Source organism: Erinaceus europaeus, chromosome X (genome assembly GCF_950295315.1).
Source record: "Erinaceus europaeus chromosome X, mEriEur2.1, whole genome shotgun sequence".
Classification (NCBI taxonomy): Eukaryota; Metazoa; Chordata; class Mammalia; order Eulipotyphla; family Erinaceidae; genus Erinaceus; species Erinaceus europaeus.
The window spans coordinates 41,194,567-41,266,655 of record NC_080185.1 but is presented as its reverse complement, the minus strand read 5'-3'; the positions used below and the strand labels follow the sequence as shown (position 1 = coordinate 41,266,655).

At 42.8% G+C, this 72,089-nt stretch overlaps 1 protein-coding gene across 3 annotated transcripts; it reads left to right on the top strand.

The window, feature by feature from the left end:
* Positions 1 to 24,005: 24,005 nt before the first annotated feature.
* Positions 24,006 to 53,138, top strand: ATP1B4 (ATPase Na+/K+ transporting family member beta 4). Of its 3 annotated transcripts, XM_060183142.1 has the most exons (9): positions 24,006 to 24,039; positions 24,251 to 24,373; positions 29,237 to 29,630; positions 33,588 to 33,716; positions 33,997 to 34,101; positions 38,326 to 38,522; positions 39,200 to 39,256; positions 41,198 to 41,293; positions 50,110 to 53,138. In XM_060183142.1, exons 2-9 carry the CDS (start codon positions 24,311 to 24,313, stop codon positions 50,269 to 50,271), a joined length of 1,203 nt encoding a protein of 400 aa, XP_060039125.1. In that variant the 5' UTR covers positions 24,006 to 24,039; positions 24,251 to 24,310; the 3' UTR covers positions 50,272 to 53,138. The 3 variants fall into 3 exon arrangements, with proteins under 3 accessions (XP_060039125.1, XP_060039126.1, XP_060039127.1); XM_060183143.1 differs by lacking the exon at positions 24,006 to 24,039 and having other exon boundaries at positions 24,046 to 24,373; positions 29,237 to 29,618; XM_060183144.1 differs by lacking the exons at positions 24,006 to 24,039; positions 33,997 to 34,101 and having other exon boundaries at positions 24,046 to 24,373.
* The last annotated feature ends 18,951 nt before the right edge of the window (positions 53,139 to 72,089 follow it).

Here is a 72,089-nt window from a genome sequence, read left to right as displayed (position 1 = left end):
TAAGTACACTGGACAATCAGAATCCAAACTCAGTGCTCTTCCCATTACCCTGTCTTTCCTCTCTGGAATCAAGTTAGGAATTACTAGCTTTCGATGGTCTCTTGGTCCAGTCCTGATAAAAGAACAGCCAGATTCAATGCCTGTGATCATTTTTGCAGTTGTCACAAGTAGGGGGAAGGGTCTCCATAAATCTCATTGTTGGGGGAGTCGGGCTGTAGTGCAGAGGTTTACGCGAACGTGGCACAAAGCACAAGGATCCCTGTTCAAGCCCCGACTCCCCACCTGCAGGGGAGTCGCTTCACAGGCTGTGAAGCAGGTCTGTAGGTGTCTATCTTTCTCTCCCCCTCTCTGTCTTCCCCTCCTCTCTCCATTTCTCTCTGTCCTACCTAACAATGACATCAATAACAACAACAATAACAACTACTACAACAATGAAAAACAACAAGGGCTACAAAAGGGAAAATAAATAAATAAAATATTTTTAAAAGTTTAAAAAATCTCATTGTTGGAGAAAAAAAGATCTTGTAGATAATCAGATTCAAAGACCAATGTAGGCAAAAAAAAAAAAAAAACACCTTGGGACTCCCTACATTAGATATTGCCACTGAAGCTATTTTGAACAATTAATTTGGGAGTTAGAGATTTATGGAAAATATGATTTTAGGGCCTCAGCTTTGCATATGTCCTGAACTCCACATTTGAAAGTACCTTTCAATCCTTTTTTCTACTGAGTTGGTTCCCCCCACGCCTTGACATATAAGTTATAACAGCTGAGCAGCAATCGCCTCTCCCCTGAAGTTAATCAACCCTTGCCCCTTGCTTCAGGGATAGACAGTGACAGAAGCCTTGGCATACTGCTTGGAAAGGTCTGGGACTCATGATCAAAGGGATTAGGCTAAGAAAGAGGCCCAGCTAATGATTAAAGAGAGAGTTAGGGATAATGTTTCCTTGCTGCTATTCCTAGCGGTACTGTACTAGCCCAGGACAGGTTAACATCTGACTGTCTGTGAAACTAGGACTCACAAAAATACTTGGGGAAAATGTGCTGGTTGAGACTGTAACAGTAACTGACCAGAGAAGTCTGAGAATTTTTATAAATAAAGGGACTACAAATTTGCTTGTAAACACCATGCCATTCCACAGTATCATTCCTTTTTTTAGAGATATTTTAAAAACAGATTGTTTGTATCATTGAACAGATATAGGCTTGGCTGGGAAGGGAAAGTGGGTTGCAAGAGAAGTGTAAAATGCAGGCCTTGTCTTCAAGGTTCTTATGATCTTTTTGAAGAGAAGTGATATTGGCGCGGGTGGCAGGGGGGAGGTGTTAGGGGAGGATGGGGATGGTGGTGGCTAGACCAAAAATATTTCACCATTTTGGAGTGCATGATCCTCTCTTTATATACCAGAGACAAGGCTACCCTTTGAATAAGGGTTTATTTATTTTCTTTTTTTTATTTCTTTATCGGGGAATTAATGTTTTACATTCAACAGTAAATACAATAGTTTGTACATGCATAACATTCCCCAGTTTCCCATATAGCAATACAACCCCACTAGGTCCTCTGTCATCCTTTGAAGAAGGGTTTAGAGTATCTAATTAGCTACGGAAGGAAGGAAGGAAGGAAGGAAGGAAGGAAGGAAGGAAGGAAGGAAGGAGAAGGGAAGGAAGAAGGGAGGGAGGGAAGAAGGGAGGAAGGAAGAGAAGGAGAAGGAGGGAAGGAAGAAGGGAAGGGAGGGAGGGAAGGAAGAAGGAAGGAAGGGAGGAAGGAAGGAAGGATGGATGGATGGAAGAAAGGAAGGGAGGGAGGGAGGAAAGAAAAGAAGAAAATGAGGGCACTGTGTTGGTTCCTTAAGAGTGAAGGTCTATAGGTTTTCTGTCACCCCTTGGGTGGCTGTGCTTTTTCTTAAAGAGGGCAAAATGTCCTGACACCTATCTTGGGGAAATGTACCCTCATGACAACAACAGTCCAGTAAATCAACATCTTCTCAATATTAAGTGATACTGAAGTTGAATGAAAATGAAAGACTCTGTTACTGTCAATTGGGATTTATTCTTTCAAGTCCTCAGCAGATCCTACCAACCTTATTTCCCTAACCATCCTTTCTATTACCGCTGTTGCTGTGTGTCTTGGAAAGTAATAAGACTCCATTCCTTGGATGGTGTTCTACATCCTAGCAGGTCCACAAGTTTAGATTGACCTTTCACCTAGTTTAAGGCCCAAGCTTGAAGTTGACTCCATCAAGGAAAAGTGTTAAGAGTCTCTCAGTGAGGCAGGGCAGATTAAGTGAGGAAAATGAGACAAATCCTCTTTTCCAAAGATTATGCTTTCCTAGTGATGAATATTCTATGTAGTGTCTATCTCCCTAGCCATTAATAAGTGATAAGTTCTGTGAGGTGGTGACCATGTCTTTTTCATTATCTCCTTTATCCAGAATATAAGCAATCTTCCTGTTTGTTCGTTTTCCTTTTTTTTTTCCAAATCATTTCATTGGGGAAAATCATGTTTTATAGGATAGTTGTTAACACATGGGTACAATTTCTTTCTTTTATCTTTTTATTGGGTGGGAGAGTAACGGACACAGTAGTACAATTTCTTAGATCCAAATGATAGGTGTCTGCAAAACACTCCAGCTCCCACTTAGGTACACTTCCCTATCATCCACACCCATCCAAAGAGATCTGTGTATGCCTATGTTCACAGCAGCATAGTTTGTAATAGCCCAACCTTGAGAGCAACCCAGGTATCTGATGACAGGTGAGTGGCTAAGAAAGTTGTGGTATATCAACAAAATAGGGTATTATGTAGCTGTTAAAACTAATAATCATCTCCTTGACCTCATCTTGAATGGAGCTTGAAGGAATCATATTAAATGAGATAAGTCAAAAAGAGAAGGATGAATACCAATGGTCTCATTCATAGACAGAAGTTAAGAAAGGACAGAAAGAGAAAACAAAGTAAACTTTGTTTGGACTGGGTTTGGTGTATTGTTTTTACTTAACCAAAAATCATTCATTTTCTACTTTTTTTAAAAAAATTAAACTGTATTGGTTTAGCATTGGCTTATAAGATTATCAGATTTTAGGAGTATAGTTTCATACTTGTGGGTGTAAACAACTTACCACACCCTCCACCAAAGTTCTTGTCCAGAACGGTATCTGACACACACTGAACTCTATAAATATTTCCTCCTCCTCCTCCTCCTCCTCCTCCTCCTCCTCTTCTTCTTCTCCTTCTCCTTCTCCTTCTTCTTCCTCCTCTTCCTCTTCCTCTTCTTCTTCTCCTCCTCCTCCTCCTCCTCATCTTCCTCCTCCTCCTCCTCCTCCTCCTCCTTCTCCTTTTTTTTTTTTTTTTTTACCAGAGCACTTCTCAGCTCTGGCTTATGCTGGTGCAGGGGATTGAACCTGGGACTTCGTAGCCTCAGGCATGAGAGTCTTTTTGCATAACCATTATGCTATCTACCCCTAACTAGTTTTTTTTAATTTCTTTATTGGGGAATTAATGTTTTACATTCAACAATAAATATAATAGTTTGTACATGCATAACATTCCCCAGTTTCCCATAAAACAATACAACCCCCACTAGGTCCTCTGTCATCCTTCTTGGACCTGTATTCTCCCCACCCACCCACCCCAGAGTCTTTTACTTTGTTGTGATACACCAGTTCCATTTCAGGTTCTACTTGTGTTTTTTTTTTTTTCTTTCTGATTTTGTTTTTCAACTTCTGCCTGAGAGTGAGATCATCCCATATTCATCCTTCTGTTTCTGACTTATTTCACTCAGCATGATTTTTTCAAGGTCCATCCAAGATCATCTGAAAACAGTGAAGTCACCATTTATTACAGCTGAGTAGTATTCCACTGTATATATATACCACAACTTGCTCAGCCACTCAACTGTTGTTGGACACCTGGGTTGCTTCCAGGTTTTGGCTATTACAAATTGTGCTGCCAAGAACATATGTGTACACAGATCTTTTTGGATGTGTGTGTTGGGTTCCTTAGGATATATCCCCAGGAGAGGAATTGCAGGATCATAGGGTAGATCCATTTCTAGCCTTCTGAGAGTTCTCCAGACTGTTCTTCACAGAGGTTGGACCAATTGACATTCCCACCAGCAGTGTAGGAGGGTTCCTTTGACCCCACACCCTCTCCAGCATTTGCTGCTGTTACCTTTTCTGATGTATGACATTCTCACAGGAGTGAAGTGGTATCTCATTGTTGTCTTTATTTGCATTTCTCTGATAATCAGAGACTTGGAGCATTTTTTCATGTGTTTCTCGGCCTTCTGGATCTCTTCTGTGGTGAATATTCTGTCCATGTCCTCCCCCCATTTTTGGATGGGGTATTTGTTGTCTTGTTGTTGAGTTAGGCAAGCTCTTTATATATGTTGGTTATTAAACTCTTGTCTGATGTATGGCATGTAAAGATCTTCTCCCATTCTGTGAGGGGTCTCTTGGTTTGGGTAGTGGTTTCTTTTGCTATGCAGAAGATTTTTAATTTGATGTAGTCCCATAGGTTTATACTTGCCTTAGTCTTCTTTGTAATTGGATTCGTTTCATTGAAGATGTCTTTAAAATTTATGCAGAAACGAGTTCTGCCAATATTTTCCTCTAAGTATCTGATAGTTTATGGTCTAACATCCAAGTCCTTGATCCACTTGGAATTTGTATTTGTATTTGGTGAAATACAGTGGTTCAGTTTCATTCTTCTGCATGTTTCAACCCATTGTTTCCAAGACCATTTGTTGAAGAGACTCTGCTTTCCCCATTTAATAGTCTTGGCACCTTTGTCAAAGATTAGATGGTCATAGGTGTGGGGGCTCACTTCTGGGCTCTCAATTCTATTCCACTGGTCAGTGTATCTATTCATGTTCCAGTACCAAGCAGTTTTGATGACAATGGCCCTATAATCCAATTTGAGATCTGGGAGTGTGATGCCTCTGGTTATGTTTTTTTTTCTCGAGATTGTTTTGGCAATTCTAGGTCTTTTCTGGTTACCCCTAACTTATCAACTTACCCTTAAGATTAAAAAAAAAAAAACCAACCTTCACAGGTTGCAACAGTCACATGGTTGGAAATATCAAAACTAGGACATGTACCCACGTCTGTTTGACTCCAGAGTTCTCTCTTTTCCTAGGCTGTGTTGCAATCAAATGCCATTCTCCCCTGCCTTTCCCCCAAACTGGATTTGTCCTGGACCTGACTTTAATTTCAAATGGGGTGGTCTGGGTGTCCCACTGAACTGAAGAGAGATTGGGGGGGCTGGGTAGTGGCACACCCAGACAAGCACACAAATTACCATGTGCAAGGATCTAGGTTCAAGCCCCCAGTTCCTACCCTTAGGGGAGATGCTTCATGAGAGGTTTAGCAGGTCTACAGGTATCTATCATTCTCTCCCCCTCTATATTTCTCTCCTCCCCTCTCAATTACTCAGTCCTGTCAAATAGAAGGAAAAAAAAGAAAAAGAAAGAAAGAGATAAAGAAAGAAAGAAAGAAAGAAAGAAAGAAAGAAAGAAAGAAAGAAAGAAAAGATTAAAAAATGGCCACCAGGAGTAGTGGGTTTGTAGTGCTGGCACTGAGCCCCAATAATAACCCAAGTGACAATTTAAATTTTTTCAGGGAAATTAAACAACTCATCCAAAAATTTGTGTGGAACCACAGAAAACCATGAATAGCCAAAGCACTTTTGAGAAAAAAAGAATAAAAATGAGGGCATCACACTCCCCAACTTTAGTTTATAGTACAAAGTAATAGTAATTGAAACATCATGGTACTGGAATAAAAATAGACAGCGGGATCAATGAGGCAGACTTGAAAGTCCAAAAACAATCCCACACATATATATTAATCTAATATACAACAAAAGGGCCACAAGCATTCAATGGGGGAAAAGAAAATCTCTTCAACAAATGGTGCTGGAACAATTGGACAGCCACATGTAGAAAAATAAAACTAGTGGTTCGGGAGGTGGCGCAGTGGCTAAGGCACTGGACTCTCAAGCATGAGGTCCTGAGTTCAATCCCTGGCAGCAAATGTACCAGAGTGATGTCTGGTTCTTTATATCTCTCTCTCTCCTATCTTTCTCATTAATAAATAAATAAAATCATTTAAAAAATAAAATACACGTAGCACAAAGCGCAAGGACCGGCATAAGGATCGCGGTTCGAGCCCTGGCTCCCCACCTGCAGGGGAGTCCTTTCACAGGTGGTGAAGCAGATCTGCAGGAGTCTATCTTTCTCTCCCCCTCTCTGTCTTCCCCTCCCTTCTCCATTTCTCTCTGCCCTATCCAACAGTGACATCAATAAAATCAATAACAACAATAATAACTACAATAAAACAGCAAGAGTGACAAAAGTGAATATTCTTTAAAAAATGAATAAATGATAAAATAAAATTTAAAAGCACAAGCTTAAAAAAAAGAAAATTAAATCATCATTTAACACCATGCACCAAAATCAGATCAAAATAGATCCAACGTCTAGACATTAGACCAGAAACAAAAACTTATAGAAAGAAATATAGGTGAATCATTTCAGGATCTTAACACCAAAGACATATTTGGAGACTCAAGTTCATAGGCATGTGAAATGAAAACAAGAGTACATAAATGGAACTATATCAAACTAAAAAGCTTTTATGCTGGACCGAGCAATAGCGCACTGGGTCGCACATAGTGCGAAATACGAGGATCCCGGTTCAAGCTTCAGACTCCCCACCTGCAGGGCGGTTGATTCACAAGCGGTCAAGCAAGTCTGCAGGTGTCTATATTTCTTTCCACCTCTCTATCTTCCCCTCCTCTCTCCATTTCTCTTTATCCTATCCAACAATATCAATAGCAGCAACAACAACAACAATGGAAAAAACATTGCCGCCAGGAGCAGTGGATTCATAGTGCAGGCACCGAGCACCAGTGATAACCCTGGAGGCAAAAGAAAAAAAGTTTTTATACATCGAAAGTAAACTATCCAAGGATTGCACAGCAACACAGTGACTGGGAAAAGATCATACATCATACATCACGCAAATAATTGATATCAAACATCTATAAAGAACTGGTAGAGACCAACAAAAAGAAAACAAAACAATAACCTAATAGAAAAGTTGTCCAGGGTGGAGGGTAGATAGCATAATGGTTATGCAAAGAGACACTCTTGCCTGAGGCTCCAAAATCCTAGGTTCAATACCCCGCACCACCATAAGCCAGAGCTGAGCAGTGCTCTGGTTAAAAAAAAAAAAAAAAAAAAAGTTGTTCAAAGAACTGAATAGGCAGTTCTCTAAAGACCATAACAGATACACATGGCCCACCGATATATGAAGAAATGCTCCCCATCACTCATAAAAGAAATGCAAATAAAAACTGCACTGAGATTCCATTTCACACTAGTGAGGAAGGCCTACATCAACAAAACTGGAAACGACAGTTGTTGGTGAGGTTGTGGAGAAAAAGTAACTTTGCTCCTCTACTGGTGGGAATGCAGACTGGTGCAGCCCCATTTGGAAGACAATATGGAGAATATTAAATCAAAATGAAATTGCCATATAACCTGGCAATACCACTCTTGGGCATCTACCCATAGGACACACACACACTTAACCGAAGGAACGTATGTACCACCATATTCATAGCAGCATCACACAGTGACCAAAGAGTGGAAGCAGCCTAAGTGCCCATTGACAGATGACTTGCCAAAGCAGTTATGGGACATATATTCCACTGAATATTACTCATCGGTCCCAAAGGACACAATAGATGGAACTGGGAGTGATTACACTTATCGAAATAAGCAAAGAGATTAAGGGAAACTACCAGATGGTTTCACTCACGTGTGGAGTCTAGAGATCTGATACAGATGGACTTGCAAATAAAAACAAAAACCAAAAGTAAGTCTATTGTCTCTGAGATTTGTGAAAACTATGGCGATTATCTTTGGGAGGACTAGACGGTGGGAACACAAAACTTTGGTGGTAGGTGTGGTGTGGAACTATACCCTGTAATCCTAAAATTTGGGAACCTATTTTTTAATTTTTATTTATAAAAAGGAAACACTGACAAAACCATAGGATAAGAGGGGTACAACTCCACACAATTTCCACCTATTTTTTTTTAATAAAAGAAGAAACTTTCAAAAGAAAATAAAGTATCTGATTGATTGTCTTTTCCTGTCTCCTAGATTAATGAAAGTTCTTAACCTACCTTCCTATCTTCTTAGTCATGTCACTGTCCCAGGGTTATGGTTCTTAAAATATTCAGTCTTGCCAGACAGATTCATATTGAAGGACAGAAATTCCCAAGGGACATAACAACTGAAGCATGTTAGGTACTTCATAAACAACCAGTTAGTTTTTAGCTTTTGATGGGGGGGGGGAGAAACGCCTGCTGAACTCTACATTGAAAAGCCTGTAGGTGGTAGTTCAGAATGTGTGCAAAGGTGAGACCCTAAGATCATATTTTCCATAAATCTCTAACTCTCAAATTAATGGTTTAAAGTAGCTTCAGTGGCAGTATCTAATGTCAGGAGCCCCAAGTATCCTTTTTTGCTTACATTGGTCTTTGGCTCTCATTATCTACAAGCTCTTTTTATCTCCAACAGTGTCTTTATGTTAAACATTTATTGCCCCAGCTTACTAAAGCTGGAGCAACAGGTGCTAGTATAGAGTTGAGGAGAGGAGAAGGAGGAGGTTGTGGAGGCGTGAGGCCATCTCACTTAGCAGAGGACAGCACTACTAGAAGCCCTGATGATCCTTCTAGCACTTTTCCCAAAGTGATTGCATACTCTTCTCATGAGAGTCCTTTCAGGAAACTGAGGTTAAGACAGTGTGACTACCCAGTCCAAAACAGTACCCTGCAATTACAGCAGATCTGGGGCTAGACCTCTTCCCCCTACCCTGTACCCTTAGTGAGTTCAGACGATGGCTCTGTGCCTTCAAGAAGGTAGAGGAGTAGCAATATTCAGATGAGGATTCTTTCTTTTGACAACTTCTGATCACCCTGCCCAGAAGGCAGAATCTCAGAAGGCAAAGGGCAGGCCAAAATTCACTGTCAAGCTATGTCACATCTCTTTCCACAAAGTAATGGTGCACTACTTTGAATTTATACTGGGGATCCCAGCATCTGACAGGACCAAGACTTTTTTTGTTCCTTCTATTTTCCTGTATCCAAAATCTACCAAGTATGAATGTCTTTGGGGCTGAGATGCAGTCTTTTTTTTCTCCACTAACCAAATTACTCCTTGGCCAAAGCTCCACTGGCAGAGTTTTAAGCAGTGGAAATTACCTCCCCATAACCTCTAGACAGCCCCTCCCTGGCCCCCTCCAGCAGCTGTCACTCTTGTCTGAACAGAGGATGATTGTTTAACTTCTCATCTCCTAGCTATAGACTTACCAAGCTGGACTCAACTTGGGTGGGAGCCAGAGGTGGTGGGGGAGGAACAGTACAGCAAAGGACTCTAGGAAGTTAGAGTGTCTAACATCCTGGGCCAAGCTAGGAGGACTAGAAACAGGAAAGGGAGGCTTTTGGGACCAAAGAATTCATAAAATAGGGAAGATCTTGAGAGTGGGCTCAGTGCTTCTTTTCTTGACTTGTGTATATGCTTGAAGAGGCCCAAGTGAAGTTCAAAATTAGCCTGTATTCTTCCTGCCAGCTCCTTGGGTGAGCACCAGCATGCACAAGAGACACTTCTTTTGTCGTGTGGGCATTAGGAGTTCTTTAAGAACCAGGTATATGGAAGGTGCATTCATTTAATCCTCTCTTTACAGATAACAGAGATCCACTTAGGACACAAGAAAAGAAAGGTTATGGGAAGGATACACTTGGCTTGGAAAACTACTAGACTCCAAAGCAGCTCTAGGAATCAGCACCTTATTCTCTTGCTCTAACAGCTCTGCTCCCCTTGATAAATCTAGTCTGTTCTCTTCTGACTACTGACTGGAAAATTCTCTCCATAGTCTACAGTAACAGTTCCACAGAATGTTGGCCTGATTAGCTTAACATGTTACTATTATGATGTCCCATATTTGGTGTTGGCTACCTCATTTGTCACTGAATTGCCAACCAGAGACATTAAGGAGGGGGGCAGATAGTGACTCACCCAGTAGAGCACACAGGTTATCATGTGGGAGGGCACGGGTTCAAGCCCTCGGTTCCCACCTGCAGGGGGGAAACATCATGAGCAGTGGAGCGGTACTATAGGTGTCTCTTCTCTCTGTCTCTGTCTCCCTTTTAAAAATATCTTTCATCTTCTCACAGAAAGAAAGAAGGAAAGAGAGAGAGAAAGAAAATGACTGCTGAGAGTGGTGCCATTGTTCAGAGATAGCAAAGACAGAATTTTCAATTCAGTGACAAATGAGGTAGCCGGGCACCAAATATGGGACATCATAATAGTAACATAAGTGTTATTATTATTATTATTTATTATTATTGATCTCATGTGATGTTTTCCATTCAGTCACTCCCAAAATGTATGACTTACCTAGTCTTTTCTATTTTAATTTTTTTTAGTTCTTTCACTTGTGATTAATAATGGATCAGCCCTTGACACCACACAATGACAAAGACTGAAACAGAAATAATAAATGGAGAAGCAGTACTTCGGTCTCTCTATCTCAGTAACAAAAATCTGCAGTGGGAGTCGGGTGGTAGCACAGTGGGTTAAACACACGTGGCACAAAGCGTAAGGACCAGCTTACGGATCCTGGTTCGAGCCCCAGGCTCCCCACCTGCAGAGGAGTAGCTTCACAAGTGGTGAAGCAGGTCTGCAGGTGTCTATTTTTCTCTCCTCCTCTATGTCTTCCCCTCCTCTCTACATTTCTCTCTGTCCTATCCAACAATGACAACATCAATAACAACAATAACTATAATAATAAAAAGCAACAAGGGCAACAGAAGGGAATAAATAAACAAATCTTCAGGGCTAGCAAAATAGCTCACCTGGATAGTGTGCCTGCTTTGCTGTGTGCACAACCCAGGTTCAAGACCAGCTTCTACAATACTGGAGGAAACTTTGGTGTTGTGGGTCGCCCTCCCCTTTCTCTTCTTCCCTCCCTCCTATCTGGAAAATTCAACCTGGAGACATGAAGCCCCAGAGATGACAAAATCTTCAAATTTTTCCAAATACAAAGTTATGGGATGAGGGGCTAGGTGGCGGTATACCTGGTGAAGTACACAGTTACACAGTAGCCCTCGTGAATGTGCACACACCAAGCCCCTGTGATAAACCCTGGTGGCAAAAAAAAAATAGTGATGACAATGATGATGATGATGATAGGCAATGACGATGGCAATCACCCTTATTTAGTGAATTTGCTAAGCATTTTATATGTTACATTTGATCTTTAAGCTAATCCAGTGATTTTACAGATGGGAAAATTGAGACTCAGAGAGGTGAAGTCATTTCCCCAGGGCCACACAGTTATTAAGACTGGGCAATAGAGGGGAGCAGGTGGTGGCACACCTGGTTGAGCACACACATTATAGCACTCAAAGACCCGGGTTCAAGCCCCTGGTCCCCACCCACAAGAGGGAAAGCTTCACAAATGGTGAAACAGTGCTACAGGTCTCTCTCTCTCTCTCTCTCTTTCTCTCTCTCTCTCTCTCCCTTTCTATGCTCCTTTCCTCTCAATTTTTCTCTCTATCCAAAATAAATAAATAAATAAATATATATATATATATATAAATACATTTTTTTTATAAATACATTTTTTAAAGTGGTAACTGGGGGCTGAGGAGAATGGTTCTGCATGAAGGTTCTGCACAAGACTTCCATGTCTGAGGCTATGAGGACCCAGGTTCAATCTCTAGCACCACCATAACCCAGAGCTGAGCAGTGCTCTGATCTGTCTCTTTCTCTGTATCTTTCTCTCTGTATCTCTCTTTCATTAATAAATGAACTGTTTCTTAAAAAAAAAAAAAAAGGGAGGGGAGTCACTGGGTATACAAAGAAGATAGTGCAGTGGTAGTGCACAGGACTTACTTATGGGTCTGATCCTTGGTACCCCCAAGAACCAGAGCTGAGCAGTGGTCTAGCAATATATACATATATACATAATGCAAGTTTCAAAAAAACCCTTAGTTCGTAATTTTAAAAAATTGTAAACCTTAGTTATTAATAAAAAAATTATAAACCAATTATGTTTTATTTGTTTTTACCAGACCATTGCTCAACTCTGCTTTATGATAGTAGATGGTATTGAACCTGGTACCTCAGAGCCTCAGGCATTAGAGTCTGTTTGCAATAACCATTATGCTATCACACTCACCCATAAACTGGTATTTAAAAATATTTTGAGAGTGGCTAGGGAGACAGGATAATGGTTATGCAAACAAAAAAAATTAATGCCTGAGGCCCCATTTTTATTTTATTTTATTAAATTAAAAATAAATAGTTTAAGTATCCCAAGAGATAGCATAGTAGGCAGAGTGCCCAACTTATAATCATGAGTTCCAGAGTTCAGTCTCCAGCATTGCAAATGCCAGAGTAATGTGCTGGTTCCCTCCCTCTCTCTCACTGTCTCATTAATAAATAAATATTTTGGGGCTGTGTGATGGCTCACCTGGTTGAGCGTACATGTTACAATGCTCAAGGACCCAGGCTCAAGTCCCCGGTCACCACCTGCAAGGGGGAAAGCTTCACGAGCGGCGAAGCAGAGCTGCAGGTGTCTTTCTGTCTCTCTTCCTCTCTACTCCCCCTTCCCTCTTGATTTCTGGCTGTTTTAAAAAATAATCTAAATAAATAAATACTTTAGAAAAAAATGTTGAATGATTTCTTAATTTGAGAGAGAAAAACCTTAGCATCCCTCTGCATAGGCAGTTCCAGGGATCAAACTCAGGACTTCATGCCTGAGGTGAGTGTCCAATGCTCTAACAACTGCATCCCCTTCCAGGCTGTGATAAAAAAAATTTGTTTAAGTACACCTTTTTAAAAGGAGCTATTTATAAATTAATCTAACAAAAATCCTAAATAAAAACTAAGAGACTGATTGGGGGAATTTCTTAGCCGATAGAGCATCAGACTCTCATGCCTGAGGTCCCCAATTCAGTGCACTATCCCAGAGTGCTCTGGCTTGTCAACACCTCTTTCTGCCTCATGTGAAATACTCAGCCCTAAATGAAACAAATAAAATAAATCTTTAAAAAGGGGGAAAAAACAGAGATAGAGATATGTGTATAGGTATGTGTTGGATGTACTTATGTATATGAATGAGCTGGGTTCAAATTAAATTCTAATTATAGCACCCGTGCTTTTAAACACTATGCTCTATTCCCCCAATGAGCAATAATTCTATCCAACCTCAGAACTCTCTCATCATTCTCTTATGGAGAGTTCCAGGGCCCACAGCCCTCTTGAGAGTGAGGAAGGACAGACGCTGAACTGATTCTCTTTCAAGATGGAGAGACTGTGCAAGAGAAATCAATTGGCATTCCTGTGGGCTCACAAGAAGCAAGAAGCAGAGCAGAGATGTTGATGGAGAGACCTTAAGCTCTTCTTGCTTATGAATTTGATTTTGATTTAAGAGGCAGCTGAGTGCCAAGGTGATTTCTGACTGGTGCTTGCTGAATCCAGAATGGGTTCAGGTTGGATTAATGGCACTGTCCTTTGGTAGTGGTGGTGGGGGGGGCAATGAAGGGGGATGCTGTTGCTTAGTAATAAACAGGTTTTTCAGATTCAGTGGAAAAGACTAATGTTGCTTCACAGCCCCTTCTGTGCTGGGCACACTTGATTGAATGTCTTTAGCTTTACAGCTTTCTGTCCAGCCTGTCACAAGGGGAAAAAAATGCTACCTTACTACCTCTTGAGTTATAGTTAGTCCAGTAAACATAAAAATAAAATGTCCCCCAGATGTGTATAGCCCATGGTTTTCTCTCTGCCCTCCCACTTTTCCCATGAGAATGCCTGGTCAAATACTAGGGTGAAAAAAAAATGAAATAAAATGAAACCATGAAAACCCCGACTCTCTCCTGCTAGCAGCCAGCCATTGTAATTTGCAAGTTTATTGCACAATTTATCTTTAGTTTCAGCCTGGCTATTTCCCAGCAACCGAGGTGTCAGAGAAAGGGGGGAAAATTCTCTGCACCTGTTGCAAAGTTGTCTCCATGGCTAGAGAGGGATAGACACAGACAAACACATATAAAGTGTCGTCCCAATTTTAGCATCTGTGCTGGGGAAGCAAGCACAGGGACATATAAAGTATCATTCAAGCTTTGCATATGTCCAGATGCAGGACACAGAATCATATATAGACACAGATGATGTCAGACTCGGAAGAGGTGTAGATCATCTAGCAAGGCCCAGCCAAGATGTCATAGCCTGGGTAGCTCCACTGACAACCTACTTACTTACTTTCAGAGGCAGGTGGCCTCTGGGGTCAGTTTTTTTTTTTTTCCACCAGGGTCATTTCTGGAGCTCACTGCCTGCCTGACTCCACCATTCCAGACCATCATTTTTTTTTTTTTTTTGGAAGGTGAAAGACAGACAAAGAAAGAAAAAACAGAAGGGGGAGTCAGGCGGTAGTACAGTGGGTTAAGCACAAGTGGCGCAAAGTACAAGGACTGGTGTAAGGATCCCAGTTCCAGCCCCCGGCTCCCCACCTTCAGGGGAGTCACTTCACAAGCAGTGAAGCAGGTCTGCAGGTATCTATCTTTCTCACCCCCTCTCTGTCTTCCTCTCCTCTCTCCATTTCTCTCTGTCCTATCCAACAATGATGACATCAATAACAAAAACAATAATAACTACAACAATAAAACAAGGGCAACAAAAGGGAATAAATAAATAAATAATATTTCAGATATGTTTTTTAAAAAGAAAAAACAGAAGAAGGAGGAGGAGAGAGGAGGAAAAAAGAGATGCTGAGAGGGAGAGACACCTGTTCCACTACTCATGAAGTTTCTGCCCTGCAGATGGGGACTGAGGGGTTGAACCTAGGTCCTTGAACATGGTAATATGTGTGTTCAACTGAGTGAGTCAATGCCTGAACCTGATCAGCTTTTCTTTCCTTTTGGTTTTCAAGTCAAAGTATTGTATTAAGTTTTATTTATTTATTTATTTATTTATTTATTGTTTCTTTTTTTTAATATTTATTTTATTTATTTATTCCCTTTTGTTGCCCTTGTTGTTTTATTGTTGTAGTTATTATTGTTGTTGTCGTTGTTGGATAGGACAGAGAGAAATGGAGAGAGGAGGGGAAGACAGAGAGGGGGAGAGAAAGATAGACACCTGCAGACCTGCTTCACCGCCTGTGAAGCGACTCCCCTGCAGGTGGGGAGCCGGGGTTCGAACCGGGATCCTTATGCCGGTCCTTGTGCTTTGCGCCACCTGCGCTTAACCCGCTGCGCTACAGCCCGACTCCCAGTAAGTTTTATTTTAATTTTCAGGGGGCATATTGGCAAACGCTAGAAGAAGAAGAAGGGGGCATATTTACCATTTATTCAAAAATACATACATTATTTAAAACAAGATTACTTAAAGCATTTCAATGCTGTCTTTCTCATATCATTCCCTATTAGAACTGAGCTGCCTTTTTGTTGAGATACAGCTATAAGGACAACAGTAATCTGGTTTAGACTGAGCCATATCTACTTGCCACTTTTTTTTTTCTTTTTCTTAACAGAGCACTGCTCAGCTCTGGTTTATGGTGTTGCTGTGGACTGAACTTGGGACATCAGAACCTCAGGAACCACAGTCTTTTTGCAGAGCCAGTCTCTTCACTTTTAAATGGTCTATCCAACTGCCAGCGTCACAAAGCTCATGTCCATGGGTAATGGTCTGCTTTAAAAATAAATAAATAATGAGTAGAAAAAACTCAAATAGAAAAAAACCCACGCACCATCATATGCCAGAGCTGATCAGTGCTCTAGTAAAATAAATAAATAAATAAATAAATAAATAAATAAATAAGTGGTGTATTACTATTCACAATAGCCAAAATATGAAAGTGACCAAAATGCCGATCAACACATAACTTAATAGAGAAGTTGAAGGATAAGGGTCCAAGTGGTGGCACACCTGACTAAGCAGACACATTACCATGCACAAGGACTCAGTTGCAAGCCCCTGGTCCCCACCTGCTGGGGGAAAGTTTCATGAGTGGTGAAGCAGTGCTGCAGGTGCCTCTGTCTCTTTCCCTCTCTATCTGCCCCCATCAATTTCTGTCTGTCTCTATCCGAGAGAGAGAGAAAAAAAAAATTGAAGGATATATATTCAGTGGAATACTAATCTGCAACCAAAAAAGATGAAATAATATCCTTCGAGACAAAATGTATGGAACTGGAGGTGACTGTGCTCAGTGAAATAAGAAGTGAAAAGAAAATACTATGGAATGGTTTTGCTCATAGTAGAATATAGGTGACTAATGCAAATGAACTTAGCAAAAAAAAAAAAAAGGTAACCAAACTAAACGCTGGACTTTATGAGAACTGGGGTGAGAGAGGGTGGGGTAAGAGAGGGTGGGGTGATGGTGACTTACTCTTTATGGGTGTGAAATTGTACCCCTAAATTGACATAGTCCTGTAAACAACTGTCAAATCACTAATAGTAAACACTAGCCCTCCCCTAAAAGGTGTTGGATTAAAATAAGGTGAAATCTATCCTCCTGGTGACCTTTAGCCTGGGCAGGGGGGTGGGGGGGTGGGAGGTGGGGGGTGAGTTTCTTCTTTTGGTGTGACTTCCAACAAAGGGTAGATCAGTCTGCCAATGCGCGCACACACACACACACACACACACACACACACACACACACACACCCTGCAGATCCTAGATGTCTCAGAATCCAGTCCTCTCTAGGTGAAGACTCTTCTCCCCCTCCATCTACCCCCTTCTCTTGGCATGTGCCCCTAGGGTTCAGCTTCCCAGTTGGAGCTGCCCCACCTGAAATGCCCTGCTCCTCCCTGCCCAGCAGGCAAACATAGGCTTCTGCCACTCTGCTTGCCAAAAGCCCTTTGATGCAGCAGGTAGGTGGGCGCTTAGAGAGGTGTTCAGGGGGCTCCTGAGAGCTACCAGTCCAGCTAAGGGAGAAATAGGCTCTAACTTAATGATGCACTCATCGTACGCAGTAAGAGACACCCTGACTTATTCAGAGACACAGTGGGTGGTGCAGAGGATGAATAAGCATGATTCACTGCCACTCTGGCACCCAGGGCACGAAGAATAATAAAACCCAAAGAATTGTAGCCGCCTCAGTTGTAAATTAAGAGATCCAGGAGTCTGCTAGACTCTAGATATCAGTGTTACCATGGCGATAAAGGGCCCCAGTGTTCAGCAGCTATTACAGAGCAGGCATCTAATAGGCTAGTCTATGTCAGAGCCAAAGCCCAAGGGGCTAGCAAAGAAGACCAATTAGCATATCCATTCATTAGGGGCTTCTGCACACTTCTTCTCTTAATGCCAATTAGTTGTTTGTTTGAACCAATGCCTCTTGCCTGCATTATACTCATTAGTGCCTCTTAGCCCCCTGAAAATAGGTTTGAATCTGTCCAAGGACCTCACAATTTCCCAAGCCTTCCTTTCTCTCCCCACCACTCCACCAGGGGTCTAGGCTGATCCAGGCACAAACTTAGGGCCCTCGGTCCCTCAAAATGAAAGTACTGCTCACTGTACAACTGTTCCTGCCAGATGGAAACTCTGTTGAGGAATGTGATGTGCTCAGGGTTCTTCCTGGAACCCAGCAGAGTAAGATCTAGGGCCACTATTGGGACCATTCAGGTCAAGGAAACCTCTGGCCTTAGCCAGTGAACCTACTGGCCACCACTCAAGAGACTGGCTCTTTCAGAGAGGGAGCTGCAGGCACTGGGGACCATCCTGGCATCATCAAAGTCAGCTAGTGGCTGTTCCAGCCTCAGAGATTGCTCTTCAAGAACCAGCCCAAACCCCACCTATTCCGGGAGGCCTTCCCTGATCTCTGAAGTTACAAATGAGTCTCTCCTCCCCTGTCCCCTGCACTCTGAAGATGACACCCTAGGTTGGGCACCCTTCACAGGCAACCTTGAGCCCTAGGTTGACCTGAAATTTCCCTTCCTGTGGTTTAAGAATCAACAAGGTCACAAATTCTGGAAGGGACTGAGGTTCTAGAGAGCACTTCACAGTGCCTAGTTAACTCTTATGGCTAAGAACTTTTTAATGTAATAATATATATATGTTAATTTCTTTAGTGGGAGAGTAATGGTTTACAGTCAACAGTAAAATACTATAGTTTGTACATGCATAACAGTTCTCAATTTTCCACATAACAATTCAACCCCCACTAGGTCCTCGGCTGCCATCGTGTTCCAGGACCCGAGCCTCCCCACCACTACCCCAGAGTCTTTTATTATAGTGCAGTACACCAGCTCCAGTCCAAGTTCTGTTTAGTGTTTTTCCTTCTGTTCTTGTCTTTCAACTTCTGCCTATAAGTGTGATCATCCCTTATCCATCCTTCTCTTTCTGACTTATCTCACTTAACATGGTTCCTTCAAGTTCCATTCAAGATGAGGTGAAGGTGAATTTACCACTTTTAATTGCTCAGTAGTATTCCATTGTGTGTATATACCATACTTTTCTCAGCCACTCATCTGTTTTGGACACCTGGGTTGCTTCCAGGTTTGGGCTATTACAAATTGTGCTGCTGTGAACATAGGTATACACAAATCTTTTTGGATGGATATGTTTATTTCTTTAGGATATATCCCCAGGGGAGGAATTGAAGGGTCATAGGGTAGGTTCACTTCTGGGCAAAAAACTATCCCTCTCCCCCACCCAACTTCAATATCACTTTAAAGAGGGAGTGTTGGTTTATAGGGTTGTTATTGTCATGGAGTGCATGTTCACATGTCCCCAAGACATCTCACCCTTCTCCAAACCACCACCCTGCTCCTTCATAAGGACTGAGGTCCCCAATATCCCCTTGGTGTTCCACCCTTTTCCTCTTCTGAGTTCTGAGCCCCCAGACCTGTTGTGATAGATCACAGACCTTTTTTTTTTTTTTTTTAACCAGAGAATTGTTCAGCTCTAGCTTATGGTGGTGCAGGGGATTGAACCTGGGACTTTAGAGCCTCAGGCATGAGAGTCTGTTTGCATAACCATTATGCTATCTACCCTTCGCCTTTTTTTATTTCCTACATATTTTTGTATAGCCATGCTTAATTAAAATAGTTTAGGATTTATTCACTAGTAGATCTGACAACTTAAAGTGTATTATCAATAATATCAAATAAATTTCCCAAACTATTCTGTTATATATCCCATTATAACTGGAAATGTGTATGAATGATATTATTCCCTACTTGTACCAACATTAGCTTTTGCTTCTCTTCTACCTTTTCTTCCTCCTGATCACAGTCCTTTGGAGGGTTCACCCTGTATTGTCTTTTGCTTTGTCTCTTAGAGCCCACCTGTGAGCTCCCTTCTCCTTCTGGATTGTCTCACTCAACAGGATTCCTTTTAGTACCATCTCTGTTACAGCAAAGGATAACATGTCAGCTTACAGTTGTGTAGTATCCATTGTGAATCTAGACTATAAGTTCTTTTTTTTTCCCTAATGAAAGAAATTGAAAAAGATAACAGATGAGTGGAAAGACTATGTATTTTTCTTCCTTCCTTCCTTTTCATTCCTTCCTTTCTTTTTCTTTCCCTCCCTCCCCCTTCTCTCTCTCTCTCTCTCTCTCTCTCTCTCTCTCTCTCTCTCTCCTCTAGAGCTTGAGTAATGGCTTACAGTATAGTCTTTTTTCCCACCACTCCCATCACCAAAGGTCTATGTCCCCACCCCCACCCCCATAGATAACCACTATAGTTCTCCCACAGTCTTAGATATAGTTTGACTTTTCCATATTCATATGTTAAATTCTCTATATTGCGCACAAGTGTAACCATTCTGTAGTTGTCCTTCACCTCCTTACTTGCTTCACTAAGCATCATCTTCTCCAGTTCCATCCACTGTATCCCAAAGGACACAATATCATCTTTTTATTGCTGAATCACACTCCATTGAGTATATGTCCCATAACTTTTTTTATCCAGTCATCTGTCGGGGGCATTTTGGTTTTTTCCAAGTTTATGCTATTGTGAATAAAACCACCATGAATATGGGGGTGTATATATCACTTCAAATCAGTGTTATTATATTTTTAGGTATATGACTAGTAGTGGAATTGCTGAATCATAAGATATTTCGATTTGTATTTGGTTAAGGATTCTCCTTACTTCTTCCCATAATGGCTGTATCTATTTGCATTTCCACCAGCAGTGTAATAGAGTCCCTCTCTCTCTCCCCATCCAATACTTATCGTCTCTTGTTTTATTGATAAAGCCCATTCTCAGAGGTGTGAGGTGGAATTTATTTGCCACCAACGTTATTGCTGCACAACAAATCCACCACTTCTAGGAGTCATTTCTTTACCATTAGTTTTCTTTATATTTTTTGCTTGATAGGACAGAGAGAGATTGAGAGGAGTGGGGAGGTAGAGAGGGAGAGAGAAAGATAGACATCTGCACACCTGCTTCACTGCTCATGAAGTATACCCCCTGCAGCTAGGGAGTGGAAGCTAAAACCTGGGTCCTTGTGCACGGTGACATGTGTCCTTAACGGGGTGCTGCACTACCCATCCCCCCTGAGATGGAATCTCAATGTGGTACCATAAGTTCATTTTTAAAATCATTTTTCTTAGAGATTGGCAAAGATAGTCATAGAGTACTCAACAAGAGAGGCTTTCAACCATAAACCAAACAACTCTGAACATGACCTTCCAGGGATTCCCTGAAGACTTAATCCCAAGGAAGGGAAAGCACAGACCTTCTCTTTTATAGCTGTAGGACACACTGCTCTCACCCCACACCAATTGTGGAAAGAGCCTATAGAAACATGCCATGAACTAGCCCATCCCCATCCCATAGTAGAGGCAAAGACTTTCTTAAGGGTACTGCCATGTTATCCCAACTTCCAAAATAGGAGGGGTCAGTCCTTAAGATTGTTTCTGTTGGGGGCTGGAGGGAGCACAGTGGGTTAAGTACAGGTGACTCAAAGCACAAGGACCGGTGTAAGGACCCTGGTTTGAGCCCACCTGTGGGGGGGAGGGGAGGTCTGCTTCACAGGAGGTGAAGCAGGTCTGCAGGTATCTGTCTTTCTCTCCCCCTGTCTATCTTCTCCTCCTCTCTCCATTTCTCTCTGTTCTATCCAACAACAATGACAGCAATAACAACAATAAGAACGATAAACAAGGGCGGCAACAAAAGGGGGAAAAATAGCCTCCAGGAGTAGTGGATTCACACAGAGCCCCAGCAATAACTCTGGAGACAAAAAAAAAAAAAAAAAAAAGATTGTTTCTGTTTCCTGTCAGCAGCTATGTGGCTTCCCCAGAGTAGCAAATCAGAAAGGGAGCTGAGAGGAGCAGCTGCTAGCACCTGTGCCCGACGACTGGGCTAAGCATTTGAGAGACTTGAATCATTTAGAGATTTGGCTTTAAATCTGCTGTCAAACTCAAAAACTTCTCCTTTGTCTCTTGTCTCTGTTGCATCTCCCCCTTATCCTGACTCTGCTTTGTTTGCAACCCTTCCCCCCCACCCCCCCACCCCCCCCACCCCACCCCCCCCCGCATCTCTGGCTTCACTATGCAGTTAAGCAGACTGCTTTGTCCTCACTCCTCTCCCACTCCCCTTACCACCACCACCCTCCAAAAAAAAAAGAATGAAAGAAAGAAAAAAAATTGGCAAGAATGGCTATTCTTTTATCTAGTCTCTTTTGAGTGCGAACACATACAGATTTTTATCTTTGAGACCCTTTGGGATTTTGTTATTTACTCCACCCAACAGCTGGCATTCCAGAAGACAGCCTGGGCTATATTCAAAATACATTGCAAATATATTAAGCATATAGAAAACTCATAATTACCCAGAATGTTAGGGAATAAGACTCTTGAAAACCAACCATTTCATTACAAAATACTTGTTACAAATCCCCTTTTGTCCTCCGTCTTCGAATGGCCTTTTTATAGCTTTATTGAGATATGATTGACATATAATATTGTGTTTAAGGTACACTACTGGATACTTGGATACATTTTTATATTGCAAAAGGATTACCACCATAGTGCTAACTTAACACCTCCATCACCAAAGTAACTACTGCTTCTTTGTTGTATTAACCATTTCAGATCTATTCTCTTAGCAACTTTCAAGTCTGTGCTGTGGTCTTGTTAATAGTCAGCAGGAAGTCCATTAGATCCCCCAGGGCTTTGTCATCTCATGACTGGAATTTTGTATCTTTGGACCACTTAAGCTCTGGGCAATATCCATTCTAGTCCTCTGTCTTTATGAGTTGATTTTTTTTTCATATTCCACATATAAGTAATATCACACAATATTTGTCCTTCTTTCCTGTACTTACTTCACTTAACAAAAAGCTGTCAATATTTGCAATGTTGTTGCAAATGGCAGGATCTCCTTCTCTCTTGGTGTTGAAAAATGTTCCAGGAAGAAAAAGAAATATCTTCTTGAAGTTGTTTCCCTATCTTGGCTACTGTGAACAATGTTGCACACACACACACACACACACACACACACACACACACACTTTGCTTTTTTGGAATCATGCTTGTTGAACTGTACTTTCTTTTCTTAGGAGAATTTAAAAAAAGACTGGGACAGGGGAGATATCATAATGATAGAATAATAATTATACAAAGAACTAGCTTTAAGGATCCCGGTTTGAGCCCCCGGCTCCTCACCTGCACGGCACTCACTACTCAAGCGGTGAAGCAGGTCTGCAGGTATCTATCTTTCTCTCCCCTCTCTGTCTTCCCCTCCTTTCTCCATTTCTCTCTGTCCTATGCAACAACAACGACATCAATAACTACAACAATAAAACAAGGACAACAAAAGGCAATAATTTTTTTAAAAATCTAAAGAGAATAATAGCTATACAAAGAGACTCTTGGGGCTGGGTGGTGGCGCATCTGGTTGAGTGCACATGTTTCAATGTGCAAGGACTCAGGTTCAAGACCCCTGTCCCCACCTGCAGAGGAAAAGCTTCGCAAGTGGTGAAGCAGTGCTGCAGGTGTTTCTCTGTCTCTCTCCCTCTCTATCACCCCCTTCCCTCTTGATTTCTGGCTGTCTCTATCCAATAAATAAATAAAGATTTAAAAATATTTTTTTAAAAAAGAGACTCTTCATGTCTGAGGCTCCAAAGTCCCAGGTTCAATCCCCTGCACCACCATAAGCCAGAGCTGAGCAACTCTGGAATATAAATGTTTTTTTAAGACTTTGGTTTATGAATAGATAAATTAATCTAAGCTATTGTAGTACTTTTCTTAGTCATAAGTATGCCCAGAATCTCCATGTCTGTAACATTCTCATCCACCTGGGTAGCATGGGGCTGGGTGATTGGTGAAGGAAGGATAACAAATTCCATGCAGGCTCCAGTGGGGTGGCCCTGGCAGATCAAACATGCTAGCCCACGTTCTTGGCTGTTTCGACTCATTTATCTCCTGTTGGAGCCCACACTGGACTCAGGAGTTGTATATGTCTGGGAAACTGACATTGCAGAGTCCTGGCTTATTCCCTGCCCTGATGCTGAGGGATAAATATAGATCCCAACCACTACAGAAATTTGGCCAGGATCCCAAGGGGTGAGCGAAAAGGGAGGGGGGGGTGGAGAAAGACTGTGACTGTTGGGGCCATTCTGACATGTGGGCTAGAAAAACTTTCTTTATACCCAAGACCTTTTCTGGGCTGGGGAGCATGGCCTTTAAAATCCAAATACAGAATTCGCACTTGGAGGGGTGCATGGGTTGACATAAATAAGCAAGACTGTAGGTGGCTTATTGCTTGTGGGGGGTGGGGACAGCAAAGAGAATCTTTCCTGACACCCTAGATCCTTTTGCATGAGATCAGTCTTATGAAAAAAGAAAGTTATTCTTGGTCATGGCCCCTCACCCTAACTCCCACCGCCACCCCGCCCCCTTTGAGCACTGATAGCCAACTCTCAATTGAGAATGCGACTCAAGATTTCCATTGGGCCCATAGTATCTCAGGCTTTCTAGAAGGGCAGGGGGAGGTGGGAAGAGACATGGAGGTGGCGGGGTGAGTCGCTCACCCTCGTGACCCAAAATATCTCCCCCTCCCTGTAATGATGAGCTTGCTTTTCCATAAGGGCTTTCCTTCGATTCAGGGAAGGGGCCAACCAATGAGAGAGGGGCATGTTAGATTATTTTGGGGTAGGGCTCATGCCAGGAGGGTTCACTTTTACTAAGTGCCAAGTGTCCCCAGCAACCAGTGTCTCCTGTCCCTGCAGAAGATCCAGCACTCTCGCCCACTTGCCTGCCTCTTCCGTGTTCTCGCCCACCGAACAGCCATGAGAAGGCAGCTCCGGTCCAGAAGGTCTCCAGCCTTTCCTTACGGTTATCACATCAGACTTGTGAGTCCCAGGGAGCAGATGCTTTTTCTGTACCTTTTTCAATGAAATGGATTGGGGATTGTATAGCTCTTTGTATATGGCTGCTTCTCCTGGGGTTAGGGAGAATCAGGGTGAGGCTTAAGGAAACCCATGAATTTCAAGAGCGAGCAGGGACACAGACACCCCATTTCACCTTAAATATCTGAACTATTTGAAGAAGACCTTCTTCCTGTGGGACGAAGATAAGAGAAAGGGAACATGCCAGAAAAGCAGAAATCTTCTACGATCACCCCCCACCACCACCACACACACACACACACACACACACACACACACACACACACACACACACACTTAGTAGTCTAGAATTTGAACAGATCTTTTGGAGTTGTTCCTTCTGGAATAGAGGTGGTATTCCGGTAACAAACATTGCACCAAGAGAGAAAGGGAAAGGGAAGAGGAAAGGAAAAGTGAGAGGCAAGGCACTGCCTACCCAGCTGTCTCCGTCCCCTGTGAGTGGAAGCTCCTTACCAACCCAGCTGCTCTTTGGCTAAAACTGAAATTCTAAGCTATGGCTGAAATTGTAGAATCCCAGTCCGAGTCTGGGGGTGATTCTAGATAGAGTTCATCTCTCTAGAAGTCGTCCTTGAACTAAAGGAGGCTGCTGGGGCTCAGAGCATAGGAGTGGTTTGCAAGATAGGGGAAGAGCCAATGTGACAGTGTATATCTGCTCACTTCTAATTTCAAGCATTTTCCAATATATTTGCAGCATGTAACTCCCTAGCCCGAAGACCCTCTGTCACTCATTGCTACTCTACCTATCACTCCAATCTGTCCAACATCCTCTCTTCCCCCTTCAATATCTCTGTCTCTCTCTCTCTCTATTTATCTATCTATCTATCTCCAGAGTGCATTACAAATTCCTCTGAACCCAAAGTTTCTTCTCATTTACTTTGCTAGAAATCATAGATACATATTGCACACATTACTGTTTTGGAAGGAGACTGATGCCCAAATATCCCCCAGGGAGGACTGTGAGCTTATCCCCAAGAGGAAACAGAATCTAATCCATTCTTTCTCCAGGAATGGCCACTTTATAACCTGGGAGCTCAGTGAAGATTAAGTGTGAGCCAACAGAAAACACCATGAAGACTTCTAACCCCTTAGCAACCTACAGAGGGCTACCCTGAACTTTCCAGTCACCGTTTAGAGAATCTTCCCTTTGACATTCTCCAAAGTCCCTTCCAGCTCTCTAAGCTGTCAATTTGCCTCTTTACTTGGCTTCTTGCCTATGGAAAGCCACTCAAGTATGTGTGATTCCAATTGTTAACTGGTTTAGATTTTTAAATGCAGCAGGGGGATCTCGCTCTTTACAGGGAATACTTGATCATATTTAAGCAGAAATCCTTGAATGCAGTGATTAACAGTGAGTAATCAAGTGCTAATTTAACTCTCTCCTCTCTCTTTCTCTCTCCCTCCCTCCCTCCCTCTCCCTCTCCCTCTCCCTCTCCCTCTCCCTCTCCCTCTCCCTCTCCCTCTCTCTCTCCCTCTCCCTCTCTCACCAACCATTTGAATGTTACAGGGTGATGATTCCTCAAGGCAGGGCATAAATTTATCCCTTGGGCCACACTGCTTGTTTATTTATTTGTTTCTATGCTTGCAGATTTAGAATGCTCAAAATGGAGCCACCCTCTGCCCTTCAGATGCTTCCCTTTTAGGGCAACATGATGGCCCCAGCCTACACCCCCAACTGTATCTCAGTGTGCTGGCAGGTTGTCACATGAGGGCAGGGCCACTTTAGGAAACTGACAAAAACAGAATCCCTCATGGCCCAAGGATCCTCTACTGGCCTTCATTTAATAGTTCATTACACCAGCGTTCTCCCTAGCTGAGAGTCTCCTACCCTTGAGTCAGGGGATGGGGTGCGAGAGACACTGGACACTCCTGCAGCTTTGGCAGTGTGGGGAAAATGAGCTCCTAGAAGGTTAATTCTGCCCTGGAGGGTCGAACTTCAATTACAAGCCATCTTTAATGGGATTCTCATGCGAGCTCCTGTTTACAAATAAGATCAGGCTGAAGCCAAGGCCAGCTGCCTCTGCTGTGGATCAGAGGTGGAGGACAGGCATCAGCAACAAGGAGAGAAAAGGAAGATTGGAAGGGAGTATAAATTCCTCTATGAGGGAAGGTTAGATTCCAAAGTCCCTGATACCTCAGTTGCAGGAGCTTCTCTGGAGGGACTGTGACAGTGACACATGAATGCTGAGGGCAAGGGTGACAAGCTCAGTGAAAGCATCCTATGAGAGTCCCTGTCCAGGGAGGAGGGGTTAAGTCAGGCAGTTCTTGCTGCCATGTGCTCAGTACCCTCTGCATCTCTGGCTCTGGGCTTCACACTGTGGAGGTCTGTTGAGAAGTCAGAAAACACAGACCCTGTCCTTGGGTGCTTAGAATGTAGTTTAGGAGATCGGATGTGTACATGTGTTCTCATGCCAGCAAAAAAAAAAAAAAAAAAAGACTAGTAGTAGTAGTAGCAGTACTAGTATTAGTATTGCCAGTAGTAGATTAAATTCATTATACATTAAGTTGAGGGGGCTTGTTCTAAGTCTGACGCCAAAGGCATTGCTATTCTCCATCAATCTGCTAAACCACTTCTAGGCTCTAGTGTTCAGTGTATTCCAGGGTATCAAGAGACATAGGTCTAGGGGGTTTGGGGGTGGCACACCTGGTAGAGCACACACATTACTATGTCCAAGGACCCCTGGTCCCCACCTGTGGGGGTGAAGGGAAAGCTTCATGAGCAGTAAGTCAGGGTTGCAGGTGTCTCTCTTTCTCTCTATCTCTATACACAAATTAAATCAAATTAAATTTTTAAAGAATGATTTTTAAAAAGACATAGGTCCTGGGATGAACTTGCTGTAGGTCTCTGACCATGTCCTGTCCCCATTCTGGGCCTCAGATGGATAAGCAGACCTTCAAATTCCTATCAGTTCTGCTTCAGGGTGGGATCTGAACAAATTAGAGAGCAATTAAAGGGTGCTTATAATCAAGGGCTTGATGGTTCTGGCAGACTGAGCTCGAAAGAGCAGAGCCTTGTCATTGCCCCCATCCCCATCCCCCGCCACTCACCCCCCCCCCGCCTCCAGGGTTATTGCTAGAGCTCTGTGCCAGCACTATGAATCCACCGCTCCTGGTGGCCATCTTTTTTCTGCTTTTTTTATTGGATAAGACAGAGAGAAATTGAGAGGTGAGGGGAAGATAGAGAGGGGGAGAAAAAGATAGACACCTGCAGACCTGCTTCATCACCTGTGAAGCACCCCCCCCCAGGTGGAGAGCCAGGGGCTCAAATCAGGATCCTTGTACAGGTCCTTGTGCTTCATACTATGTGCACTTAACCTGGTACACCACGCCCCCCCAGCCCCCACCTTGTCATCCTCTATCACTGTCACTCATTCTGACAAATTCAAATTGCTAGGACCCGCCCCTCCCACCCTGCTCCCTTTCCCTGTTCCCCCAGACAACAGGCTGAGCTGAGTGTCCTCTAAATGGCCTTTGAGGAACCAGGCAGGGAGGGGGCAGTGTGGGGCCCCTAGGCTCTATCCTTTGCCACAGCCAACTCCAACAGGTGCAGCAGTCCTGCCGCACTTCAGAGTTTGGGCTGCAGAAAGAAGTCAAGGTGGCCTCATTCTGGGCTGCTGCAGTGAGCCTTGGCAGGCCCATTAAGGCGACAGATCCAACTCTCCAGCCTGTGACTAGGAGACATTTGAAATACCATTTCATGAAGTCTGTCTGGATTTTTTTTTTTTTTTGCTTAATTTTCTTAGAACCACTCAGAGAAGATTACACTTTCAAATCTCAAGTAATGGCTGCAATCAGTCAATCAACAGCTATGTGCTGAACACTTCTACGTGCCCGGATTTCTTTCTAGGGTATGGGGCTGGGGGTGGTAGGTGGGAGTGCAAATGAGGTGGAGAAATAAGGGAGGGTCCTAGCCCTCAGCTGATCTGTTGGAAGGAAGAGGACCCAGCCCTGGTGACCATTAGGTGAGCAGCCAGTAGCCCCCCTTCCCCTCACCTGCCAGCTCTCTTGTTTCTACTGGGAAGGCAGGCTGAGTTTTGAGGAGGGGTACAGCAGCTGGGCTTTCTCTCCTCCCTGTGTCTGTCCCAGGTTATTTTTAACCACGACTTGGGATGGTGAGATGGAGCAGCTGAAACCGTACAGGGCACTAGGATGAAGCTGGCTGGCACTGAGAATGTGTGTCCTCAATGGACACAAGTGTCTGAACATCCCCTTCCTCCAGGGTTGAGTTCAGCTCTGCCTTGATAGTTCACAGGGGGAGCCCAAGGCACCTAAGACAGAGTAGAGACATGCACACTTGTGCCCCTAATGGAAGGAATATTGGATCAGAAAATGGGTCACAGAAAGAATATTTCCTCCAAAAGAACAGAGAGAAAACCTGCCTCTTGTAACAGTGGGTGTGTTTGTGGAGAAATGGGGATTTGAAGTAGCTCTAAAAAATTAAGTTGTCTTTGGGAGTAGGGTAGTGGTGCACCCCATTAAGCACACATAGTATGAAACACAAGGACTCGCACAAGGATCCAGGTTCAAGTCCTTGCTCCCCACCTGCAGGGGGATGCTTCACAAGTGGTGAAGTAGGTCTGCAGGTGTGTCTTTCTCTTTTGCTCTCTATCTCCCCCACCTCTCTCAATTTCTCTCTGTCCTGTCCAATAAAATGGCCACTAGAAACAGTGGATTCCTAGTGCCAGCACTGAGCCCCAGTGATAAATAAAATAAGTTGTCTTCCTTTCATTCATTTCTGGCTAGTGGGAGGTGCCATTGGAAATACTGTTTTTTTCCAGGAGAGGGGATTGTGTTTTCTCATTGTTCCAGGATGATCAAGATGAAGTGAACCAGAACTACTTAGCAGATGAAGAGGGAGAGGCTGAGGAAGAGACTCAGATGATGGCAGTACCTCCGATGGAACAAGAGGTGAAGGTGGAGGAGGAAGTGGAGGAGGAGGAAGAAGAGGAGGAGGAAGAGGAAGAGGAAGAGGAAGAAGAAGAAGAAGAAGAAGAAGAAGAAGAAGAAGAAGAAGAAGAAGAAGAAGAAGAAGAAGAAGAAGGGATCAATGAGAAGGAAGGGAAAGCTGAAGAAGAAAAGGAGGAGGATGAGAGTCAGGATCAACCAGCAGGCAATACCTGGTGGCAGAAACTGCAGATCGTGAGCGAGTATCTCTGGGATCCAGAGAAAAGGATGGCTCTGGCCCGAACAGGTCAGAGTTGGAGTAAGTCCCAGATATCCCAATATCCCAGTCGGGTGTCCTTTGCTTCTGACCTGGTGTCCAGGATTCCCTTACCATTCATTAGATGAGTTTGCGTGCAAACACAACATTGCATGGAAAGGGGCTGAAACCCAGAGAAATGCTTCAACTCTAAGCAGATCCCATCAGATGCGACTCTTGGTTCTATCACTGAATATCTAGTACACAGAGACCTTCAGAATGAGTTGCAAAGGCGCAGATGCTTCGTAAATTTTTTTCAAGTCTGGTGGGGATAGATAGCATAATGGTTATGCAGAGACTCTCATGCCTGAGGCTCTGAAGTCCCAGGTTTAATCCCCCGCACCACTATAAGCCAGAGCTAAGCAGTGCTCTGGTAAAAATAAATAAATAAATAAATAAAAATTAAAGTTCCAACCCTGTCACTTTCTAGCTATGTGACCTTAGACTCATCACATATCCTCTCTGGCCTCACTTTCCTCACATGCCAAACGAGAGAGGCGATCCATGCCTCACTTCTTGCATCAACACATTGGAGCCTGGTGCTCGAGGAGGAAGTCAGACTTGTACCATTGCAGGTACTATGCAGGAGAGAGTTTCTAGGCTGTTTGACCCAAGTCCCTGCTGGCCTACCTAAGGGTTTCTTAAGGCCTCCTCACTTCACCTAGCAATGTTAGAGAAGGTGAGCTAGGAGTCCTGCCCCCTGCCCCCCGCTCCCGGCCCTAGTTTGTGAGTGCTCTATGTCCCCCCACCCCCGGTGGTGTACACAGAGAAATGTGCTTTGAAGGAATCCTGACTGGAGATTCAGGCTGAGCCTCCCATGATTGCTCAGTGTCAAAATGGCATTCCTGCACATTTACTGTGTGCACTATAGGCTGCCACCACTCTGACTACATGACTTCCCCAGCACACTTCTCACACCCTCCCTCACCTAAACCTCTTCCACCATTCACACTGAGCCTGCTCCTTAACAGATCTAACTTGTGGCAATGGGCTCACTTAACACACTGCCTACACATTCCAGGAGCAAAGCAAGTTTACTGATTTGGGCCCTCTAGGGTCAAGGGTCAAGTTGTTGGCTATATCCTTGTTGATATGAACATTCTCTCCTTGGTAGTTTCTAGAAGGAATTCAGCTCAGTCAAGGGTGAAAACATCCCAGCCTCCTGGGATTAGGGATGGCAGGTGTGGGGCTCCCAACAACATGCACCTCCCTTCACCCTTCTTCGGTTCCCAGCCTCACCACACCTATTCCTCCAACTCTCCACTGGAACAGATGTCCTATTCAAGGAACATTCTGACATTATGGAAGTGTAGACAAATGCTGGACATTCATTTTCGGGTGGGGGAGTGAAAGGGGGCACTGCAGAAGGGACACAGCTGTTCCTCCCTTGCCTAAAGAGGACTGGAAAAACAGTCCTATGAGATGTTACTGTGACTTTGAGAGAGGGAGCTGTATATTAACCCCTAAACAACCAGCCTTTGCAACCTCCCCAGCTGGTCTGGTCCCAATTGCTCTGGTCTACAGGCCAGTGGTGGTAGGGGGTGAGGTTAGAGAGTGATTTGGCTAGTCACCGTAGGTGAGAAGCTGCAGCAGCATGGAGATTCCAGCCCAGGGTGAATGGCTGACCCCTAGAGCTCACTCTCCTGCCAAAACGCCATGGTCTTTATGAACACCAGCAATAAGCCTCAGAGTCAGAGTCAGAATCATGGGTATTCAGTCAATCCAAAGCATCCAGGTTTGATGTTGACAAGAGAGCTTGCCTGTCTTCTCATGCATGTGACTTGGGTTTGAACCCTTGGTATACCACATGGGTGTGCTAGGGCAAACTTTGGTCCCGTGGTCTCTCTCCTTCCCTCTCTCCCCTCCTAAAAAGTTAACCCTGAGCAACAAATCCTCAGTGATGATAACAGATACATACAGAAAGGAGAGGGGGGAGGAAGAGAGATCAACTCAAGCTTGGATAGGGCAATGAGGAAAAAATTACTCTGAATTACTCAAGGAGTGATCTAAGTACCACTTAGACATCTGGAGCAGACACAGCTAGAAGGATCAAAGATTGGATTCAGATGGGTAGGAGTGCTTGGTTGGACTCAGAGTGGAGCAACTGAGATTGTCTTAGCACAGACCCTGAAGCACAGACTGCTGGGTAAGGCTAAGAAATGCTTTGAGAATGCTTTGCTAGGACCATTTTCCCATCTGGAGCTTTCTAGCTACACAGGGGCAGGGCAAGAAGGAAGCTAAGATATCTCCAAGGAAGTGTGCCTGTAGCCTAGCCTTTCTTTTCTTTGTTCCTTTCTCCTCACCTCACCTCCCCCACCCCCACCTCCCCCTGATGGTTCCAGCTGTTGATCCATTCCCAGGGTGGGATGGGAATGGAGACATGGAGGAGGTGACACAGGGCACAACCCATTAGGACAGCCACTGGGCAGGAGCCAAGTCTCACGGGTACATGGTTGCTTCTCCAGGGACTACAGCTGTACCAATGTGTTCCAGTTCCACTTTAGCTTATCTCAGGAAATACAAAGCTTCACCACCAATTGGACCTCTGAAGATTTTTTTTTCTTTTCTCATTTTCTCCACTTCTCTTTCCAGTCGATTTGATTTGGTTCATGGTTCAATTTCCAAATGGATCTTTGGACTTGGTTTGGGTACAGCGCAGTGCGGGTGGTTTGTTCTGGTTTCTGGCTCATGATTCATTTCAAATCTGCAGTTCCGACATCATGTCACAGCTATGAGCACAGCCAGATGTTGCTGCCTGAGAGTCCCAGGAGGACTTGAACAGAGCTTCCCAGCTGCAGCCTCACACCCATTTGTTCTCTCTGTCCTGCCTCGTCCTGGAGTAAACTTAGTCCTACTGCAGCCCAGTGAGGCGGGGCTCACACAACGTGCTTTTGGTCCTACAACAACAATCATATTAATAATAGCCATGATGAGGACAGCCATTTGTGGAGCACTTAGTATCAGCCAGACTCTTTGCCTGCCATTTATATGCATTATTCAATGCTAAGCAGGACTATTATGGTTCTTATTTTACAGATGAGGAAATTGAGGTCCAGAGAGGTGAACAGCATGTCCAAAATTAAACAGCTAGGAAGTGGTAAAGCCAGGAAAGGCTGGAGAGAAAGGCTCCTTCTCAGATACTGTTAGGGACGGGAAAGAAGAGTTAGCATTAGACAGAAGCCCATATTGACCTGTGACACACTGAAAGAGCACAGAGAGGTTCTGTAACTTGGCCAAGCTCGCAGGCAGTGGTGTCAGTTAAGTATAACCGATTGCCAGAAAAAGAAAAGCTTATCAGTTGAAAACAAAGAACTGTCCTATGTTAGTGTTCCTTTTGAAAAGCAGAGCCACTTCAGCTTTTGAGAGAGATTTGAAACAAGTAGTGTGAGCCCTCATTTTTGCCTTGATTAGAGGGAAGTCCAGTGGATTAATCAAAAGTTTGAATTAGAAGCTATGTGGAAAAGAAATGTTGCTTTCCCCATTGGCACATATGTATAATCACTGGAACCAAGCTTCTAGGACTCTTTGAGGCTCCTATTTTAATGAATAGTGATGAATAATAGGTACTGAAGACATCAACCATGGCCCAGAAGCCTCCTAAGCAATTTGGCCTGGGCAGTGCTTTAGTCTCCACTTCCCCATAATCTGGTTCCTGGTCATCATTAGTTCAGCAAGCCCTTCCCTTGGAGACGTTGTAAAAGTAAACTACAATCAGACCTCTGACACTGTTCATTCCAGTTCCAAATTGGTGAGATCTAAATGAGCAAGGACACACTGCTTTGGGGAAATAAAAAGGATTTTTAAAAGAAGAAGGAGGAGAAGAAGAAGAAGAAGAAAAAAAAAGCCAAAGACATGTGTTTGGGCTGGTTCTGGTTCATGAGTTCAAGTGAGGAGGTTGGACTTACTGGCGATCACACTCTCATCCCTGACTGATCACACTCATCCCTGACTGTCCTGCAGGCCTGATCTTGGTCATTTACTTCTTCTTCTATGCCTCCCTGGCTGCTGTGATCACCCTCTTCATGTACTCGGTCTTCCTGAGCATCAGCCCTTACCTGCCATTCTTCACTGAGAGGGTGAAGCCTCCTGGTGAGTGCCCAAGTGCCCTGTGTTGTCAGAATATGCTGGACAGGAAACTGCTTGCACAGCATGTTCAGTCTCAATTAACTTTGGCTCTTCCCGGTAATGACTTAGGGATTCAATTATTAAGAGTACAAGTAAAATGGTACTTGGCAAATTATGCTCCTTTTAATTTTGATTGTCTGGGGGGAAGGGGAAAAATGGTTTCATGGGAATCAATACCAAAATAATAATAATAAATGTATCCCCAGAATGGGTTAATATATCCGAGACCTATTTGCCTTGCCAGGAGTTATGATCAGACCCTTCGCCCATAGCCTGAACTTCAGCTTCAACGTTTCTGAGCCTGACACTTGGCAGCATTATGTAATTAGCCTAAATGGCTTTCTCCAAGGTAAGTCAGGAAATTGCTTTGGGAAGATGATGGGTCAGAATGCAAAATTCACTTGGCCTGGAAATCTCCTTTTTGCTAACCCCGGCCCATCGCAGTCCTTCCTTACTTTGCATCCTGCTCAGCACCTGTAGATATACCCAAAATTATGCTGGTTTGTGATGTGTTTGAAAGCACACAAGCCAACTAACTATCCAGCGAGATATGGTCACAATGGACAGAGAACTTATCTTCTTGAACACCCCCGCAGCACCTTGTTGGGTCCTAGTAACAACCAGATAGATGGCTCATTATACATTAAAAATATCACTGGGGTGGGGGGGTGAGTGGTGATGCACCTGGTTAAGCACACATGTTACAATGCGCAAGGACCCAGGTGGATAGCTTTGCGAGTGGTGAAGCAGTGTAGCAAGTGTCTGTCTCTCTCTCTTTCCCTATCACCCCCTTCCCTCTTGATTTCTGGATGTCTTTATCCAATAAATAAATAAAGATAATTTAAAAAATTAAGTCACTGGGAGGGGGGTTGTGGTAAGGAAAGAATAGCGTTCTTCAGAATGGGAAGAACTCCTTCCTATACTCTCTCAAGGGAAGAGAATTCATGTCTTAGAGTTGGATGTCTTGAAGGAAGAGAGGGCCTTTCTTTCTTCATTTCTTTCTTTTTTAATTTTTTATTGCCACCAGGGTTATCGCTGGAGCTTAGCACTGGCACTACAAATCCATCACTCCCAGTGGCCATTTATTTTCCCCTTCCCCTCCCCCCTTTCTATTCTGTTTTTGAAAGGACAGAGAAGAAAGAAATTGAGAGGGATGGAGGAGGACAAGGGGGAGGCAGAGAGAAAGCCAGATACCTGCAGACCTGCTTCACGGCTCATGAAGAGTTTCCCCTGCAGATGGGGAACAGGAGCTAGAACCTGGGTCCTTACGCATGGCAAAATGTGCACTTAACTGCATGTGCTGCTGACCAGCCCCTGAGAGTGTCCCTCTTTAAACAGCATTACAGGAAGGAGTTAGAGGAAGAACACCTGGGTGGCAGTCACTCAACACTTTTTATCACAAATGTGAGAGGTATGCCTGTCTCTACAGTATAACACAGAGGACATAGGTTCTGTTTTTACTCACCTGGTAAAGAAGAGCTCCAGTGGATTTGCACTGGTGTCCCTATAATTGTTGGGAATGGGGGGAGTTAGAGTGTGTTGGCTGTCCTGGCCTGGCTGAAATGGAGGAATGGGAAGCAGCAGAAATTGCACTGAGTTAAGAGGTAGAAAAAAGTGCCTTGTGTGATGGCAGTTTTGGTTAAGTGATTCAATTTTTCCATTCACTATGACTGCTATATAGCAGACTTCATCCTCATCTATAAATGAAGGAGGGAAGACCCAGGGAGGGAAAGTGATCAGAGTGTCCCAGCAGCAGATTCTGTGCTTAAACCTATGTTTTTATTAGTTTTTATTTTTTAATTATTTTATTTATTTATTGGAAAATGACAGCCAGAAAATGAGAGGGAAGGGGGAGTTAGAGAGGGAAAGAGACAGAGAAACACCTTAAGCCCTGCATCACCACTTGCAAAGCTTTCCCCTGCAGGTGAGGAAAAGGGGCTCAAACCCAGGTCCTTGCACATTGTAACATGTGCGCTCAACCAGGTACGCCACCACCCAGCCCCAATCGATGTTTTTAAACCAATCAAAGTTCTTGGCACTTGTGCAACTTAAAGTGTAATCCAGGAACCACCACTACCAGCAGTAGCAGCATCAACAGGGAGTGTGTAAGAGAGGCAGACTCTGCCCCAGACCAGTTGAAGCAGGATTTGCATTTTAACAAGATTTGCAGGCCATGTATTTGATCTTCAAAGCTTGAGAAGTGCTGCTTCTCATAATTCCTTGCTGCTACCATCAATAACACTCAGTGTTGAGGCCCTGCTTGAGATCCCTCACCTGTAAAAAGGAGAGTAAAATTCTTTCTAAGTTCATGTACTTCCACTTTTGTCGAGCCATGCTTTTGACAATCATAACCAACACAATAGCTTTGCTCTTCTTCCCTCCCTCCTTCTCTCTCTTTCAAAATGCTTGTGAACTCTTGCAAATATATTACCAGAATCTCTGCTGAGGAAATCCCTCTCAGAAGCTAGTACAGGGAGAAGCATACCAATTGAGGAACAATAGGGAAGTGCTGGGTTTTCAGTATCGAAGTGTAGATAATATGGCCTGATTAATGGCCCTAGAGGTCACACAGTGGACAAGGCAGTGGATTCTCAAGCATGAGACCCTGAATTCAACCCCCGGCATCACATATGCCAGAGTAAGGCACTGGTTCTCTCCCTTTCCCTTTCATTAATACAATAAGTAAACATCTAAAATGTGCCCTATTTAGACAAGAACAGGTGCATTCAGGATGGTAGGACAGTAGACAATATATCCTTTTAAAAAACATTTTTATTATCTTTATCTATTTATTTATTGGATAGAGACAGTCAGAAATTGAAAGGGAAGAAGGGTATAGAGAGGGAGAGAGACAGGGAGACACCTGCAGACCTGCTTAACCACTTGAAAAGCTTTCCCCCTGCAAGCAGAGACTGGTGGCTCAGACCTGGGTCCTTGTGCTCAACCAGGTGTACCACTGCCCAGACCCAACAATAAACTCTTTAAAGGAACACGTCTTAAAGAGTCATCTCACGCAAAGTACTGGTCCTTGTGCTTCGAGCCACATGCGCTTAACCCGCTGCTACCAACCGACTCCCAAAACCCTAGTTCTATGGCACCTAGTAGCCTGAGTGAGCTCAGGGATAAACCCTCTGAAATTTATCCCTGAGGTATGTCCCTTAGACACATGTTAACTTCACCCAATGTGAAAGCACAGTAACTGAGTATCTCCAACAGACAGAATCACACACCTCTTGCCCTCTTGGTGGAAATTCTGTGTTTGTCGTTGGTTTCTGTCTTTAGATCTAAGCTTCTAGTTTTCAGTGTCAATTTTCCCCCCTTTTAAAGCGCGAGGAGCTGATTTACTTCTTCCTCCTCCTCTTTCTCTTGTTCCACAACACACATCTCACTCTCTTGCATCAGGTGCCATCTCAAAGGGAGACATTTCCCAAGCTGAACGTAAAAAAGATCTAACCTTGAGGCTGGGTGATGGTGCACTAGGTTGAGAACACATGTTATCATGTGTGATGACTGAGGTTCAAGCCCCTGCCCCCCACCTACAGGAGGGAAGCTTCATGAGTGGTGAAGCAGTGCTGCAAGTGTCTTTCTCCCCTTCTTTACCCCCTCATCTTCTTTCAACTTCTCTTTGTCTCTATCCAATAAACAAATGCATAAATAAAATACATTTAAAAAGAAGTAGTCTATAAAAGTCTATATTAGGGGAGTTGGGTGGTAGCACAGCGGGTTAAGCGCACGTGGTGTGAAGCGCAAGGACCGGCTTAAGGACCCAGGTTCGAGCCCTTGGCTCCCCACCTGCAGGGGAGTCGCTTCACAGGCGGTGAAGCAGGTATGCAGGTGTCTATCTTTCTCTCCCCTCTCTCTGTCTTCCCCTCCTCTCTCCATTTCTCTCTGTCCTATCCAACAACAACGACATCAATAACAACAACAATAATAACTATAACAACAATAAAAGGGCAACAAAAGGGAATAAACAAATATTTTTAAAAATCTATATTATAGAAGTAGTCTATAAAAAACATTTCCTCCTTTGCATACTCATGCCTTGATGTGATTCAGTTCCTCTTCCAAAATTTGTCTATTATATGCTCCTTCCTCTTCCCAAAGTAAAAGAGGCTACTCTTCAGATTTATAAATTACCATATCTGAAAATGAGATAATGGGAAACAGAGAGGAATTTAAAAGTTACTGACCTGTAGAACAATTTGTAACTGGGGAGATAACACAGCAGGAACCCAGCACCACCATAAGTTGGATAGTACTCTGGTGAAGAAGGGTGGGGGGGAGTAACCAACTTGTGACCCAGAGATGGATATCTAGAAATTCTGAGTTAATAAGACCCAAGTGGGCAGGCAATCAAAGTGGGCTATGGAGATAGGCCCAGAAGAGCTCCTGGATGAGATGTTGCTGATAAAGGGATTCAGACACCTGATGCCAGTTTACAGGGTCCAAGACAGACTGGATGAATGTTATGGGGAATTTAAGCCAGCTAGAGAAAGGCATCTAGGGAAGAGATTATTGAAAGTGCCCCCTTGTAGCACCTGTCTAACATAACTCTGCCAACCACATGCTTTAGGCTATAACGACAGTCTTCAAGAGGAAATGAATGTGGATTGTCCCCCGGGGGAGTACTTCATCCAAGATGGTGATGATGAGGAGGACAAGAAGGCCTGCCAATTTAAGCGTTCCTTCCTGAAGAACTGCTCTGGTTTGGAGGACCCTACTTTTGGCTACTCTACTGGACAACCCTGCATCCTTCTAAAGATGAACCGGGTATACTGATCCTTGACAGTCCAGCAATGATAAATGAGTGAACTTTGTAGGAAGGGTCTGGTCTGGTTACTCTACTATGCTTGGGTTCTGTCTTCACACACTGTACATTTGGCCATTTTTACTGACATCAGTGATGCAGACAACCCTATCAAGCGATAATTCCTTCTCCCTGAATACATCCTGTTGACCATTGCCCCCTACCCCTCAGCCAGCATTTGATGCGCTCTGTCAGGAATAAGATGTGGTGCTGTTCAGGACAGGCGATGGACATATTGTGGAGGTGGGAGTGTTTCTAATGTCATAAGAAATAGATTTTCCTTCTTTCCTCAATGCCTGACAAAGCTTTCCCAGGTACATCCCTCTTGAAGATGGAAAGTTCTTTGTATCTTCAGTTATCTCACTACAGTTATGACTGTATGTTGTCAGGCACGTGTATAAGAAGGAATTAGCTGAACTGCACAGCTCTGAAGAATCTTGTGTTTTCTGCTTTGCATGACATTTCTGAGAGAGCAAACTAGATTTAAGGTTAGGTCTAAGGAAGAGATAACTCAGGAGAGATTTCAAGAGATCTTGTTTTGACTGTCCAATCGTGGTTTTTTGTTATTGTTGTTTGTTTGTTTGTTTTGTTTTGTTTCGTTTCGTTTCATTTTGGAAACACTGGCTTTCTTTTGACTTAGATTGTTGGCTTTCGTCCTAAGCATGGAGATCCTGTGAAAGTTTCCTGCAAGGTTCAGGTAATGCACCTTTTCTAATTAAGTATTATTAGCATATCTGTTCTATGCAAAAAAGGTGGCTGATTCATCCTGGCTATGGGTTGATAAAAGGGTCCATAACTACACTTCCCTTTAATGCTTTCACGGCTCCATATTTTCAGAAAGCAAGTGTGTGTGTGTGTGTGTGTGTGTGTGTGTGTGTGTGTGTGTGTGTGTGTATTATTTTATACCTATGCAAGGCCTAAGACTTGACCATGGCTAAAGGTCACAGCAGGGAGTAACAAAATGCCAAGTCCTTAATTGGGATTCTGTTTACATTTTTGCTTTTAGCTCTAATGACTTGTTTCTTTGAACTAAACAGCCGGCCTTCATTAAGTCATTAGTTCCTGCTTTTAAAACTGAATTTCACTTTTTGCAGCAATGACCAGTGGCACTGGCTGTTGCAATAACAAATGACTACAAGGGAAGTATAAACAGGACTCTATTAATATGCTAATTAAGTGTCCTTCCAGGGACCATTAACTCCTATCTCATCTGTGCCAATTCAATCCTTTGTAGGAAAAAACTCCTAAGTCTCCATTTGCTTCTCAAACCTGCAATAGCTCCCTCCTGTTTGACAACCTCAGCTGCACCCCGAACCTTGAACAGCTGTCTTGCAAATATATGAGAAAGGTAACCCCTTTCTCAGAACTAGAAGTATAGCTTAGAATTCCAATCTGGAAGGTGGCAGATCAAAAGGCAGCATCTACTTAGCCAGCGATTCCCACTGAGCAAGCATCACTAGATGGCTTAGTGTATACCAGCTGCTTAGCTAGGTGTTGGCTCGGCCCAGACAAATATGACTGTCTCTGAAATCAGGGCAATCGAGCATTCCAGATGCTATGGAAAGCACAATGAGGACATTGAAGAGGAATGGGTAGGTTATCTTGTGGATTAGTGCCCCTGAGCCAGTCAGTGTCTGCCAGATGAGCAGGGGAGGAAGGACAATCGTCTTGTTCAAAGGCACGTGCATCTGTGATACACACTTGCAATGTGTGGTTGTGAACTAGTGGGAATGATTCCCCAGACTAGTCACCAAAAGTCAATGTCATTTTTTTTTTTTTGCTTTTCAAAGAATATATAAGCAAATTGTAAAACTAACTCAGTCTTAAACTAGTGTCATGACTGGACTGAGTCCTGCTTATTTTTCTTTGGTGGATACCGTTCCTTTTTCAGTTTACATCAAAACTAGCTGCAAGCTGTCCTTTTAAAGAAATGAAAATGGAATGTCAAGAGCCCTTATACAGTCTTTAATAATCAATACTGCTCAGCTCCACACCCACTTGTGAAAATGAAGCAGGAGGAGGTAATTACCAGAACAGATGAAGGGCAGCTCTGTTTATACTAAAAACAATTACACTATGTTGATAGACATGATCTAATAACCCCAGTAAGCAACTGGCTCCTAGTGATGTACTAGCCACACCTTCTTCAGAAATTAGCCTGCAACATGCAGACTGCTGTAGGGTGAGGTTAACCATCTGTGTCTCCATTTATACCCGCCTCAGCTCTGAAGTTCAAGATGGTGCCAGGCCCAGTATGGGTCACTGGAGAGGGGCTGGCATGGTGGCTTCTCTTGCCAGAGCAGCACTAGCTATTGCAAGCCATCCAGAGTGCTTCCTTCTGGGTCCCCTAGGAACCAGTACAGAGGGCCTCCCTAGCCCAACTCTGCAGCTCAGTAATTTTTTAACTGAAAAGCCAAGGTACAGTCTTTCTCCGTAAAGACACTCTTCCAGGTATAGATCCAGGGATAGGTATATTATAGGGCTATGTTTTGTCCCATTTTGCTTTCGTGGTCCTTCTTAGGACAGTTGATTATGGGTCACAGAGTGATTTCACCAGGGAGTACAGGCCCCATTAGCTCCAGTTCCATCCAACCAGGGAATGGCACAGCACTCCACATGTACCTGCTTTTACCTACAGAGAGGGGATGAAAATGATATCCGATCCATCAAGTACTACCCAGAGTCGGCTTCTTTTGACCTTCGCTACTACCCTTACTACGGCAAACTGACTCATGTAAGTCTGTATCCCCTTCTTTCTCTGGTGTCAGAAAGGGCTTTGGAGGTCCAGGGAGACAGTATAATGGTTCTGCAGATAACTGTCATGCCTAAGGCTCTCAAGCCCCAGGTTCAATTCCCAGCACCAGAACTGAGCAGTGTTCTAGTCTCTTTCTCTGTAACTTGCCTTCTGTATCTCTCTCTCATAGAAGTTAAATTAAATTAAATTACATTAAATTAAATTAAAGGGCTTAGAGACAGTGAGAGAGGTGGCTGAGTTATATGCCAATTAGGAAACAGCAAGTACTGGGAGTCCAGCAGTAGTGCAGTGGGTTAAGCGCTCGTGGCATGAAGCACAAGGACCAGTATAAGGATACTGGTTCTAGACCCTGGCTCCCCACCTGCAGCGGAGTCGCTTTGCAAGGGGTGAAGCAGGTCTACAAGTGTCTATCTTTCTTTCCCCCTCTCTGTCTTCCCTTCTTCTCTCCATTTCTCTCTGTCCTATCCAACAACAAAGATGGCATCAAGAACAACAATAATAACTACAATAATAAAAAAAACGAGGGCAACAAGAGGGAATATATAAATAAATAAATATATTTTTAAAAGAAACAGCAAGTACTCACAGAGGGAAGAAAATCACTTTTTTAAAATTTTCTTTATTGGAGAATTAATGTTTTACATTCAACAGTAAATACAATAGTTTATACATACATAACATTTGCCAGTTTTCCATATAACAATACAACCCCCACTACGTCCTCTATCATCCTTTTTGGACCTGTATTCTCCCCCCCAACCACTGCAGAGTCTTTTATTTTGGTGAAATACAACAATTCCAGTTCAGGTTCTACTTGTGTTTTCTTTTCTGATCTTGTTTTCAACCTCTGCCTGAGAGTGAGATCATCCCATATTCATCCTTTAGTTTCTGACTTATTTCACTGAAAATGAAATTGTTCAAGGTCCATCCAAGATCACCTGAAAAAAGTGAAGTCACCATTTTTTATAGCTGAGTAGTATTTCATTGGGTACATATACCACAACTTGCTCAGCCACTCATCTGTTGTTGGACATCTGGGTTGCTTGCAACTTTTTGCTATTACAAATTGTGCTGCTAAGAACATATGTGTACACAGATCTTTTGGGATGGGTGTGTTGGGTTCCTTAGGATATATCCCCAGGAGAGGAATTGCAGGATTATAGGGTAGGTCCATTTCTAGCCTTCTGAGTGTTCTGCAGACTGCTCCCCACAAGGGTTGGACCAATTTACATTCTCACAATGTCTCCAGCATTTGATGCTGTTACCTTTTCTGATGTATGACATTCTCACAGGAGTGAAGTGGTATCTCATTGTTGTCTTTATTTGCATTTCTCTGACAGTCAGAGACTTGGAACATTTTTTCATGTGTTTCTCAGCCTTTTGGATCCCTTCTGTGGTGAATATTCTATGTCCTCCCCCCATTTTTGGATGGGGTTATTTGTTTTCTTGTTGAGTTTGGCAAGCTCTTTGTATATTTTGGTTATTAAACTCTTGTCTGATGTATGGCATGTAAAGATCTTCTCCCATTCTGTGATGGGTCTCTTGGTTTGGGTAGTGGTTTCTTTTGCTGTGAAGAAGATTTTTAATTTGATTTAGTCCCATAGGTTTATTCTTGCCTTAGTCTTCTTTGTAATTGAATTCGTTTCATTGAAGATGTCTTTAAAATTTATGCAGAAAAGAGCTCTGCCAATATTTTCCTCTAAGTATCTGATAGTTTGTGGTCTAACATCCAAGTCCTTGATCCACTTGGACTTTACTTTTGTGTTTGGTGAATATGGTGGTTCAGTTACATTCTTCTGCATGTTTCAACCCATTTTTTCCCAACACCATTTGTTGAAGATACTCTGCTTACCCCATTTAATAGTCTGAGCACCTTTATCAAAGATTAGATGGCCATAGGTGTGGGGGCTTACTTCTGGACTCTCAATTCTATTCCACTGGTCAGTGTGTCTATTCATGTTCCAGTACCAAGCAGTTTTGATGACAATTTGAGATCTGGGAGTGTGATAACTCCAGTTCTGTTCTTTCTTCTCAAGATTGTTTTGGCAATTCTAGGTCTTTTCTGGTTCCAGATAAACATCTGTAGCATTTGTTCTATTCTTCTAAAATATGTGGTTGGGATCTTGATGGGGATAGCTTTAAATTTGTATATGGCTCTGGGTAGTATATTCATTTTGATGATGTTAATTCTTCCAACCCATGGACATGGAATATCATTCCACTTCTCTGTGTCTTTTTCAATTTCCTAAAGTAGTGACTCATAATTTTCAGTTTACAAATGTTTCACTTCTTTAGTTAGGTTTACTCCTAGATATTTTATTGTTTTTGTTGCTATAGTAAAAGGAATTGATTTCTGGATTTCAACTTAGTCTAACCTAGTGTTTGCATAGAGGAATGCCACTGACTTTTTAATGTTAATTTTGTAGCCTGACACCTTACTGTATTGCCTGATGATTTCCGAAAGCTTCTGGCTGAATTCCCTAGGTGTTTCTATGTATACTATCATGTCATCTGCAAATAGGGAGAATTTGACTTCTTCTCTTCCAATCTGTATTCCTTTAATTCCTTGCTCCTACCTGATTGCTATGGCAAGAACTTCCAACGCTACGTTGAATAATAACAGTGATAGTGGGCAGTCCTGTCTAGTACCTGATCTGAGGGGAAATGCTTCCAGTTTTTCACCATTGAATATGATGTTGGCTGTAGGTTTGCTATAAATAGACTCCACTATCTTCAGGAATTTTCCACCTATTCCCATTTTTGTAGTGTTTTGATCATAAAGAGTTGTTGTATTTTGTCAAAGGCTTTCTCTGCATCTATTGATATGACCATGTGGTTTTGGTCTTGTTTTTATTGCTGTAGTGGATCACATTGATTGATTTACGTATATTAAACCAATCTTGCATGCCTGGGATAAACCCCACTTGGTCATGATGAACAATCTTTTGAATATACTTCTGTATCCGGTTGGCTAGAATTTTGTTCAGTATTTTAGCATCTATGTTCATCAGAGATATTGGTCTATAGTTTTCTTTTTTGGTTGTGTCCCTGTCTGCTTTTGGTATCAGAGTGATGTTGGCTTCATAGAAGCTGGAAGGGAGTATTCCAGTGTCTTCAATCTTCTGGAAGACTTTTAAAAGTAGAGGTATTAGTTCTTCTTTGAAGGATTTGTAGAATTCATTTGTAAAACCATTTGGTCCAATACTTTTATTTTGGGGGAGGTTTTTGATAACTGTTTCAATTTCATTAGCTGTGATGGGCCTGTTCACGTTACCTAGTTCCTCTTTACTTGATTTTGGAAGTTGGTAGGTATCTAGGAAATCGTCCATTTCTTCCAGGTTCTCTAGCTTGGTGGCATATAGTTGTTCATAGAAGTCTCGCATAATATGTTGAATTTCTGTGGTGTCTGTTGTGATATCTCCTCTTTGATTTACTATCCGATTTATTTGGGTCTTCTCCCTTTTTTGTTTTGTGAGTCTGGCTAAAGGTTTGTTGATTTTGTTCACTCTTTTGAAGAACCAAAATTTACTTTCGTTGATCTTTTCTATGGTTTTCTTATTTTCAGTGTTATTGATTTCTGTCCTAACTTTAGTGATTTCTGTCCTTCTGGTTGCTTTAGGGTTCCTTTGTTCTTCTTCTTCTTCTAGGTCTTTAAGATGTGAAATCAGGCTGTTAATTTGTGCTTTTTCTTCTTTCCTTATATGTGCTTGTATGGCTATGAACTTCTCTCTCAGTACTGCCTTAGCTGTGTCCCAAATATTTTGATAGCTTGTGTCTTCATTTTCATGAAGTCTTTAAACATTTTGATTTCTTCCTTAATTTCCTCTTTGACCCAGTAGTTGTTGAGTAGTGTACTGTTAAGCTCCCACATTTTTGGAGTATTGCTAATCTTTTGTTGATTCTTAAGTGTTAGTTTAATTCCACTGTGGTCTGATGCCAGTCCCTGTTCAGGGCGCCATTTGCCAGCCTAGCTTCACGGGCGGGAGACAGAGGACCAGGGATTCATGGCTGAGCTGGGAACACAGTTCAATCTTTATTGACGAGAGGGGATGCAGTTTGATCTAGCTCTCTCTAATCATAATCCTGTCATATATATATATAATCTTGAGACTGAAGTGTCAGGAAGAGGAAGTACGTAGGATAGGGAGTGGGGAGAAGGAAAAAGCGAACCAGTGGGGATATCTGGAACCATCCGTTCCACCCCGGTTCCATGGCTGCCAGTTCTTAGCAACATCGCCCCGCCAGATATTCGTCGGGATGCGGCATCATCTAAGTTCATTTCCCACGTCTACACTCGACCGGACCTGCCAATATACGCGGATCTTCGCCCACCCTGTTCAACGCTTGACGTCTCGTCATCCAATCTGGTCTCCTACGCCTACACTGAACTTCTCTGTTCCAGACTCTTAGAAACAGAGTTGGCAGTCAGCTGAGGTAAAGAACAAACACCTCATCACAGACCCCTGCAAGCGTCAACCCGGCTTTGACCTAGCACGTTATGATTGGGCCCTCCTCAATCGCTATCGAACAGGCCATGGCCGGTGCGCCGCTATGTTCCATCGCTGGGGAGCCAGAGATGACCCAAACTACCCCTGTGGCTACAGACAGACTATGACCCACATAGTCAACGACTGCCACCTCTCCAGATTCAAAGGAGGTCTCGAAACTACATCAGGCTCAACCTGACGCTGTTGACTGGCTACGGAAGAAGGGCAAACGCTAGAAGAAGAAGTGGGGATTAAACCAATGAATACAATGATTATGTAAATAGACCAGAGTCAAGCAATGCAACAGAAGGGGTCTTCGAAGAAGCAGAATTTAGAAGTATACCAACAGTCTGAGAAGATGCTTGGGATGATTTCAATGCTCTTGAATTTGCTGATGCTGTCTTTGTGGCCTAACATATGATCTTCCCTTGAGAATGACCCATGTGGACTTGAGTAAAATGTGTATTCCAGTTTCTTGGGATGAATGATTCTGAAAACATCCAATAGTTCTAGTTAATCTATCTCTTCATTTAGCTCCCTTATGTCTTTACTGATTTTCTGCCTGGATGATCTGTCAAGTTGAGAGAGTGGGGTGTTGAAGTCCCCTACTATGACTGTGTTGCTGTTAATATATTGCTGTAGCTCTTTTAGTAGCTGCTTGATGTATTTAGATGACTTCTCATTGGGTACATAGATGTTAATGATTGTTAAGTCTTCTTGATTTGACTGATCCTCTGAGCATTAAGTAGTGCCCATCCCTATATTTTTAAATTTTATTTTTTTTAAAGTTTATCATGTCAGGGCGGGGAACACAGCATAATGGTTATGCAAACAGACTCTCATGCCTGAGGCTCCGAAATCCCAGGTTCAATGCCCTGCCCACCATAAGCCAGAGCTGAGCAGTGCTCTGGTGTCTCATAGCGTGTGTGTATGTGTCTCTCTCTGCATCTCTCTCAAAAATAAAATTAATAAAAAAAAATATTAAAAAAAAAAAAGTTTATCATGTCAGATATGTTCCTGTTCCTGCCCTTTTTTTTGTGGGCCATTGGCTTGTATGATAGTTTTCCATCCTTTGACTTTGAGTCTGTGTTTGTCTTGTGGAGTTAGGTGGGTTTCCTGTAGACAGCAGATTGTTGGGTTGTGTTTTCTGATACATCTTCCTACTCTGTGCCTTTTAATAGGTGAATTTAGGCCATTGACATTTATTGATATCAAAGACTGAAGATATTTTAATGCCATTCTTGTAGATTTTTAGAGTGTTCTGATATATGTCATATTTATGGTGGTCTCTTTATAAGCGAACTTTCAGAACTTCTTTCAGGGCAGGCTTGGTGATAGTTGATTCTTTCAACTGTTGCTTGTCTGAGAAGGTTTTTATGCCTCCATCTAGCCTGAATGACAGACTAGCAGGATACAGTAGTCTTTGAAAGCTTTTCTCAATGAGCACTCGAGAGATATCTTGCCATTCTCTTCTGGACTATAGTATTTGTGTGGAGAAGTCTGCTGCTAATCTTATGGGTTTTCCTCTGTAGGTGACTCTTTGTTTTTCTCTTACAGCCTTCATGATCCTTTCTTTATCCTTATTCCTTTCCATTTTAAATATGATGTGTCTTGGTGTCTTTAAGTCTGGGTTAATTCTGTGTGGGACCTTCTGGGCTTCTTGAACCTTTATGTCACTGATGTTGTCTAGACTGAAGAAGTTCTCAGCTATTATGGACTGAAGAATGCTTTCTTCCCCTTCCTCTATTTCTTCCTCTGGTAAGCCAATAATGCGTACATTATTTCTTTTGAAGTCATCCCATAGGTCTGTGTTGTTATTTCAGTATCTCTTAATCTCTTTTTGAGATCTCTTGCTTCTTTTTTAGTTGTCTCTAATTCATCCTCGATCTTGCTTATTCTGTCTTCAGCCTCATTTATTCTACTCTCTCTTCCCTCTGATGCTTTCTGGAGTTCATCTATTTTGTTACCCTGTTCTGATACTGTTTTAGCTTGTTCAGCTAGTTGTGTTCTTAGCTCAGCTATATGAGCTTTCATCTCTCTAATAACCTTGAGATAATTAGTGCTTTCTTCCAGAGTCTCATTGGTTGTTTCTTTATTTCTGATGACAATTCTTTCAAAGTGTTTACTCACTCCTGTGATTATTTCCTTAACTAGTGTTTGGATGTTGACCTCATTATTTTGTGCTTCACCCTTTGGGGGGCTTTTAGCTGGACTCTTGTCCTAGTTCATTTCTCCAATATTTCTTCTTGTTGATTTAACCATTTTTCCATTTTTTATAGTATGTTATGAGGTCCCTCTCTCAGTACTTTTCAAATTACTGATCACTCTTGCCTGGATTGACTTGTGTCTAAGTAAGGTAATTAAATGGTTCACAGTTGTGGAAATTGACAGTTGTTTCGATATTATTTTAATACCTGAGTTGGAGCACAGTGCCTTAAAAGTCTCTTTTGTTCTTTTTCTTCCCTGTAGGCTATGGGAGCCTAAGGGCTTTTAAACTATAGGTATGCTTCTTAGCTTAATCACTGACTCCAGACCAAGAGATAAAGCAGAGTGGGGCAGAGATAATCCAGTGGCTATGCAAAGAGACTTTCACAGCCCCACTACTAGGCCACCAAGGTAGAGATCTTCTCTGAGTTTCCTCGTTAGTTCTTTGTCCCCTGGTGTCAGCACAGGGCCTCCCCTCTGCTGCTCCAGCTTTGGAGAGCAGTAGCAATGGAGACTCACAGTTGCATTTAGTGAGTCTTAGGGGAGTCCTCTCCTCCCTTCAGCTGTCTTTTTGTTGGTGAAAGAGATTGGAGGTGGTGTCTCAACTGGTAAATTGCCAGACTGTTAGCAGCCACTTAATCTCTCTCTAGGCTCCTCTCTGTCCATGAGTCACCCATGTTTGCACTCATTGGTGATTTGATGGGTTCCTGAAGTTGTTCTAGTCCTGTCTTGTTGCAGTCCCAGGTGGTCTCCTTTGGTATTCCTAGTTGACCCAGGAGGGGAGAGGAGATAAACACAGCTGCTGCTGTTCCATAGCCCCTCCTCCAGAAGTCCAAGACTTTTTTAAAATTTTATTTGTTATTGGATAGAGACATAGAGAAATTGAGAGAGAAGGGGAGATAAAGAAGAGAGACAGAGAGACACCTGAAGACCTGCTTCACTACCTTTGAAGCGACTCCCTGCAGGTGGGAAGCTGGGGACTCGAACCGGGATCCTTATGCCCGTCCTAGCGTTTTGCACCACAGTGCGCTTATCCCACCACCAGAACTCCATATCCCATCTCCTCCTCCGATAGCTTTCCTATTCTTTAACCCTCTGGGAGCATGGACCCAGGGTCATTATGGGGTGCAAAAGGTGGAAGGTCTGGGTTCTGTAACTGCTTCTCTACTGAACATGGGCATTGGCAGGTCGATCCATACTCCCAGCGTGACTCTCTCTTTCCCTAGTTGGGCAGAGTTCTGTGAAAGCGGGGCTCCTAGAAGCCAATTTTCCCCATTTTTGTTGCCCTTGTTGTTGTTGTTGGATAGGACAGAGAGAAATTGAGAGAGGAGGGGAAGACAGAGTAGGAGAGAGAAAGATAGACATCTGCAGACTTGCTTCTACACTTGTGAAGCAACCCCCTGCAAGTGGGGAGCTGGGGACTTGAACCGGGATCCTTATGCCAGACCGTGCGCTTTGTGCCATGTGCATTAACCTGCTGTGCTAGTGCTCGGCCCCCAGAGAAAAGGATCAGGGGCTCCTTCTACCAGTTCCCATTTCCTCCACCCAGTTCTATAGCTGAAGGAACATCAGCTGTGGCCTGATATAAGTTCTTCAGTTTACAGAGGGATAAATTAGGGTTCAGAGAAAAAAAATGTGCCCAAGGTCACATACCTGATTAGTGGTAGAGCCAGTAACAGAGAAGTCACTGTCCAAATCATTACCTTTTCCTTTTCCTCCCATTGGAAGCCTTGGGGCAGGAGAAGCTTATTAAGACACTTGACAGATGCTAGTTCTGGCTTGATTCATGGCCTGATAGCCAGAAAATCCTATCGTGCTGATTTAGAATGGGTTATCCCCAGAGGACTATCAGCCATCTGACAGTGACTTATGAGAGAAATGCATGATTCCCCCTCCCCACTCATACGCGCGCGCACACACACACACATACACACACACTTTCTCAGTGTAGAGAGCATGTCATTGTCTTGAGTCATCTGTAACTCAACTTAGTGGGATTTGCTTGTTTCTATCCTATTACTCCCCCCCACCCCATCCCCACACACATACCCAGCAATACCTTCTCCTCCTCACACTCAGAATTCATTGTTCTTCCACCTACAGGTGAACTACACCTCTCCGCTGGTGGCGATGCACTTCACTGATGTGGTGAAGAACCAGGCAGTGCCAGTGCAGTGCCAGCTGAAGGGCAAGAGCGTTGTCAATGACGTCATCAACGACCGCTTTGTGGGCCGGGTCATCTTTACTCTGAACATAGGCACCTAAAAGCCCCCTGGGAACCACTTCCACCAGTTCTGTTTCTGTTTTATTTCATGTTATCCCTGGCAGCACTCAAATTATTTTTCTTCAGTCAGGACACAGCCAGATGGACAGCTAAGACAACAAATCCTCATTCCTTGCCTTTGACATATGTAGAAAATAACATGCTAAAGCTATTTGATATTTTTAGAGGTAGATGCTCCTGATGACAAACAAATACTTATTTCCTCCCCCACCACACACACACAGACACAGACACAGACACACACACACACACACACACACACTTGTTGCTAGAAGTCTCACTGTAGTGTAAACATAATATCTGATAGTCACAACAGCCATGGAAGAGAATTTCTATGATTAACATAAACTCATAATGTTTTCTAACACCTTTTCATTTTTAGAGATGAGAATCCTCCCAACCAGGCTGATAGCCAATGCTTTTTTTTTTTTTTAGGTAAAGACAAAGAAACAGAGAGATAGAGAGAGAGAAAGAGACCACAGCACTAGGGCCGGGCTTGAACCTGGGTCATGCACGTAAAGCAGGTCACTATCCAATTGAGCTTTTTCACTGGCCCAACCCTTTTTTAAAAAATGCTCTGGTATGGTCCTCCCCTGGGCATCACTTATCCAGCTAATTCAGAATATACCCAGGGCCAACATACCTAGGAAACTATATATTCACAGTGCCTGAGAAACTTGTTCCTTCCCACAGGCAAGTGAACACTGATTCAAAGACTAGGTTATCTTCAACGGGGACTGAAATCAGTGCTAACTAGATACTGTTCTGGGTTAGAGCTGAAGATCTTCATCATGACTTTGTTGGGGAGGGGTGGAGAGGACACAGCAATTAGAGAGAACACCTCCCACGTGGATGTAATTGATCGGAATTTGATTCCTTGCTCCGCGGTATAGCAAAAAGTTTTGTCTCCGCCTCAGGCAGAGGAGAAAACCAGGGAGAGGATACCTGCCAAATAATTCTTTATGGGCTGTTTGTTTGACAGTAGTGCGATGTTCTTAGAGATGGTCATGGATGGGTGTGTTGACCCTCCCAGCGACTGCCCTGGGGGTTGAAATCAAGGTCTGCCAACGAAGAATGTTGCAAGGCAGAAAGCTCCTGCCAAGCCACCCTAAATACAAGGCCCACTGGCCTGCTTTTCATGTGCTTTAAAAGATGATATGAGGTAGATGCCTATTCAAGTTGTGGATCAGCCAGGCTCTTTTGTTTTTGAACTTTGGCCATGTATCCATTGCACTGCTTCTTAACACCTCCATCATGGGGGAGGATTGGGGCAAGGAGGCAGAGAGAGCATCAGCCACTAGCCTCATGTCTTAGGGTCCAAAACCAGCTCAAATGCCAGTGGGAAGCATCCAGCCTCAATCTCCTCTACAATGCTGACCCTCTTCCAGATAGGGAACCGGCAGATTGGCAGTGAGACATACAAGTGGGCAAGTCACGACTGTATACATAGTGTGGCGTGAGTTATAGAACCGGTACATGGAAATTCTATGGAAACAGGAGGAAAAGGAGAGATTTCACATACCAAGTTAAAGTGAGGAAAGACTAGTGTGTATCTGCGTCCCTGTGAGCAATTCATGCCACTGGAGTATAAAGGACACAGAGGCATGGCAGGAAGCGGCAGGGGGTTGGACTACAGAGGTGTACAGGTAACGAGAGGGGATTCTGAGTTCCATCCAGTAGATGATATGAAGTCATGTAAGAATTTTAAGTAAGGGTGTACTGTGATCACATTTACACTCTAAGAAGAGCAGTCACATTGTGAGCAATAGTCTAAAGAGAGGCAAGACTGGGGAGATGGGCCATGAAGGAGAAGACTCCATTGTTTTGAACTCAGAACCAACAGGGACAGTGGTGCTGTTGATCTAGACTAGGAAGCAGGCATGGAAAGGATGGTGTTAAGGTCAATTTTGGACATTTTCAGCTTTTGATTTCTATTGGTCAGACACCAATGTGGAGACATCAACACAAGTGGAGTTGGGAGAGAAAGAAATCTGAGAGCCAGAGCAGTGTTTTAGTCAGTGAACTCTTTTAAATTCTAAGCTGTTTCCTCTGGGTAATTTGAGCCAGTTAAGTAAACACACCAGACCAGACAGGTCTCTCACACAATGTTCTTCTCTTGGCTTTGTGCTAGAAGGCACTGCTGATGCTCATTTCTTCCCAGAAACCCTCCAACTCTTACTGACAAGAGTCGAGGGAGGCTGGCTGCTATTAACAAGTGACAGGAGAGAAACAACAGATCAGTGGAAAATACTAGCACTGAAATGTCCCCTCTCAATACCTTGCCTCATCAAATTCAATGTTCAAAACTCGACTTTACCAAAAGAAAAGGACAAACTGCTGGAAGACAGGACCTTTTAAGCTATTTGCAAATTTATCTCAAACAAGCAAATTTTCAGGATTCAGTAATCAAGAAAAGTAGAGCATTAGATCTGGAAAGGCTACTAGGGAGTGCTTAGCAAAAAACAACCTGCATTGCATCTGACTCCAGGTCCAGTGCTCTTTCTACTCTGAGCTGCTGCTTACCAGGAAGTACAATATCTTTTTTTTTTTTAAGCAGTGAATCATATCCCAATGGTTTTGAGTTAGAACAATGTTTCACAGGAATTCAACTACGGGTGCTATATTTTCTACATAATTCATTATCCTGTTAGATTTGTTGACTATTTAGAAGACAAGGAATAATGAATCTTTTGTCATTATAGGAATCCTTTGTGTCCACAGATAAAAAAACGATCTTGAATAATGTGAAGATAGTTTGGGTTGTCAGCTGGGATGTGGAAAAACTAGCTTTATTATACAGAACTGGATGTTATAATATATTCATTAAACTTAGCTTCTGACTATTCAATACACTTCTAGTGGCTTGATTTTAACAGCCCCCCCCCCATACTGTGCTGTACCAAGGTTTGATTTGTACCATCTGCTGCGATGTACTTGGTTTCACTAGATTATCAATACTACTTCCAAATGCTGTCATGGTTTTGTTCATGCCAAACTTGAGATTGTTTGTTTCTTTTTTATTTTTTCTTCTATAGAAAAGCCCTTTTCAGCCAGGGCTCTTCTTTTCTTTTCTTTTAAGTTATTTATTTATTTATTTATTTATTCCCTTTTGTTACCCTTGTTTCTTTTTATTGGTGTAGTTACTACTGTTGTCATTGTTCGATAGGATAGACAGAAATGGAGAGAAGAGGGGAAGACAGAGGGAGAGAAAGGTAGACATTTGCAGACCTGCTTCACCGCCTGTGAAGTGACTCTCTTGCAGGTGGGGAGCAGGGGGTTCAAATCAGGATCCTTATGCTGGTCCTTGCGCTTTGTACCACCTGCGCTTAACCGTTGAGCACTTCCGACTCCCTGAGATTATTTTTTGCCCTCACTTGCCTGAAATCACTATCATAAGACAATCTTTTTTATTAGTGATTTAATATTGATTTACAGCATTATAAGACAACAGGAGTATAATTCCCAATCTTTCCTACCATCAGAGTTTCATGTCCCCATTCCCTCCACTGGAAACTGCAGTGGTTCTCCTAAGGTCATAGATCTGGGTTATTTATTATTTCTAGAACTATGTATAAAGCAATCTTTCTTAGGCATCTACTTTCTGGGAATCTTCATGTAGAAAACATTAATAGTATACTGGGGAGTTGCTGACAATGATAAATTGAAAGGGAAAAGTACAGCTTCCTTTCTTCTAGACCATACCTCTGATTTCCCCACAGGAACACTGGGCAGCCATGTGGCTGAAAAACTTGACAGGTGACAGCCTATTAGTTTAAACCTTTTTTTTTCTCCTTTTTTTTTTTTTTTTTTTTGGCGTCTTGGGCTTTAGCCTCAGAAGGATAAAACTAAAAGTTGTTTCATTTCTGAGCATTTTTCCCTTTGCAGTTTCATTGCTCCTATTCTCAGAAGACCACTTTGACAGAGAAAACTTCCTTTCTTCATCAAGGTCAAACCCTAGCATACACTGTTCAATTTGCTTGACTAAGAGAGGAGCACTAAAAAGAAACATCTGAGGTGGAAAAAAGGTACCAAGTTCCAGAGAGAAATTCTGTAATTGCTTGATAAAAGCCCAGCTAAATGACTTCAGGGCATGTCTAGTCTGCAAACCATCTCCTAGAACAAACCTCTAGTGGTAACTGCAATTAAAAACAGAAATGTGTTTACTCCCTTGTCTGATTCAGAGGCTAGGCTGTAGCAGGAATACCTTCTTTCCTGGGAAGCTGTCCTGGCCTAAGATCTACTGAACTGATACGGTTTGATTGTAAAGGGACAGGGAGGCATTATTTTTCCTCCCTATCTCTATTCTTCGTTAGAGCCATTTGCTTTCCTCACTTCTGTTTAAAATACCCAAAGATGATAGAGATATCAAACTGAATCCTATAGACATGTGATTTACACTGACTTTATCCAGACGGAGGTAAAAGATTTGAACGTTTGTGTGTGATGGGGGGGGGAGGAAGGGGTTATGGAGCTAAAGGGCGAGGTAAAAGGAGTTGAAAGACTGAATACCCATATCTACTTCACAAAGTTCTTTAGCTACAGGCCAGGAGGGAAGAAAAGCTGATGAGGGACCTAAAAGGCTTAAGAATAGTGTGACAAGAGCTCAGTCTGGCTGCTTTCTCTCCAGGTGTATATGTCATGCAAATTGTTTATAGGCCATTGCATCAGTCAAGCTTCCAAGAAGAAGTAAATAACAGTTCTAACAAGATAGAATCATGGAAAGGGGTTTGTTTACAAAAAAGGGATTGCTTATAAAGTGGTGCGTGTAGGGAACTATGAAGACTAGAGAAAAATATCTCAACTTAAGTTTTCTTTCTACCTTTGATCTGCGCTGGTAATTCCTATTGGCCAAACCAAATCAAAAGCCAGAGAGCAAGGCAGCCACTGACATGGTCCATACAGGTCAGACTCCTAAGAAAGAAGACAGAGATACTAAGCACAGTCACCAACTGGAGGTCCTGTGGACAAAACTCCTTGTAACCTGGCACGATGCTGGAACTTTCTACTGAATCAACTCCAGTGATGGACAATTTTATCTCTGCACATATTCTGTGGCTATGGGGTCAAAGGCATTAGGATTTCCATTTTAGAAACTCTGTTTACTATTCTTTAATATCCCTTCCCTTTTCAAATTCCTTCTTTCATAATCAGGTACCCTTTGGTACATCATTTAGAACTCTTGTTTTTAAGTGACAAAATCAACAGGACCAAATCAAAACAACAACATACACCCCAAACCTTAAGTAAACTTAAGGATAAAAGAGAACTTAATGAAATAAAATGACAAAAAGTCAAGATATAGTTGGGCTTCAGGCAAGACCAGGTCCAGGAACCCAAAGATGTCATTAAAAACTAGCTTGGTAGGAGTCAGGCGGTAGCGCAGTGGATTAAGTACACGTGGCGCAAAGTGCAAGGACCGGCATGAGGATCCCAGTTCGAGACCCTGGCTCCCCACCTGCAGGGGAGTCGCTTCACAGGCAGTGAAGCAGGTCTGCAGGTGTCTATCTTTCTCTCCCCCTCTCTGTCTTCCCCTCCTCTCTCCATTTCTCTGTCCTATCTAACAACGACATCAATAACAGCAATAATAACTACAACAACAATAAAAAACAACAAGGGAAACAAAAAGGGAAAATAAATATAAAAAAACAGCTAGGGGATGGAAAGAGGCCTAGCATGGCAGAGTACACTCTTTACCATGCATAAAGATCCAGCCTCTGGCTATCACACATGGGAAGATCATGCAAACAGGAAATTTCAAATGTGGTAGAGCAATTCTGTTATGTCTCTGCCTTTCCTCTCTGTCTCTCCTCTCTATCACAAGGCCTGCTCACTACAAGACCCCAGACTGTTCTTTGTTACAACTCCTACACTCTAAGGCAGAGGTTTAGAATAGGTCATGAGTTAAACAATAACCGGCCCAAGGCTGAGGATGAGAACCACATGCACTTATCCATCTCCTCTGACTACCAAAATTCCTCCTGAGAGTATAGGAATTATACACAAGATGACAGGAGGCTAAACTCAATATTTCATAGGCCATCAAGGAAATGTACCTGATGTAATGACATTTAGACAATAGCTAGTATAGTTGAGTTTTAAACACTCCTACCTGCATTCTGGTGTTCCTCCCCCCATGAGAAATATGTTCTGACCTTTCCAGATGATGTATTTACCCCATAGTATATGTTTACTTAAACAATATCTTTGGGGAGTCAGGCGATAGTGCAGTGGGTTAAGCGCAGGTGGCGCAAAGCGCAAGGACCGGCATAAGGATCCCGGTTCAAGCCTCTGCTCCCCACCTGCAGGGGAGTCGCTTCACAGGTGGTGAAGCAGGTCTGCAGGTGTCTGTCTTTCTCTCCCCCTCTCTGTCTTCCCCTCCTCTTTCCATTTTTCTCTGTCCTATCTAACAACAATGACATCAATAATAACTACAACCAAAAAAACAACAAGGGCAACAAAAGGGAATAAATAAATAAATAAAATCTTTGATCTTCCTCATTCCTTTGCGATATTATTCATGATTTTATCAATAAATATTATGTTGGAGTTATGCTTTAGGATCACTACTTGACATTGTCCCATCATGTGTGTGTCCCTCCAGATCTCTTCAGATCATTGGCAATGAACCTTAGCATCTTGGTAGGGTTCACCCCTTCATATCTCTCTCTTCCTTCATTTTATAACTTTGTATTATCTTTATTTATTGAATAGAGACAGCCAGAATCTAGAGAGTTGGAGGAAATAGAGAGGGAGAAAGACAGAGAGACACCTGTAACACTGCATCACCACTTGTGAAGCTCTCCCTGTGGAGGTGGGGGCTGGGGGTTCAAACCTGGGTCCTTATGCACTGTAATATGGGTTCAGCCAGGTGTGCCACCACCCAACCCCTATTTTATTTTATTTTATTTTATTTTATGCTATTTTATTTTTTTATTGCCACCAGGGTTATTGCTAGGGATCGGTGCTGGTACTACAAATCCACTGCTCCCACTGGCGATTTTTTTCCCGTTTTTTCCTCCTATTTATATTAGCTAGGAGAGAAATTGAGAAAGGAGGGGGAGATATAGAGGGAGAGAGAAAAACACCTGCATACCTGCTTCATTGCTTGTGAAGCATTCCCCCTTCAAGGTGGGAACTGGGGGCTCAAACTCAGATCCTTACATATGGTAGCATGTACACTCAACTGGGTACACCACCAACCAGCCCTCCCTCTCTTCCTTTATTTTATTTTGTCAGTGTTTCCTTTTTATAAATAAACTTAAAATAATAAAATAAAATAAAATAAATTTGGCTAGCCAAAAACATTTTTTATTTTATTTATAAAAAGGAAACACTGACAAAACCATAGGATAAGAGGGATACAACTCCACAGAATTCCCACTATCAGAACTCCGTATCCCTCTCTTGATTAGCTTTCCTATTCTTTAACCTTCTGGGAGTATGGACCGAAGGTCATTGGGGGATGCAGAAGGTGGAAGGTCTGGCTTCTGTAATTGCTTCCCCACTGAACATGGGCATTGACAGGTCAATCCATACTCCCAGCCTGCCTATCTATCTCTTTCCCTAGTGGGGCAGGGTTCTGGGGAATCGGAGCTCCGGGACACATTGGTGGGGTAGTCTGTCTGGGGAAGTCTGATTGGCATCATAGTAGCATCTGGAACCTGGTGGCTGAAAAGAGAGTTGACATATAAAGCCAAACAAATTGTTGATTAATCATGAACCTAAAGGCTGGAATAGTGCAGATGAAGAGTTGCGGGGGAGGTCTCTGTTTTGTAGATAGTTAGTAGGCATATTTTAGTTATATTCCAAAAGGCCGGCAGCTATACAATATTTTTTCCCCTGAGCCTGAAATCTGATATGCAGGTGGATACAAGTTATTGTCTGGGGAGATGATGTCATGTCTGGGAAAAGTACCAAAAAGTTGGATGAGGGAAAAGAGTAGCTCCCAAATATGGGAAAGGTGTATAAATATTGTTGACTGTAAACGCCATCGATTTGATGTGATCTGGGGCCCATATTCAGCTTAGGAGCCTATGTGATCTCTGCATCCCTATAGATCTGACCTCACATTCTGTGGCCATGAGTAGGAACATTCCAAGCTGCCCCAATATCAGGACCCATCTTCCTCAGGTGTAACGTAGAGTATGTTGTCCAGCCTCCCTTCAGAGGATGGAACATTCTCTACCGTTGTTGATCCAAGTTGAGGGCAAGGTCCTATGGGGGCCCACAAAGGGATCTATTTTGTTGTTCCTGATAGAGATGACCAGTAACAATGGAGATAGGGATTTATTCAAGGTCTAGGCCCATCATGTCTGTTTGGGAATCTCAGGACTCCCCGACTAGGGCCCTAGCTGATGGGGTGGCCTGATAGTGACTAAAGAGTCATCATTAAAGTGTACCAGTCTCTTGCCCTTATTCGGCTTTTGCAGTCCTTGCTTTAATTAGGTTAGCTTTGGAGTGAGTGAGAGAACTGGAATAGGAAGTAGGTGAGGAGGGTATCTAAGTCTAAGTAGACATTATTTCATTAGGAACTTTATTCTGACTCACTGCAGACTATTGTGCACTTTTGCTTTCAGGAATATATTTTGTCCTAATTTATGGAGACATGTGAACATTTGCCCCTATCTCATGGGACCTGGTCTATATCAAGGTTTTGGGACTTTGTTAGGAAGTGAACCACCTGGAAAGGAATTAGAGAATCTTATGAAAGGAAAGGTCTCACCTGAGTGATGAGGCTGAAGGGTTGACATTCCATGCCTAATGTCTCTGGACACAGTCTGAAGTGAAGCATGCAGACATGGTACTCATTGCGTTGACTAGGTTGGGATCAGCTGATGCAATATCATTTGGTGTGAATTGAGAGAAGCATGGAGGAAAATGAGCCCCACCCCAGAGGTTCCAGGACTGGGGAAATATAGGCTCTATAGAGGAAGTGGGAGGTTCCTGCTGTCTAGGGTTTAAGAGGGCAGTAGATAGTTATTGCTATAATCATACTATTTGGCAATTGGGTTAACTTTGAAAAATCCCTTTGTTAGGATTTTCTGTATCATACACAACATCATCATAATTTATGTCCTTTGACATTATTTGTATATAGCTGTGTCACCGGTTGTTTCTGTTCTCCCTGGTCTAAGCTTTTAAGAGAGTCAACATATCAAAGACTCAGCCTATGGTCTGTGCATTAAAAAGTTTGAGACATTCAATCAACTTTTCCCCTCTCATATTAATTAAATAGTGATTTATATGACTACAAATTAATAGGAGTGTACATAAACACCATTTCTACCACCAAAAGACTGTGTCCCATGCCATCCCCGCCCTGCCCCATGAAGCCTAACATCCACCCTCACCCTCAACCCATGGTTTTTACTTTGGTGCCCTACTCCAAATTCAATCAAATCCTGCTTTGAGTTTCCCCAAAAACATTTTCTTTCCAGGACAGAATGATAATATCTCCACAATATAGTTAACTTGAATCATAAAAATCATTTGGCTTCCATCAGGAATAAAAATGCTAATAAATGAGGGGCAGGATGAAGATGACATCCTTTCCCTGTCTAATCTTCCAGCTGATATCCTCTTAGATAAAGAAAATCTAATGAATCTGCTACAGGATTATCACAAGTAATAAACAAGTTTTCCAAGGTTGCAAGACAACAGATCAGAATGCAAAAGTTCAGTTGTTGCTGGGTGGTAATGCACTAGGTTGAGTATACATAGTGTGAAGTGCAGCCCAGTTTGAGCCCTGGCTCCCCACCTACAGGGAGGTCACTTCGCATGCAAGCATGAAGCAGGTCTGCAGGTGTCTTTCTCTCCCCCTTCCTATCTTCCCCTCCTCTCTCAATTTCTCTCTCTCCTATCTAACAACAACAGCAACAATAATAGCAACAGCAATAATAATGGGAAAATATGGTGGCCAGGAGCAATGGATTTGTAGTGCAGGCACAGAGCCTCAGCAATAACCCTGGTGGCAAAAAAAAATCAGTTGCCTTTCTATACACTAGCAGTTAACAATACAAAAATGAAATTAACAAAATCATTCCACTGAAGATATCATAAAAAAATGAAACACTAGAGAAAAGATTAGCAAAGAAAATGCAAGATCTAAGGGCCAGGCAGTGGCACACCTGGTTAAACATACACATTACAATGTGCAAGGACTCAGGTTCAAGCCCCTGGTTTCCACCTGCAGGGAGAAAGCTTCAGAAGTGGTGAGACAGGGCTGCAGGTGTCTCTCCCTCTCTATCTCCCCTCCCTTCTAAATTTCTCTCTGTCTCTATCCAATAGTAATTTTTTAAATTTAAATGAAACATTAAAGAAAGAAAGAAAGAAAGAAAGAAAGAAAGAAAGAAAGAAAGAAAGAAAGAAAGAAAGAAAGAAAGAAATAGGGGGCTGGGAGTTGGAAGCTCTAATCCAGCTTTGTAGTTCTATTCTCATCTCTGAGTACATCTTCCCAGACAATATGTTTAGTCCACCTGCATGTTAACTATCAAACTCAAGCAAAAATTACTAAAGTCATGGGCCCCTAGGAACATACTTAAAACAGACTTCCTAGCTTCTTACCACCATAAAATCCCTATTCTCACATGCTCTATTCCTACTTTCTGATTCCTGTTTATTAAAAAATTTGTCCTGCCTCATAATTTACTGCCTTTCAGACACCAAATTGCTGATGCTACTATGAATCCATCCTGAACTCCCTGGGCAGATGACCTCAGCAATGTATCCTAGAACCTCACCTCTCCAGAGCCCTACCCCATTAGGGAAAGATAGAAATGCGCTGGGGGTATGGATCCACCTGCCAATGTCCATGTTCAGTGTAGAAGCAATTATAGAAGCCCAAACTGCCACCGTTTGCACCTCAAAAAGAATTTCTTCCAGAGGGGAAGATGACTAGAGGTCTCTGAAACCCAATTTCATCAGGACCCAGAGAGAGAAGAGGAAAAAAAGGAAAGAAATTTGGAAGTAATAACAGGTATGGGTGTCACTTAGAAAGGAAGAGAACGCAGGACCATAGAAAAGATAGGTGAAAATAGATAGATAGATAGATAGATAGATAGATAGATTGATTGATTGATTGCAGACAGACAGATAGTTATAGAAATAATAGTCAACCCATATCTGTGATCTTGGGAGAACCACTGCAGTTTCCAGTAGAGGGAATGGGGACACAGAACTCTGATGTAGGAACTGTGGAATTTACCCATTATCTTGCAATTTTGTAAACCAACATTAAATCACTAATAACAATAACAATAATAAATGTGCAAATAATCTAAATAGACATTTCACCAAAGGACCTATACAGATGGTCAATGAGCATACAAAAATATTTCAAACAATATTAAGCATTAGGGAAATACCAATCAAAACCACAATGAGGGAGTCGGGCTGTAGCGCAGCGGGTTAAGCGCAGGTGGCGCAAAGCACAAGGACCGGCATGAGGATCCCCATTCGAACCCCGGCTCCCCACCTGCAGGGGAGTCACTTCACAGGCGGTGAAGCAGGTCTGCAGGTGTCTATCTTTCTCTCCCCTTCTCTGTCTTCCCCTCCTCTCTCCATTTCTCTCTGTCCTATCCAACAACGACAACAAAAAAAACTATAAAAACGATTTAAAAAAAAAAAAACCACAATGAGACACCATTTCATACCTGCTGTGATGACTATGATGAAGGTAATAATTAATAATGATAAACAGTAAGAGGTGGTGTTGAGGGTGTGGAGAAATTAGACCCTTCACCTTCTGCTAAAGGGAATGTAAAATGGTAAAGCAGCTTTGGGAACAGTTTGACAGTTCTTCAGGGGCAGGTGGTGGCACACAGGATTAAGTGCACACAGTGCGAAATGTAAGACAGTTCTTCAAAAAGTTGAGGCATGGAGGCCAGAGATATGGTTCACCTGGTACGGCACTTGCCTTGTGATGCGAGCAGCCCAGAACTGAGCCCCTGCTCCACATGGGAGTACCACAGCACCTAAACAAGCTCTGGTGATACGATTTCTCTCCCTCTCTCTGTCTTTCTCCCTTTGTTTGAAAAAGTCTGCCAGGAGAGCAAATGCCAAAACATCCAGCATTGAATCCACTCTATTGAAGCTGCTGTGCCTGGTGCCACAGAATGACCAACTGCCACACCCACTTTTGCATGAAGGCAAATTTGGTTTATTTATTTATTTTTATTTATTTTTTTTTTTACCTTTTATTGCCACCAGGGCTATAAGGGTATAGGGCTTGGTATCTGCATGACAAATCTACCACTCCCAGTGGCCATTGTTTCTTCTTTTCTTTCTTTTTATTTGATAGGACTGAGAGAGGGGAAGGAGATAAAGAGGGAGACAGAGAAACACCTGCAACACTGCTTCACCACTTATGAAGCTTCTTCTCTGCGAGTGAAGACTGTAGGCTTGAACCCAGGTCCTTGTGCATTGTAATATGTACACTCAACCAATGATTGCCAGGGGTTGGAAGGAGGGGGCAATGGAAAGTCTATCTGTTTGTCTGTCTGTCAATATCAGCAATCACTTTCAGAAGGGGAAGAAATTTATGAGTCATGAAGGCAACTAGACGTTTAACTTTCTGAGAGCTAGCTGCCTAGATACTTTCCAAAGCAGCAACACAATTTTACTTTCCCACCAGCAGTGCATTTCTCTACAGAGTTGCCAACACTATTTGCTTATTCACTGATTTATCTACCAGAGCATTGCTCAGCTACAGTTTATAGTGGTCCTGGGGATCGAACCTAAGACCTCAGAGCCTCCAGTAGGAAAGTTTCTTGCAGAACCACTGTGCTATCTTCCTGGAACCTATATATATATGTATGTATGTATGTATACACACACATCAGTCTGTACACACTGGCATCTCACAGTTGTTTTAATTTGCATTTTGCATTTTTCTGATAACTAATTATACCAGGCATGATGAACACACGAAAAAGGTAGTCTTAGTGGTAGAGGCAGTGACTAAGTATGGACTCAGCTGCATCAATTCTTAGTTACCAAGGCTGACATTGGTGGTGAACCTTCCAGCAAAGGAGAGCCACCTGGAGCATCTGGTACGGCATCGTCACTTTGGGTATCTAATTGACCTTTTGGTGATGTATCCACTAAAGCCAGCCACTTCTATCCTGGACATGCCAACAATTTATCGTGCCAGCAGTGGAGTTTATATTCCTGTTGTGGGCTCACCTTTCTTAACCACAGTGTCCCAGTCAATACTGCTATCTGAAGTCTTACAGAGTATCTGGTCAGTTGACATGTAATGCCACAGAAGATAGAATGAGACCAGGGGAGGCACTTTATAGTGAAAGAGATGCAGGAATGAGCTTATAATGGCAGACTATGCTGACTCTCTATCATGTGACACTGCCAGGAAACTGATATCCTGAAAAAGTACTGGAATTGCCTGGGCTTTGTTTTGGTTTTGCCAGAGCTCTGCTCAACTCTGGCTTCTGGAAGTACTTGGGGTTTAAACCTGGGATCTTTAATGCCACAGGCATGAAAGCCTTTCTGCATAACCACTGTACTATCTCCCCAGTCTTAGTATTGTCTGCTAATAATAGCTGAGTACCAATCAAAATAAATACTCTGTGAGGATAGGCTCCTGGTTCATCTCCACATTCCATTATACTCATTGAATCAAATATCTTTGCTTGGTATGTGTCCTCAGTAAAAAATCCATGGGCTGTATTAGAAGTGGAAGCAGGAATAGCCACACTTAGATCACTTCCAATGATGGGGGATGTGTGTTTACTGTTTCTCCGATTCTGAACTTGGACCTGGTAAAAGATCTAGGTTTAGAGATCCTGGACCTGAAGGAGCTTTACTACAGTCCAAGCTTTCTCAAACTTGCCAGTGATAACATTTTAGACTGGATTTTTTTTTTTTTACCATCAGGGTTATCACAGGAACTTGGCATCAGCACAACTGACTCCACCACTCCCAGTGGCCTATATATATATATATATATATTTTTTTTTTTTTATGAGGGGTAGAGACTGAAAAAGAGAAATCATGGGGCCAGATGGTGGCACACCTGGTTGGGCACACATGTTATAATGTGCATGGACCTGGTTTGAGCCCCCGGTCCCCACCTGCAGGGGAAAAGCATTGTGAGTGGTGAAGCAGGGCTGCAGGTGTCTCTCTGTTCCATCCCTCTCTCTCACCCCCACCCCTCTCAGTTTCTGCTGTCTCTATCCAATAAATAAATAGATAATAAAATTTTAGTGGTCTGGCTTCCCTGGATTGAAGACACCACCAATGTGTCCTGGAGCTCAGCTTCCCCAGAGACCCATCCTACTAGGGAAAGAGAGAGGCAGACTGGGAGTATGGACCGACCAGTCAACGCCCATGTTCAGCGAGGAAGCAATTACAGAAGCCAGACCTTCTACCTTCTGCAACCCTCAATGACCCTGGGTCCATGCTCCCAGAGAGATAGAGAATGGGAAAGCTATCAGGGGAGGGGGTGGGTTATGGAGATTGGGTGGCGGGAATTGTGTGGAGTTGTACCCCTCCTACCCTATGGTTTTGTTAATTAATCCTTTCTTTAATAAAAAAAAAAAAAAAGAAAAAAAGAAATGGATGACCTCATAAAAAAAAAATTTTAGTGGTCTGGGAGGGGGCACAGTAGATTGAGCTTTAGACTCTCAAGCATGAAGTCCTGAATTCAATCCCCAGCAGCACATGCACCAGAGTGATGTCTAGTTATTTCTCCCTCTCCTCCTACTTTTTCATTAATAAACAAATAAAATATTTTAAAAGACTATGTAAGTTATAAAATTACAGCTTTAAAAAAGAGATTGAGAAAGACAGAAAGACTGGGATATGCCCACAGCACTGCTCTATTGCTTGTTTTTTTTATAATTTTTTATTATCTTTATTTATTGGATAGAGACAGCCAGAAATTGAGAGGAAGGGGGAGATAGAAAGGGAGAGAGACACCTGCAGCACTGCTTCACCACTCTTGAAGCTTTCCCCCTGCAGGTGAGAGCCTGGGGCTCGAACCCAGGACCTTGTGCATTGTAACGTGTGAGCTCAACCAGGTGCATGATCATTGGTCCCTACTCTATTGCTTCTGGAGCCAGAACCTGGAACCTCACACATGGTAATGCATGTGTTCTACCTGATGCTCCACCATCTGGCCCCTAGACTAAACAAGTCTTTGTTGTTGGAATTGCCCTGTCCTTGGTGTATTTAATAGGATCCCTGGATTCTACCAACTAGATGCCAATTGCATACACCTCCAAGCTGTGACAAATAAGGTTTCTTCAGATATTGTCAAATGGTTCCTGGAAGATCATATTGCCCCAAACTGAGGATCTCCTCAGCGCCAGTCCCCAAATGGATGGATAAAAGATTCATATTACACTACGGCTTGTGTCTGCCATGTGGGCATTTTAATCTACTTGTGTCCAGGGACCAACAGTAAGAAGAGGAGTCACTATATTCAGTTGGTCAATTGAGTGTAATTATCAGGAAGAGAGGAATAAGGCTACTTTTTTTTCCTTTTGTACAATGAACAAGGGGGAATTGTCAGGGAACCAAATCAAGCAAGTAGTTTCTAAGTTAGCTTACTACCTTATCAGAGACTTGACCAATTAGGAGAAAAGCCCAAAGGGATCCACACAATGTATTACTTAGATAGTATAAACCAGATCCAGACAGTGTTAGCTCCCCACGTCCCTAATATCACAGAATGAGATTTGAACTAAGAGGCTGGATTAGGGGAGGGTGGATCACTGTGTTGTTGGAGAGCCAAGTCTAGATGACAGGCAAGAGGTGTATCGTGGGGGTCGGGCAGTAGTGCAGCGGATTAAGCACACATGGTAAAGCGCAAGGACTGGCATACGGATCCCAGTTCGAGCCCCCAGTTCCCCACCTGCAGGGGGGCCCGCTTCACAAGCGGTGAAGCAGGTCTGCAGGTGTCTATCTGCCTCTCCCCCTCTCTGGTCTTCCTCTCCTCTCTTGATTTCTCTCTGTCCTATCCAACAACAATGACAGCAATAACAACGACAACAACAACAGTGATAAACAACATGAACAACAAAAGAGAAAAATGGAAAAAAAAAAAAAAAAGAGGTGTATCATGGAGCTACACACTAAGGAGGCTGAGCCAGAGAGTTTTGTGACTCACTAGACTATCCTACTGCCAGATGGGCAAGCCTTCACAAGATTACTACCTTGCTCTCTATCTGCCCAGGAAGATCACACGGTCCTCTCCCAAGACTTAGAGCAGAGCCATGGAGTCTCACCTCTGTGGCTGCATGACTATATGCAAGATTCCCACTGAGCCACTCTGGCTTAGTTGTTGCCCTGAAGGGAGGTGGTGGATCCCAGGTGATCTACTTGGCTATTTCTATTCTCCCCCCATTTAGAAATGTAAATAGATGAGGACAGCAATGTTTGTCTGGGAAAGAAGTGGTGGTGAGATATATAATGCAGAAGCAACAGAGAAAGGGTTGACTGAGGGTGAAAGGGACTTAGAATGGAGAGTAGAAGGAGCAATAATGACTTTCAACTGTAAATCCAACACCACCTGCTGCAGTGTTGGTTGTAGTTTGCAGTGTTAACCTCAGGAGCAAAGACCACCTGGACTCCTGTAGGACCTGCTCTCCAGATGTATAGAGAGAACTGTATCAGGCAGGGGAGACAGCATAATGGTTCTGCAAAAAGACTTTCATGCCTGAGATGCTAAGGTCCTAGGTTCAATCCCCAGTACCACCATAAGCCAGAGCTGTACAGTACTCTGGTGGCTTTCTTTCCTTCCTTCTTCCCTCCCTTCCCTCCTTCCTTTATCCCTTATTAAAATAAATAAAATATTTTTAAAGGGATTCTAAGAACTGGTCTATCATGACAGACAAAGTCATATAGCAGTCAGGTCCCTCTGCAGAGAAGAACTAGATGCTCAGCTCTGACAAGTGAAGAGGACCTTTGTAGCTACTGGCTGCAGTCTCTCCTTTGCCAAGCTCTAGTTATCTTTCTTGGGCCAGCCCTCATCTCATAAGGAGAGATTGACATGAGACCACTCGGACTGGCAATATTCATCCCAGAGCTCTCTGCTGGATCACTCAAGTCTGAGCCTATATCATGGGCTGGTTTCTCCACTAACTCAATCCTCTGTGTCCCCTTTCACGAGTGTTGGTCCTTAGCAAACATCTTACACCTTAACTCCATTTCAGTGTCTGTTTCATTAGGCACAATGTTCAGATAAAGAGCTAGGGAAAACAGTGTGTCTTACTTTGGCAAAATATACTCCATATTGTCAGTTTTTAGCTACATAAAGTTTCTTTTAAAAAAATAAACACACACACAGACACTATATATATAATATATATATTGCAGTTTCACCACTCTCAGAATGCTTTTTCATTGAGGTAGAGGGAAACATGGAGACTGAAAGAGACAGACAGGTGGAGAGACACCACATCACCAAAGCTGTCCCATGTAGTAACTGTGACACTCTCTTGTGGTGTTGGGATTTGAACTTGGGTCACACACATAAGCAAGGCAGACCCCCTCCCCAGTGAGAGGTCTGATCCATACATAATATCTTCTTCCACTCCATTAACTTAAATGTCTTTATGAATCTGTGATGTCTTTTCTCTCATTTCTCATACTAGTAATATGTGGCTTTTTTTTTCTCCCCACATTTCATGAGTCTAGCTAAAGATTTATCAATTTCACTGATTCCTTAAATACTGGCCTTTGCAGGGAAGATACAGGCAGAAACATTAATAAACTGTGGTCTATTTCAGCAGATTACTACGACACAGACGGGAGGGGGGCTGGAAGAGGACATGGAAGACGACAACTTGGTGGTGGCTGAGTTGTGCTGACATCGAGCCTGTGGACATGAGAAACTGTGAACCTGTGACAAGAGTCCTGTAAATCAGCATTTCCTCCAGAAAGTGGTTTCAAAAAGACTAGCTTTGTATTTCATTGATTTTCCTCTATCTTTTTTACTATTTTCTACTTCATTGATTTCTGCTCTGGTTTATGTTTCTTATTTTTGGTTTAATTTACTCTTACATTTTGGGCTTATTTAAGTGGAAGAGTAGGTCACTGAATTGTGACCTCTTTTTTATTAGTGATTTCATATTGATTTATAAAATTATGGGAGGACAGAGATACACTTCCACACCACTCCCACCACCAGAGTTCTGTGTCCCCAATCTCTCCACTGGAAACTGCAGTAGTTTTCCCAAGGTCATAGATGTGGGTTGACTACAATTTCTATGAATATCTATCTATATTTCTTCCATGGTTTCTTCCATGGTTCTGCCCTCTTCTCCCTCCAAGTCAAACCTACACCCACTGCCACTTCTGGATGTCCTTCTTTTCTCTTCTTCTCTCTGTGGGTCCTGATGGAATTGGAGTTCAGAGTCCTCTGGTCATCTTCACTTAACATTTCTCCTCCTCTGGGAGTATGAACCAAAATTCTTTTTGGGATGCAGAATGTGGAGGTTCTAGTTTCTGTAACTATTTCTTCACTGGGCATTAGCAGGTGGATCCATACCCCCCAGACTGTCTCTATCTTTCCATAGTGGTGTAGGGCTCTGGAGAGGTGAGGTTTCAGGAAGCAAGGAAGCACTGGTGAGTTAGTCAGCCCAGAGAGGTCAGAATGAAATCATAGTAGCATCTGCAACTTGGTGGCTGAAAGGTGATAAGATATAAAACAGGGAAAAGTGTGTAACAAACAGGAACCAAAAAGTAAGGCTGTAGCAGATGAGATTAGAGATCTTGGGATGGAAAGAAGCTAAGAAGTTTACTTTAGGTATGTTTCTAGGGGCCCATAACCTTAGTAATTTTTGCCTGATCTAGCTAGCATGCAGGTGGACTAAAAATATTGTCTGGGGAGACTTACTACTCAGAGAGGAAAATACTACTAGAAAGCTGGATTAGGGCAGCCAGTAGCTCCCAAACTTGAAGAAAGTATATAAACATAATTAACTGTAAACCCCATAGATCTCATCTAGGACACATGCCTATTCATATTTAGCACAGGAGCTTATGTAACCTCTGAGTCCCTGTCAGTCTGAGCTCACAGTTCATGGTGACCTCTAGGAACCCTGTAGGCTGAACTCATTACAGGACCAAGCTTCCTCGAGTGGCAGAGTAGACTGACCCAGCCTCCCTTCAGAGAGTGGGGCTTAGGACCTTCTTTTCTAATGTCAACATTTAGTTTTATAAATTTCCAAGTATGCTTGATTTAAATATAGCACATTTAAACATGTTTGGATCTCCCCTCTACATAAGTGTATGCCTTAGCTACACTCAGGAACCCTGATATGTGGCCTGGGAGGTGATGCAGTGGATAAAGTCTCAAGCATGAAGTCGTGAGGTTCATCCCTGGCATCACATCAACTCTGATCCTCTCTCTCCTTCTTGCTCTCTCATAAACAAATAAGTCTTTAATATTGCATTTTTATTTTAATTCTCTTCAAAACACTTTCTAATTGGGGGCCAGGTGGTGGTGCACCTGGTTAAGTGCTCACATCATGGTGCACAAGGGCCCGGGTTCAAGCCCCTGGTCCCCACCCACCTGCAGGAGGAAAATTTCACGAGTGGTGAAGCAGGGCTGCTGGTGTCTCTCTGTCTCTCTCCTTCTCTGTCTCTCCTACCCCTCTCAATTTCTCTCTATCTCTATCCAATAATAAATTTAAAAAAAACTTTCTAATTTTCCTTTTGATTTCTTCCTTGACTCATTAATTATTTAGGAATACATTCTTTAGTTTCCAAATATTTAGGGGTTTCTAGATCATTCTTTTACTAATTTCTAATTTGACTCCATTGTAGTGAGACAGACAAGTTCATATTCTTTACATGAGTTAAAATATATTAAGCTTCTTTTGTCACTCGGAGTATTGTCTACCTTGGAAAAGGATAACCTGAACGTGTATTCTGGGGTGAGTGTTCGGCAGACACCTACCATGGGGAGAGGAGAGGCTACACCCGTGAGTCAACAGATACACTTACTATTAGCCATTTACCCTCCCACCCTCAGAAAGTGAGAGAAAAACACTAAAAAGTTTTTATTTATTCTTTATTTTTTTTATTTTTGAGGTAAAAAAAATTATCTGATTTTGTTTCCTTTTCTGTGACTTGCCTAAATATGTTTTTTTTTTGTATTAATAGTTGACTTTTCTCTGGAAAACTTATCTTACAGATCATAATATATGAAGGGCATTAAACCTTGCTGTTCCATATTGTAACTACTGAGGATATAGTGTTTCATAACTATCAGTTAAAGAAAGTTGATAACTTTTCAGGCAGGGGTAGATAGCACAAAGGTTATGCAAAGAGACTCTCAAGCCAGAGCCTTCAAAGTTTCAGGTTCAGTCCCCTGCACTGCCACAAACCAGAGCTGAGCGGTGCTCTAGTAAACTAGATAAATAAATAGTTGATAACTTTTCTAGTATTCTATATACCTACTGATTTTCTGTTTAACAACTGTCAATGTATGAAGAGAATGGTATTGAAATATTTGACTATAGGGAGTCGGGTAGTAGCACAGCGGGTTAAGCGCAGGTGGCGCAAAGCGCAAGGACCAGCCTAAGGATCCCGGTTAGAGCCCTGGGCTCCCTACCTGCAGGGGAGTCGCTTCACAGGTGGTGAAGTAAGTTTGCAGGTGTCTTTCTCTCCCCCTCTGTCTTCCCCTCTTCTCTCCATTTCTCTCTGTCCTATCCAACAACAACGACATAAATAATAACTACAATAAAACAACAAGGACAACAAAAGGGAATAATAATAATAAATAATTTTTTTTTTAAAAAAAAAAGAAATATCTGACTATGACTTGACTGGTATATCTACCTTTTCAGTTCTATCACCTTTTGCTTCATTTTTTTTTTTTTTGATATAACATTGGTTTGCAACGTTTAAGTTCTAGGAATACGGGGCCAGGCAGTGGCTCACCTGGTTAAGTGCTCACATTACAGTTCACAAGGACCCATGTTCAAGCCCCTGGTCCCCAACTGCAAGGGGAAAGCTTCACAAGTGATGAAGCAGGGCTGCAGGTGTCTCTCTGTCTCTTTCCATCTCTATCTCTATTTCCCTCCTCTCTCAATTTCTGGCTGTCTCTATGCAATAATAAATAAAATAAAGTTTTAGGAATAAAACGTCACACCTATTCAAGTGCATAATATACCCCACTGTCAAATTTCTTTTTTTCTTTCAGGAATTTTAAATTTTACTCAGGAAAACTGAGAACATTTGAGAGAGAGAGAGAGAGAGAGAGAGATTCCAGAGAGAGAGATTGAGATTCCTCTTACTCACATGATGACTCGGGCTCACCTAGGCAGAGAGAGAGTCACTGTCTATTGACTGTCTAATTTCTAATAACCCTCCATCAACTCCCTTCTATCTATTTCCTCCCACCAACGGCCTGATTATTTTGTTCTGATCTGACCATTTGCTTTGTTTCTTTATAATCCACATGTGAGTGAAATCATCCTGTAATTGTCTTTCTCTATCTGAATGACTGTAAACACAATCACCTCAAGTTCTATCATGTTGGGTGGGAGTAGATAGCATAACGGTTATGCAAAGAGATCTCAAGCCTGAGGCTCCAAAGTCCCAGGTTCAATCCCCCGCACCACCATAAGCCCGAGCTGAGCAGTGCTCTAGGAAAAAATAAAAACCTAGATGGCAAGGTTCCATCTCTTTTGCAGCCGAGTATTCCATTTATGTATCATATATTCTTTTAAAAAACTTTATTTATTTTTTATTAGATAGAAACAGAGAGAAATTGAAGGGAAGGGGCGATGGAGATGGAGAGAAACAGAGAGACACCTGCAGCCCTGCTTCA

Bases quoted from the DNA above. Each gene is read 5' to 3' on its own strand.
- ATP1B4 (XM_060183142.1), top strand. From the start codon at position 24,311: ATGAGAAGGCAGCTCCGGTCCAGAAGGTCTCCAGCCTTTCCTTACGGT. The intron at 29,631-33,587 runs GTAAGTCCCAGA...ACTGTCCTGCAG, and splicing joins CCGAACAGGTCAGAGTTGGA to GCCTGATCTTGGTCATTTAC. The intron at 38,523-39,199 runs GTATACTGATCC...CTTTTGACTTAG, and splicing joins TCCTTCTAAAGATGAACCGG to ATTGTTGGCTTTCGTCCTAA.